This window comes from Dama dama, chromosome 21, assembly GCF_033118175.1.
Source record: "Dama dama isolate Ldn47 chromosome 21, ASM3311817v1, whole genome shotgun sequence".
Lineage (NCBI taxonomy): Eukaryota > Metazoa > Chordata > Mammalia > Artiodactyla > Cervidae > Dama > Dama dama.
This window is the reverse complement of record NC_083701.1, coordinates 2,621,693-2,692,144: the sequence shown is the minus strand read 5'-3', so window position 1 is coordinate 2,692,144 and position 70,452 is coordinate 2,621,693. Positions and strand designations below refer to the sequence as shown.

General features: G+C 48.8%; 3 protein-coding genes across 3 annotated transcripts; 1 reads left to right on the top strand and 2 right to left on the bottom strand.

Moving 5' to 3' along the window:
- Positions 1–10,714: 10,714 nt before the first annotated feature.
- On the bottom strand, positions 10,715–13,365 carry LY6K (lymphocyte antigen 6 family member K). Its single transcript, XM_061123905.1, has 3 exons — positions 13,269–13,365; positions 12,220–12,324; positions 10,715–11,013 (listed from the first exon to the last, which is right to left on the bottom strand). The coding sequence occupies exons 1-3, from the start codon at positions 13,363–13,365 to the stop codon at positions 10,715–10,717; spliced, it is 501 nt and encodes a 166-aa protein (XP_060979888.1).
- Positions 13,366–35,165: 21,800 nt separating this feature from the next.
- Positions 35,166–43,937, bottom strand: LOC133042480 (glycosyl-phosphatidylinositol-anchored molecule-like protein). The gene is made up of 3 exons (XM_061123084.1): positions 43,880–43,937; positions 43,181–43,288; positions 35,166–35,464 (listed from the first exon to the last, which is right to left on the bottom strand). Exons 1-3 carry the CDS (start codon positions 43,935–43,937, stop codon positions 35,166–35,168), a joined length of 465 nt encoding a protein of 154 aa, XP_060979067.1.
- A 20,415-nt stretch (positions 43,938–64,352) lies between these two features.
- On the top strand, positions 64,353–69,395 carry LOC133042473 (cytochrome P450 11B1, mitochondrial). The gene is made up of 9 exons (XM_061123075.1): positions 64,353–64,591; positions 64,967–65,122; positions 65,924–66,123; positions 66,218–66,421; positions 66,690–66,844; positions 68,242–68,408; positions 68,800–68,878; positions 68,954–69,151; positions 69,282–69,395. The coding sequence occupies exons 1-9, from the start codon at positions 64,353–64,355 to the stop codon at positions 69,393–69,395; spliced, it is 1,512 nt and encodes a 503-aa protein (XP_060979058.1).
- Positions 69,396–70,452: the final 1,057 nt, after the last annotated feature.

Below are 70,452 nucleotides of genomic sequence, written 5' to 3'. Positions count from 1 at the left end.
GTCTTCATTTCTCTGGAATAAGCACTCTAGAGTGCAGTTGTAGGTCATCTTGTGGTTGCATGTTGAGTTCTATAACCAGCTGTCAGACTGTTTCCCCCTGTTTTCCGTTGTGGCAATACCGTGTTACCTTCCCACCAGCAGTGTATGGATGGTCCTGTTTCTATGCACCCTTATCAGCATTTGGTGTGGTCACTATTTTTTTACTTTAGCCACTTTGAAATGTGTATGGTGCTATCGCATTGTGACTTTAGCTTGCATTTTCATAAAGGATAGTGATGTTGAACATCTTTTCATTGCTTATTTCCCACCTACATCTGCTTATTGGTGAAATGTCTGTTCATGTGTTCTAGCCCATTTTCAAATTGGATATTTTTTTTAATTGTTGAGTTTTGAGAGTTCCTGAGAATTTTGGATGATATTTTGTTGGATACATGGCTTGCAAATATTTTCTCCATCTGTAGTTTGTCTTTTCATCTTCTTAACAGAGACTTTAGCAGGACATGTTTTTAGTTTTAATGAAGTCCACCTTCTCAATCATTCCTTTTATGGACTGTGCTTTTGGTATCAACTCTAAGAACTCTTTGCCTAGTCCTAGATGGTACCTTTTTCCATATCTTTTTAATGTTTATAGGACCCGTAGACATGTCATCCATTTTATTCCCTACATTGATAATTTGTGTCTTCTCTTAGTCATAATCAGTCTTTCTAGGGGGTTTATCAGTTTTATTATTTTTTCAAAGAAATAACTTTTGATTTTTATTCTTTTGTGCATTTCTATTTTACTAGTCTGTTTCTACTTCTTTTGAGTTTGTTATTCTTTTTCTAATTCTTGAAATATATACTCAGATCTCTGACTTTCAGATTTTCCCCATTAATATATGATTTCAGATCACAAATTTCTCTTTATAAGCATGGCTTTAGCACTATATCACAGATAATAATGTGTCAGCTACATTGCAATTTAATATAAATATTTTCTAATTTCTATTTTTTTTTTTTAGTCTTAGGCTATTCAAGAATGTATTGCTCAATTTCCAAATATTTGGGACTATTTTAATTTTTGTTCTTAGTTTCTTATTTAATGTCACTATGGTAAAACACATACATACTCCAGATTTCAATCCATTGAAATTGTTGAGAATTGCTTTACACCCAAGCATGTGGACAAATGTTTGGTTGTCCCTTGACAACATTGTTTAGTTGTTGTATGTAATAATTCATATATGCTATGTGGAATTAAAGAAATCTCAGCTAAAGTTGTTGCTGGGACGGGACTGGAGTGGGGAGCTCTCCCCCTACATGCATAATCAATTACTTCAAGGGGAACAGACAAGTGGCCTACACCTCCACAGGAACTAACCTCTGCTTACCCTCCAGCAGAAAAGACACCTCTCCATAGCATGCAACTCAGCCCGTCTGCAGCAGCAGAACCAATGGGAAGCCTCCATCAATCATACTCTCAGCACCTCCGATGGACTCATTGGTGATCATCACGTCCTTGCCCATCTCCTCCTTTTTCATATAAAAGCAAGTTCTCCGTCCTTGTCCTGTGGGTTTGCTTAAGGTCGGCACCAGATTGCTTGTCTGAAGTCGAAATTTCTGTTGCTGTTCCTGAGTAAACTCACTTCTGCCAGTAAACTGTCTGGCTGTTATATTCTTGAAGTTGACAGTTACTAGGTCAAGACTGTTAGTCATGATGTGCAAATATTCTATATCTCTATTAATGTCCTGCCTTGTTCTATTGATGCTTTTGAACTGTGGTGTTGGAGAAGACTCTTGAGAGTCCTTTGGACAGCAAGGAGGGCAAACCAGTCAACCCTAAAGGAAATCAACCCTGAATATTCATTGGAAGGACTGATGCTGAAGCTGAAGCTCCAATACTTTGGCCTCCTGATTCGAAGAACTGACTCATTGGAAAAGACCCTGATGCTGGGAAAGATTGACGGCAGAGGAGAAGGGGATGACAGAGGATGAGATGGTTGGATGGCATCACCGACTCAATGGACATGAGTTTGAGCAAGCTCCGGGAGATAGTGAAGGGCAGGGATGCCTGGCGTGCTGCAGTCCATGGGGTCCCAAAGAGTCCGGCAGGACTGAATGACTGAACTGAACTAAAATTGTTCTATCTTACACAGAGAAAAATGTACTGAAATCTACCAATTCGCCTTTTACTTCTGTTAATGTTTGCTTTAAATTTTGTAGCTATGTTAATAGATGCATACCCATTTAGAATCATTTCAGCCTCTCGGATTTACCCTTTGGTAATTAGGAAAAGCTCTCCATTATAGTGATGCATCTCGTGTTGGGATCACCTTTGTCTGACATTAGATGCTCTACCACCCTTCCTTTGTTTACTGTTTGCAGCCTATGCCAGTGGCTAGCTTGTGACCTAGCATCTGCACCAGCCCAGGACACTGCTCACCCTCCACCCCTACCCCCAACCGCCAACTCTGGAGATCCCACTGGAGCTTCTGGAGCCGCCAAGCAGGACTGGGCCGCTAGGGGCGCCAGAGGGAGCGGTGGAACTGGTGTGGAGGGAGCACACACTCCTTCCGCCGTATTTCCTGTTGTGTTTGGCCGCTTCCGGCCCGAGAGCGTGTCTGCCGAGTTTGGGGCTTGAACCCTTTTCGCAGGTTTGAGCGTTTCCGTCCGCAGTTGCTTAACGAGGCCGCCGTGGAGGGCCTCTCATCAGCTCCGTGAGCTGGCCCGTTCCTTGGCGCTTCTGCGTGTTGGTGGTTTCCTGAGGCCAGGCCTGCCGCTTGGTGTTACAGCCCCTGGGAGCTTAGGATGTCTTTCTTACACGTAAACGGTGGGGGCGTGGGGGTGGGGGATGGGGGGCATCTTTTGTGGAAATCTGTGAAATGCAGATTCCATTGACCAAAAGTAAAGGTGTCTTTGGAATGCAGCAAGGCTTGTCTGTTTTCGTGTTTACCGCCTCTCAGAGCACTGGCCCCGTGTATTGGTTTCTCGCTGACCCCTGTGCCGCTCCTGTCGTAGGCAACTCTTTACACTATTGATATCATTCGGTTAACGATGTATGTAGTTCTTTATATGTAGTGACACCCCAAGACCTCATTATTACTGCTTCAATATTCATTTAGATTGACTTACATTTGCTTCTTTTCTTTCCTTTTTTCTCTGCATTTCTGGGCTTATGTTTGAGATCGTTTTTGTGGTCCGCTGGGGTAAGTTCTTTGAGATTTTTGTTTCATTGAATTTGCTGTTAACCTTTGCGGATTACCAAAAAAAAAAAAAAAAAATTGACCGCCTAAAAGTTGAGAGTTACGTTTTATCCTGTGGGAATTTTTAGGACTTTAAGCCCAGGAGACAGCATCTCAAGTAACCCTGAGAAACCGTTCGGAAGGGAGATCGTTCAGAGGGGATGCGGGGAGGAGTCAGGTTATTAGAAGTTTTGCAGCAAAGGGCAGTTAGTCTGAACGTCAAAAGATTATTATTAATTAAAATAATTTTTAAAATATCCCAAATTAAGGAATTTAGTGTTTTATTATGTATGGGAATATGCAAGAGTCTGGGCTCACTGAAATCATTACTTTCATATGTATCTCAGCTACCTGGGGCCAGTATCCTGTTTTCACATCTTGAGCTTCCTCAGAGCTCACCAGCTCACCATGCATGGTGGCTGTAATCACTGGTGACTAGGACGTCATTGGTTACTGATATGGCAAGAAATATTTCATTTCTCACCTTTGAATTTTGAACAGTATTTTTGCTTCTAGATTGGTAGCTATTTTTTGCCAGTGTTTTGACGATGTCATTGCATTGTCCCCTTTCATTGCTTACTTTCTGTTTTGGAACTGTTGTTAGTTTTGTGGCTATTTTGTCTGGCTGCTCTTCAGATTTTCTTTTTATTCTTGGTGTTCATTAATTTCACTATGATGTGCATAGATATGATTTTTCTTGATACTACTTCAATTTCGTAAAGAGTTTCTTAAATCTATGGGGTGATATGTAATCAGTTTTGGAAAAGTTTTAGCTCCTGAATCTTGAAATGTTGTGTCTGACCCGTTCTCTTTCTTTTCCACTTAATGTATCCGCATCGTCTCAGTTGCTGCTTTGTCACCAGAGGCGCCCAAGTTCTCAGAGTTAAAGCGCTGACAGTCTCATCTGTGCATCTGAGAGTAGGCTGGGCCCAGAGGGTAACTCTGCTTCTCACTCAGAACTGGGCTCAGCTGAGATAATTCAGCCATATGTGTTTCTCATACTTCCACTACAAGGGCACTAATGAGCATTTTCTCCTCATGATGGTGCATTTGTGTATATATGCTAAGTTGCTCAGTCGTGTTTGACTTTTTGTGACCCCATGGACTAGCGGGCCAGGCTCCTCTGTCCATGGGATTCTCCAGGCAAGAATACTGGAGTGGGGTTGCCATGTCCTCCTCCAGGAAATCTTCCCAACCCAGGGATTGAACCCGCATCTCTTGTGTCTTCTGCATTGGCAGGCGGGTTCTTTACCACTAGTGCCACCTGGGAAGGCCCACTCATGATGGTGATAGAGGGATAAATAAAGAAAGTAGACCCTAACAAATTAGAAGTTTGAGCCCCAAGTCAAGTTGAAGGAAATAAATCCAGCCTTTGGTTGAAGGGACTGCAAAGTTACATGGCAAAGTGTTGCCTAAGAAATGGGGTCCACATTTACATCTGCATTCAAGTATGTTGGACCCTTCACCATGGCCCAGTTATCAAGCTCTTTCCATTCTTAAAAGTGGTACTGTTTTCAGTCTGATGTTTTCTACCCACTGCTCGTCTCCATTACTAAAATCCCCCTGTCTGCTTTTGTTACAAATGCTGCTAATTGCGCTCTTGGTCCTTTCTATCATACTCTAGATTTTTATTTCATTAATTTTTGCCACTTCATTATTGTCTCATTACTGTTTTTTAACTTTCGAAATGGGATGTCTAATTCCTTGATTTTCTGATGTTCTTTTCTTCTATTATAAAAATTTAGTTTTTAAAATCCTTGTCAGTTTTCCCCTGGAAGATGCTATAGCTTTATTCCAGTGTTTCATTGTGTATTGCTTTGTTTTTTGTGTAGACTTTAACTGTCCAGTTTACAGTAGTTGAAATTTTTCATTCGGGTGTCTTGTTTTTGAGCAGTGCCTGTACTGTCGTTGTTGGGTGCAGAGTACAAGGCATGTTAGTTTTATTGTTCAGTGTTTTTACTAAACTTCTGCCCTCAGGTCTATCGGTTGATGGGAGAAGTGTGTCTAAATATTCCACTTTGTTGCTGGTTTTGTCCATTTCTCCTGTTCCAACACTTTTTACTTTATGTATTTTGGAGCACTTATATTAAATACACATAAATTTTAAGTTTTTAAAAATTTTTTTCTGGTAAGTTGAACATTTTGTAATTTACATCTGTTAGTGATTTTTGCCTTAAAGTCTATTTGTTTAACATTGATAGTTTAAGTCTACTATATCTTCTTCTGTCTTTTATGATGAATTTTTTTGTGGTCTTTTGTTTTGAGTATTTTTCTGGATTAAAACAAAAACTTCAATCTGATAATCTGTCTCTGAGCTGGTGATTTTATTTATTGTGATTGCTAAGGCATACAGATGCATTTCTATCATCAGTTATTTAGTACCTTTAAATTTCTTCTATCCATTTTCTCTCAAGTATTGATTTCTTTTTTTCTATTGCAAGGTAGAAGGTAACAAACTCCATCTCTGTGACACTTTGGCATTGCCCCTTTATGCCTGTGGCTGTCTCTCATCTCTCTGTGAGTCACGTGGAAACCAGAGAACATTGCATTGTTAGTCACGTCCCTCAAGCCTTTTCACACTGTTTGTGTCCACTATTGTCTTATTTTCTTTAACCTTCCAAATGAGAAAATATTATTTTTGGGCTATCTTGTTAGTGTTTATTTGGCTTTATCCACGATTGGGCTTCCCTGGTGGCTCAGCTGGTAAAGAATCTGCCTGCAATGTGTAAGACCTGGGTTCAATCCCTGGGTTAGGAAGATCCTCTGGAGAAGGGAACGGCTACCCACTCCAGTATTCTGGCCTGGAGAATTCCATGGACTGTATAGTCCATGGGGTCGCAAAGAGTCAGACAGGACTGAGCGACTTTCACATGTCTTAGTCTGCTCCAGCTGCTACAAGAAAACATCGTAGACTAGGGGGATTAAAGAGCAGACACTTGTTTCTCATAGTTGTGTAGGCTGCACATTCAAGGTCGAGGTACGGGATGATTCATTTTCTGGCAAGAGCCCGCTTCCTGGCTTGCAGATGGTGGCCTTCTTGCCATGTCGTCACGTGGTAGAGAGAGCTCTCTGGAGTCTCATCTTCTAAGGATATTCATTCTTTTGTATCAGGGGCCAACCATTATGACCTCACTTAACCTTATTTACTTCCTTCCTCTGCATACAGTCACACCGGGAATTAGGACTTCAACACAGGAATTTGTGGGGATACGGTGCAGTTCATAGCACCACATATTAACATGTTTTTTAAAAACTGATTCTTTCTTGCATTTCATCATGCTGTCTGGGATTGTTTTCACTCCTCTTAATGCTTTTGGGGGAGTTCCTTGAGTAATTACTAGTCAGTGGTAAACCATTTTATTTTTCACTTATTGTAAAAAGCCTTTTAGTATTCAAGTCCAAGTTACTTTCTAGTTATTTTCTTTCAGTGCTTTGAAGTTACCACTGCCTTGTCCTCTGCCTCCCAGTTTGAGCTGCGGTCTGCGCAGGATATAACTGCCGTTCCCTTCGAGATGTATATTTTCTCTTGGTTTGCAGTCTGGACGTTTTGCTCTGAGTGTGTCTCAGAGCAGCAGGCCTGTTGTGATCACTTGACCTGAGTATTCATCACTGTTGGAAAATCACCCATTGCTCTTTCTCTGAACACTACCTGCCCTCTGTTCTCTCTGTTCTTTTCTGGAATTCTGCTTGTTTCCTGTATTAGCTTCTCTCTTATTCTTCATATCTTCTAGTTTATTCTCTGTATTTCCCATCTCTTTTAACCTCTTGGTTGCAATGGAATCATTTGTTCAGCTCAAATTCCAGTGTATTGTTGTCTCTTCATCTATATGTGATCTGCTGTTTAATTTCTCCATTGAGTTTTTATAATCAAAGATTACATCACTCACTTCTAGCAGTTTCCTAATTTTTTGCTTAATATTTTTGATGGTCTTTCATTCTTTCCCTCATGTTTTCTATGCTCTTCTATTTCTTTCTTTCTTTTTTTTTTTTGCTCTTCTATTTCTAAAAGCAAATTTATTTTGTATTACAGACCTATGATTTCCAGTGTTTGAAACTTTTGGTGATCCAGTTCTGCTTACTCGTTGTTTCTTGTTTTCTTATGTCTTTTGTCAATTTTGATTTTAAGCAGATGTTTATTGAGATAATACCTTTGGGATTCTATGACTTCTGAGCTGAGTGAATATTCCTTCAGAGAGGATTTTCCTTTGCTTTTGTGGGTTTCACAGGGTGAAACTCATCCATTACCACTTAACATTTTTCTTGTGGCTTAGGTTTATTGGAGTAAAACAGTAGTGGAAATACAAGCCCCAAGTGACAATGAGAGTATCTAATTTCAGGAAAAACTCTTCATACGTTTTTCTCCATGTGGAGCCAATACTGACATAGACAAGTTTCCTTGTGCAGAGAGTATCTTTTCCCCTAGTTTAGTATTTAATTTAGAAGCTCTCTCTGAAGCTCCTCATTTGTTTTTTACTTTCACTTCCTCTCTCATGGAAACCCAGTGCCTTGTCTGCTACCCACCCTGAGGCTCTAGGTGATAGAAAAAAAGCAAATATGCTGAAGGCAGCTGCCAGCTTCACTCCTTGCTGACTGTATATTGTCAAGATTATTTTCTTTCCTTTCCTTTCCTCCCCCCTTCTTTCCTTTCTTCCTCTTCTGAAATGTTCACATTAGCTTGGTGTACAGTTACAAAGTATTCAGAATGTTTTTTTCATGCGACATTTTTAAGTGGTTTGTAATAGGAGGGATTTTAGCCGACAGGGTTGTTGCTGAGAAAAAGCATTTTTGTAGTCCTTCCTTTGTGATGTACCTGAGCGCCCACTGTAGAGGCTGACTATGTCTGACTAGCTTTGACAGTGCATGGGCTTGTCATATCCTTGGATTATGTGAGAGCATTTTGAATGCTTCACCACAAAGTATAGTGTTTGTTTTAGGTTTCTGGTGGGTAACTTATATCAGATTATTGACTTTTTCTGTTCCTAGGGGTCACAGCATTTTTAAAAAATCAATTAGTGAATGTTAATGATCCTGTGATTATCATCCTTTACTCCTTGTTGGCCATCTTTTTCTAAGACTGAATCATTCTTACATTTCTGGAGCAAATTGTACTTGGTCATAACCTGTTATTATTTTAATACAGCCAATTAGTCAGTTTTTGGTTTTTGTTCACAAGTATGTTGGCCTCTAATGTTCCTTTCTTGTACTGTTTTTGTTTTGCTGTAGTATCAGTTATGTGCTTGGCCTATAAAAGGAGTGAGTTGGAAAGAGTGTTCCACGTGCTTGAGACAGACAACAGGTGGTGTGCTTGTTCAGAGACACTGAGGGTTTGGAGTGGAACTTGTGAGTCGCTCCGTGTGTCTCAGGAGACGGGTCCTTGGCTGTGTTTGAGGGGCAAGGTTTGAAGGCTGTACTCCCTAGCTCCTCCACATGTCTTCTTGGGGCCCATCAAGTCCAGCAGTCCAAAGGGCTGGCAGCTCACAAAGCTTCTGAAAGGCTAGAAAGCCGCCTTCTAGAAAGCTGTTTTCTATCGAAGTGGACCCGCAGATTCTTCATTTTCTTTGTTTTTAAAGCCTACATATAGGTGACAGTTTGGGCATGCATGCATATCTTGTCACTTTGAAAAAAAATGCTTTTACAGCCCCCCCAGTTTTGCCTCCCTAAAACACGTGCTCTGAGCTGCAGCAGCACTCACACACCCCTGTCTTCAGCTTCACAGAGAAAATGTGACTGTTTGGGAATGAATTCTTTCATTTTCCTGGCTCCTTCCAACATATAAGCTTTCTGTGCATTCCTGCTCATCCCTCTACTTGCTCACAGAAGTGTTTGCTCTCCTGCCGGGGTTGCAGCCTCTGCTTTGGATCCTGTTCCATTCTGCCTGCACCAGCTGGGCCCCCGTCACCTGTCCTCCACTCAACTGGCTCCCTGCTCTTCACAGATAAAGAGTCCCAAGTCTTTACATTCTTGGTGTGGCATCAGTGTTGACCCGTGATCTGTTTTTTCTAAACAATATCCTCTTAAAACTTCTTCCTTACATAATGACTTCTAGAAAGCGTATCTATCACACTGGTGACAGCATTTTCCCCAATTCACTTGAACTCCTCATCCTGCAATAATGTGATATCTCTCATCATCTAAGCACTGAAAGTGCTCTTCATCAGATCACCAAAGACCCACCAGATCCAAACCTAGGGATTCTCCATGTTCATGGGTCTTGACGTCTCAGTTATCTTACACTGTGTGTAACCATCTTCCTGGTGAAGAGATGTCAGTGTCCGGTTGCCATGGCAACTTTTGAATAGTTGACCTCTTGCATCTCTTGCCTACCCTAACAAAAGGGATCCTACTTAAAATCCTGTCCTAGGCTGAGAGTGGGGAGTCCTGGGAATGCAGTTCCTGGACGGGGCATGAGCAGGAGAGTGTGAGTGCAACGCCTGTGCTTGGGAAGGGACATGCACACAGCAGGAGCCTAACAAACTGGAGGCTGTCAGCTGTGGAGTTGCTGGCCAACACTCAGGGGCCCTTCTGCTTCAGAGGGTCTAGATGTGAGAGACAGCCCTGCTCCCTGCCTGCCCCACAGTACCCCCTTCTGGGGCCATTGAGACTCTTTCTGGAAGGTTCCCAGGATGCCCCAAGCAGCAGTCTCTCTGAGTCAGACCAGGTGGGATGGGCCAGAGTGTGGGAGGGAGGGGGAGGCAGGAGAGCTGCAGATGGGGCTGCACCCACCCTAGCACCCAGTCAAGGCCACAGGAGAGAGAGCATTTGTTTTGTGCAGAACTGCGATTCCGAACTCTTTGGCTGTCTTTACATGGCTGCATCTTAAATGGAAACTGGAAAAAGGCTGCAGTGTCAGCAGCAGTGCTGTTGTCTACCTGCCCGAGTTTCAGATGCTGGACAAATGCACGTGAAAGAATTTGTGAGTCCACACACCTATGCCAGTTGGTGGGTGAAATCCATGCTTACTCAACAGAATTTCTTGTCTTCTGTCTCTTGGAGTCTGGAAGCAAGAACTGAAGGAGAGCAGCCAAGGGGGCCTCCCCTGTCAGAAGAGGGCTGTAATTGGGAGGGGGTCCTACTACCCCACACTGAGCAGTATTTCTTTCACTCCAGAGATACCTTATGCCCAATCCTTCTGTCTCCCCTACTGACCCTGGGCCCCCCCAAAGGTCAGAAGTGTCTAAGGACTACTCTTCATGGGTGAGCCTCAGGCCCTGCCCTCCATCAATACCAAGGCCCCCCAAGGTGAAGAGGAGTCAAGAGTGATTGTCAGCAATAAACAGTTACAAGGTTTGATTTCAAAGAGAAACAACATGTAGACAAAATTGCTATGGGGAAGGTTTGGCTTTGCTCTAATTCAACCTGTGAGGTAGGGCCAAATGGACTCATTCTCCCCACCCCATGTCAAGGTCCCTGGAAAATCAGACCACCATTGAGCTAATCGATGGAAAACAAATTTAATGCAACAAGTTCTAACCACCTGCAGCCAGTTGGCTTTGTCACGGCAGCCTGAGGCCCAGGAGCGCAGAGGCCAGTGTCAGGAAAGGCATCAGCCCGGCGCTTCTGCCCCTGCCCCTGCCCCTGCCCTGCCCCGTGCCGGGATTCAAGTAAGCATCTTCTGTGTTTTCTTTGATGACCGGTTTCTGGACGTTGCACAGGTTGGATGTACAGCACGCCAGGAACAGAAAGGGTGTGGGCTTTATGAGCACAAATGACCTGGCCATCCGTGAAAGTGTCTCATACAACCCACAGTTCACTGCACACTGCTTAGAATTAAGGAAGTACCGTGGAAATATTCCTAGGGGGAAATAGGACAGAGAGATGGGGGTCTCATGAATTGAAAGCAGCAACGCCAACACCATTTCTGTCTGAAGTCTGCCCAACCCTGACCCTTCCATTGCCCCTTTCCAGAACCCCACTCAAAGAGGGCACCTGACAGGGAGTTGGGAGCCATCACTGCAAAGGAAGAGGGTCAGGCCTTTGTGTTCAGAGCTGCTTTTGGGGGTGCTTTTGCATGGCATCAGATGCCACCAGCCCTGACCTGTCTGCACATACTGGGCACTTGAGCCTGGCAGTCTCCATTTGGGAATGCATAGGTTCCCTGGGCCTCAACTTCTCAAACACGGTTGCTCAGGCCTTTGTGACCACAGACGAGACATATGGGAGCAAGGGGCACCTGGCCATCCTGGCCACTGCCCAGGACTTGGAGCTGGCCTCTCAAGGAGCCACTCTTGGGGCCTGGGTGTAACCACTCTGACTATGACCCTGCTGCCGGCACAGCTCAGCACTGGGGGCAGGGCCCGTCTTCTGACTTCACCTCCCATATTTCACTGTGTAATCATCTTTCCACACTAAGTTATCAAGTCCACGTGAGGCTGCAGTGGCCCACATGCTTCCTGGAACATGGAAGCCCCAGAAGTGGCTGATGAATGGAAAGTGAATTCTCCAGGCCAGACAAGGCCACTGTTGGGTCATGCCAGGGCCTTCAAAGTCACCCTCGGGAGAGAGTTCTCATGAGGCCAGAAGTGCTTGGGGAAGTTACAGATGGCAGAGCAGCGGTCTCTAAATGTTTTAAAGCATGCATCCTCTTTTCAGGACATATTTTAAGCCATGATTATGTATGTCTTTTGTAAAAGCTATTCTTGGTCAGACATTGAAGTCATTAAGGCTCAACTGCTCACTTAGAAGTGAATGAAAAGAACTCTCCCTTACTTTCTCCCTACACCTCAGTATTTCAGTCTCACTGGCGGTTGATGCGTGCTGCCCTACGTCGGCTCTGCTGTTACTTATGTAAGCTGGGTCTCCTCAGTGGCCTGCTGGCACTCCTGGCTTCACAGGACTTCACTCTTCAAATTTTAAAAAAGGATCATCTTTATGTTAGTTATTCTTTTTTTTTTTTTTTTATGTTAGTCATTCTTTATTGAGGAAAACTCGACAGGCCCTAAGTCCTGAAAGCATTCTACTGGCCTGTGTGTGGTGCCCCGCTGGGACCCAAGACACTTACTCACGGCAGCAGAAATACAGTAGGTAGAGCCCGTGTCACAGTTCTCTGGAGCTTGGCATTCGAGATTGTTCTCCCGCTCACAAACGTGACACCTCAGGGTAGACCCTGAAAGGAGGAATGAAAAGAAGGCAGAATGTGGCAGCTCTCAGATCCCATCACAGCAACACCTGCCATCCTCTCCTTCTGAGTGAGGACAGAGCCCTGGGTCCCTCCATCTTTCTGGCGCCTCACAGCCTGCCCCATCCTGCAAGTTCCTCCTCTCCTTTCTGGGTTTCCCTTGTGTGCCCACTGGATGTGTCTCACAGACCCACACCACACCCACAGCATGAACACAGACGAGCACAGACCCTCACCCCGGAGACATACATACTCACACTGTCATATGGAAACACCCGAGACCCCCCTCCCCGCAACCCCCACTCAGGGACATGCCCACATCACCACACCTCACTGGCATCTCACATTCGATTGCTCTAGAAAAAGAAATTCCATGGCTTTGGAGTCTGTGCCCATGCACCCTTTCCACCTACCTTCCTGGCCAACCCCACTGCCTCCAGCGCCTGGCTCACGCTCCTTGGCCTGAGACCCTGTGTTCCGCCTGACCCAGGAGCCAAGGCAGCCCACTATTGGGTCTGTGTCAGGGCAGGACTTGTTCTTGGGGAAGAAGCTGGTCACACTCCAGCAGCTTTCCATTTTCAGAGGTAGTCCCCAGAAGGCTTGAAGATGGCTGGTTCAGGCTTGGCCTCCAGACCAACCATCCCAAGGAAGGCAGGGCCATGGCAGGGAGAGCTGGGTGCTGGGCAATAAAACCAATCATCCCTGCCTGCCCTTGGGGACCCCACATCAAGAGGCTCCCCCACTACGTATCCATATCAGCTGACCATCCTCCTAATGCTGTCTTGCCCAACTGAATCCTCTGGGCTACAACTGCCTGGACCCACCTGGTGCCAGGGCAGCATCCAGACATGGATGGCCACCCTGTGTCTGTACAGGCATTCCAGACCTCCTCCTCCTCCTCCCAGCCCAGGGGGCTCAGGGCCAGAACTGACCTTGACTTGCCAGCGTGGTGGCGTTGCTCGGCACGGTGACATTGCTCTCCACCCGTGGCAGGCCCAAGACCAGAAGAAAAGCAAGGAGGGTTATCATTTCCAGTGATGCCTGGACATGAGGAACAAGCAAGACCACTTGGTCAGACCTGTGGCTCCAGAGTTAGATTTGACCCCTGTTGGTCTAGCACCATTCAGAACCCTCCCCTCTGGTCACTGGGGCAGACCCTCTCCTCCTCATCCATGGACCAGGGGCTGGGTATGGTCTCTTGATGCTGGGGGTGGGGCTGTCACCACCACCACCAAGTCCCCTCTGTGCCCAGGGACCCCACCACTCCCTGGAACTCTGCATTCATTCACCCATGCCCCAGCAAACTTGCTCAGCAAGTGTTCCTGCTGCAGCTCCCCCAAGGCAGTTTCCCCCACCCCTGATTTGAACTCCTGTTCTCTTAGGAGACACCATGGGGTACTCTCCCACCCAGTATCACTGCCCTTCCTCCTCCCTCTTCATCTTCCTCCCCATCCATGGCCAGGTCTTCACTGGTGCAGCCTGACTCCAGGGTACAGGAAGGGTTGGCTACCCCTGCACTGCCCAGCCCAGCCTTACTGCCCAGATGGGTGCTGAGGCTAGCCCTCTCCCTCACAAGGCCTGCCAGCCTTATGCCCTTACGCACTCATACGCCGCTGCCTTCTGGGCTCCCCATCCCTGCTCCTGCCCCAGGTTCCACACCCCGCCTTCGCCCTGCTATCTGGCAGGTGGGGGGCAACAAGCCTCTATTAGCGCAGTCAACACCTTTGCGGGAATTCTGGTTTTTTACATGCCATTGCCTGGATGTAGGACAGTGCATTTTCAGAGCCTCTTTTGATGAGCCTTTGTGTTGTTTACAGTGTGTTGTACTAGAAATAAAGCTGCAATTGTCCGTAGTGTTATTTCTTACAAGTGCAGGTCCACTGGAGAGTTTCCCAGAAATAAGACTGACAGTCAAAAGTTTGATGTATTTGCAATGTAGATGCACTTGCCCAACAGTTCATCAGTTTTCTCCATGAGTGCCTGTTCCCATAGTATCATCAAAAAAGGGTACATTCCTATTCATCCTTTGGGTTTTCACCAATCTGGTAGGTAAAAATAGTATCCTGATAATTAACGATCAGAATTAATTATGAGTGACATTCAGTTTTTGCATTCAGATAGATGTCTGCATTCCTTTTTCTGTGCTTTCTATTCAAGTCTGTTATCCAAATACACTGTGACCCTAGTCCATTGTCTGCCATAAAAAGTAAAACTGTTTTCCTATTTGATATAGGTCTTGGTATTAATGCCAAGCAGAAGTGGTTATGCCAAGCTTTTCATGGTTAAATAGAGCCAGACCCTAAAGTGATAAGGATGGATTTTTAAATCAGGAGCATTCTATTTCAGTGGGGAAAAGAGTCTTCATGAAGGGAACTCCACTTGAATTTGCACAGGGGTGACTGGGCATTTTAAAGGAAGAGTGAGGGAGTAGGGAGGTGGTGAGCAGGGCTCAGTGGAGTCAGGGAAGTGAAAGTTACAAAAGCAGGAAGGCAGGGTTGGTCCCTGTGAAACCTATCTGGGTTTGCTAACTGGCATGTACCAAAGTTAAGTGCCCACCCTCCACGGAGGCTGAGAAAGGGGCCCATCTTCACAGAACACAGTTCTTCAGGAAGGGGTTTAAGGCCAGGGTTTGGGGCAGTGGGGAGACTTGGATCATCTAGGGATGTGACCTTCAGTTGTTAGAAGGCACTTAGTGTCTGCTCTAGTCTTTACAGACCAAGTTTGAGGCCTAGTGGATAAAGGGCCCAGAGGAGCCTGGCTGGAGTTAGTCAGGAGAGGAGCTTTACCACCACCTTTTATTTTATGGTTCTGGATTTTGAAACCAGAAGAGTTTCAAAATTCAGAGCCATAGTTCTGCTAGTTAGAGAAACCTTCCCCCACACATCTGATCTCAGAAACTAAGCAGGGTCAGGCCTGGTCAGCACTTGGATGGGAGAAACCTTCCCTCAAACAAGGTTATAAATTAATTCTCTCATATTTTCTTCTGATAGCTTTACCAGACTTTTTTTTTCTTTGTCTTTTAACATTTGAATCTTTGATCCATTTGGGACTTACCCTTCAGTGTTATGTTTTTTCAGATGATGACTTAAATTATCTCAACATCATTAATCATAATGTCCACCCTGTCTACTGTCAATTTGGAAGCCCTTTCATCATGTATTGGATTCCAGATGCACCTGGTTCTCTTTGTGGGTTGTCTTCTTTCAGTTCCTTTGTCTGTCCGTTCACACACCAGAACTACAATTTTGGTGACTGGGTCCACAGCGCACCCTTGAAGGTGGTGGAGGCCCTCACCATACCTTTCAGAATTTATTGTTGCTTGATTCTTTTTTGGTTTGTCTGGTTAGGAAGTAGAAAGCCAAATGAGAACCTGTATTAACTCTAACAACCACAAACACAATGACAGCAAAAAGAGAAAACCAGAAAGCTGAGCTTGCAATGTCACCAGGTAAACACAAATCTGAAGAGTAGCAAGCCCTAAAAAAGTGGAATGATATGCTGTGTTCCCAGATCAGAAGACTTACTATTGCTAAGATGTCAGTTCTGCCTAAATTGATCTGTAGATTTAGCACAATCTCAGGCAAATTTCCCGGAGATATATTTTCAATGTAGAAATAATCAACTGGGATTCTAAAATTTAGGTAGAAGAGTGAAAGACCTAGAGTAGCCAAAATAATTTGGAAATAGAAGAGCCAAGGACTTATACTACTTGATTTTGAGACTTACTAGAAAGCTATGGTAACCAGACAGTGTGATGCTGCAGCAAGCTTAGACATACACTCAATAGAATGGAATAAAGAGTCGAGAAGTAGACCTACCCAAGTGTGACTGACTGATTTTAGACAAAGGTGACAAGCAAAAAAATGCAATGAAGAAATAGCCTCTTCTGTGACAAATAATGCTGAGACCTTTGAACAAACATATGCAAAAATGATGCCCCCAAATGCAAAAAAGAAGAACAAAAACATAAACATGACTTTCCCTTTGAAAAGTGAAAAATGAAAGTGTTAGTCACTCAGTTGTGTCCGACTCTTTCTGATCCCCATGGACTGTAGCCTTCCAGGCTTCTCCATGAAATTCTCCAGGCAAGAATACTATAGTGGGTAGTCATTTCCTTCTCCAGGGGTCTTCCTGACTCAGGGATTGAACCCGGGTCTCCTGCATTCCAGGGAGATTCTTTACCATCTGAGCCACAAGGGAAGCCCTGACTTTCCCTTTACCTCATCATACACAAAAATCCATTTCAACAGATTATAGATATAAGTTATAAAACTTATCTAAATACAAAGCTAGACGACTGTTAGAGAAAAGCAGGAACACTGTTTTCAACCTTAGGTTAGTCGAAGAATTTTTCAGTTCAGTTCAGTTCCTCAGTTGTGTCCAACTCTTTGCGACTCCATGGACTGCAGCACGTCAGGCCTCCCTGTCCATCACCACCTCCCGGAGTTTACTCAAATTCATGTCCATTGAGTCGGTGATGCCATCCAACCATCTCATCCTTTGTTGTCCCCTTCTCCTCCCATCTTCAATATTTCCCAGCATCAGGGTCTTTTCAAATGAGTCAGTTCTTCGCATCAGGTGGCCAAAGTATTGGAGCTTCAGCATCAGTCCTTCCAGTGAACACTCAGGACTGATTTCCTTTAGGATGGACTGGTTGGATCACCTTGCAGTCCAAGGGACTCTCAAGAGTCTTCTCCAACACCACAGTTCAAAAGCATCGATTCTTCAGCATCCAGTTTTCTTTATAGTCCAACTCTCACATCCCTACATGACTACTGGAAAAACCATAGCTTTGACTAGATAGACTTTTGTTGGTAAATTAATGTCTCTGCTTTTTAATATGCTGTCTAGGTTGGTCATAACTTTTCTTCCAAGGAGCAAGTGTCTTTTAATTTCATGGCTGCAGTCACCATCTGCAGTGATTTTGGAGCGCCCCCCCCCCCCATCCCCCGCCAAAAAAAAAAGTCTGTCACTGTTTCTACTGTTTTCCCATCTATTTACCATGAAGTGATGGGACCAGATGCCATGATCATAGTTTTCTGACTGTTGAGTTTTAAGCTAACTTTTTCACTCTCCTCTTTCACTTTCATCAAGAGGCTCTTTAGTTCTTCCTCACTTTCTGCCATAAGGCTGGTGTCATCTGGGTATCTGAGGTTATTGATATTTCTCCCGGAAATCTTGATTCCATCTTATGTTTCATCCAGCCCAGCATTTCATATGATGTACTGTGCATATAAGTTAAATAAGCAGGGTGACAATATACAGCCTTGATGTAATCCTTTCCCAATTTGGAACCAGTATGTTGTTCCATGTCTGGTTCTAACTGTTGCTTCTTGACCTGCATACAGATTTCTCAAGAGGCAGGTCAGGTGGTCCGGTATTCCTACATCTTTAAGAATTTTCCAGAGTTTGTCGTGGTCCACACAAGTCAAAGGTTTTGGCATAGTCAGTTAAGCAGAAGTAGATATTTTTTCTGGAACTCTCTTGCTTTTTTGATGATCCAACAGATGTTGGATGTTGACTTTTTAGATAAGATGTATAAAGCATGAATCACACGACCAAAACTGCTGCAGTTTGTAGGGGAAAGATGTTGGATGTTGACTTTTTAGATAAGATGTATAAAGCATGAATCACACGACCAAAACTGCTGCAGTTTGTAGGGGAAAGAATGCTGATGTCTGTAGTTAACTTTGAAAGGAATCCAAAAGATAAAGTGAATTAAAGCATTGTCAGACAGATGGATAGATATGTGGGAAAACTAGTAAAATGTTAAGGTGGACAAGGTGGTGGGCTTCCCGGCTGACACAGTGGTAAAGAACTGCCTGCCAATGCAGGAGACACAAGAGACGCAGGTTCCACCCTGGCTTGGGAAGATCCCCTGGAGGAGGAAATGACAACATACTCCAGTATTCTTGCCTGAAAAATTCCATGGACAGAGGAGCCTGGCAGGCTGCAGTCCATGGATTCACAAAGAGCAATGACTGAACAATTAACACTTTCACTTGCTTATACTGAACAGAGTTGTACACAACTGCGCGCGCACACACACACACACACACACACACACACACACACACACACACACACCCTTGCACTCACTGTAAACTATTTCAACATTACTGCCTCAGATAATTTATATAAAATGCAAGGAGTTAAAAATGTGCTCTACAGGGAATTCCCTGTTGGTACAGTCCTTAGGACTCCATGCTTTCACTGCCACCGGCCCACATTCAATTCTTCATCAGGTAACTAACATGCAGCCAGCCAAGTGGCATGGCCAAATTTTTTTTAATTTTAAATGTGTTCTACATTTTTTTTAGCCCAGATTTAACCCATTATGAGAACGACGGCTTAGTGCAGCAACTATTTGAACAAGAGTCTTAATTCACCTCCTCAGTTAAAAACTGAAGGTCCAGAATTTGACTGCCTAACCCTGGGTGTAGAAATCTAAGGCTTCTGAAGCATATAGGTTAAATGGGCTGGGAGTGATATTTAGAATATTTTAACATTCACAGTCTTACAAGCTACAGTAACTTCTATGGGGGTAGAAAAAGGAATAAGAACATCATTAAATGAATGGGAATTAAAACAGGTGGCCTTTTGCATTGCTTCACTTGTCCCTGATATGGCAAAGACTGTCCAAGAAGAAAAACAGCTCATGGGAGACTTGGTCTATGAGGCCAACTTGGCTAACACCTACTGCAAATTCAGGCAAAAGTTGTATTATTTGGAAATGGGACTCATCACACATTGAGTTCTCCCACAGAGGTGTTTGAATTTTCCAGCATATGTGAAAAATCGAGTGTGGTGGATCTCAAGAATAATGATATGATTTAGTGAGTAACTACATTGATAATACCATGTGGATGAGTTCCCTCCAAGGAAAGTGTAATAAGGAACCTTATTTGGTGCCAACTGGAAAGAAATCATCTGAAAGAGTCTCTGGAGATTCCTTAAAAAACTGGAAATAGAACTGCCATATGACCCAGCAATCTCACTCCTGGGTATACACACTGAGGAAACCAGAACTGAAAGAGACACGTGTACCCCAATGTTCATCACAGCACTGTTGATAATAGCCAGGACGTGGAAGCAACCTAGATGCCCATCAGCAGACAAATGGATAAGAAAGCTGTGGTACATATACACAATGGAATATTACTCAGCCATTAAAAAGAATACATTTGAATCAGTTGTAACGAGATGGATGAAACTGGAGCCCATTATACAGAGTGAAGTAAGCCAGAAAGATAAATACCAATACAGTATACTAACGCATATATATGGAATTTAGAAAGATGGTAATGATAAGCCTATATGCAAGACAGAGAAAGAGACACAGATGTATAGAACAGACTTTTGGACTCTATGGGAGAAGGCAAGAGTGTAATGATCTGAGAAAACAGCATCAAAACATGTATATTATCAAGTGTGAAACAGATCGCCAGTCCAGGTTGGCTGCATGAGACAAGTGCTCACGGCTGGTGCACTGGGATGACCCAGAGGGATGGGAAGTGGAGGGAGGCAGGAGGGGGGTTCAGGATGGGGAACACATGTAAATCCATGGCTGATTCATGTCAATGTATGGCAACACCACTACAATACTGTAAAGTAACTAGCCTCCAACTAATAAAAATAAAAAATAAAATTAAAAAAACTTAAAAAAAAAAAAAAAGAGTCTCCGGAAAAAAGATCTGGGGATTACTCTGGATCCTGGATTATTGTGACACCACTCCTTCCCCATTTTAGCTCCAGACATTACAAAAGGCTGTAAAAGGCAAAGCTCAGCGGCATTCCATAACGTCATTTTCCTTCTCTTTTGGTACAACTAGCTTGGCGAAGAAAGTGATGACCTGGTTAAATCTCTGTGCTGGTCGTCCACTGATGGTGTTGGCTAACAGAAAGATAACAGAATTGTCAGACCTGTGAATTGCTTTTAGCAGAAATACCTGATCCTCCTAGAGGTGTGATTTAAATCAACGTGGAATCTGCAGGTGACGGGTATATGAGTTGGGGAGCCTCGGGACTCAAGGTTGGAGATGCGGGGTGGGGTCCTGGTGGGATGTGGCTTTCAGTGGTGAAGATGCTGTGTGGGTTCCCGAGTCACCCATCCCCAGAAGATGATGATGGATGGCCCAGGTGGTGGTGGAAAGGACACCCACAGGAAGGGCTGCCAGGTAGGTAGGGGAAGCAATGGGACCCCAGTAGAGGGATGCCTGTGGTCAGAACTGACGGATGGTCGCAGTTGAATCTGCCATCCCGGCTTTACGAGGGAGGGGCCAAACCACAGAATATGCAGACACTGACCTGAGACTTATTCCAAGCCTGAAGCACTGGGTCCACCACCCTACATCCTCCCTAGAACTTTTGGAATCTTCCAGCCACCTCCCATCTGTTCCCCTATCCAGCTGTACCCTGCCCGCCATCTCCTGCCCAGGTTTTCTAAAACGCCCCCATGTTGTGCCCAGGCTTTTGGAACCTTCCCCAGCCCTGTGTTCTGTGAAGACCTTCGGGAAACTTCCACGTCTCTCTCCCCTCCAACCCTTCAGGGTCGTGCCCAGACCTTCTAGAAACGTCTCCATGCGCCATGTCCGCCCCAGGCCTCCCTAACCTTACCCGAGACCCCATGTCCTGTAGGACCTTTTGGAGCCTTCTTCAGCCCCCCTATTCTGCGAAGACCTTCTGGAATCTTCCTGGATACTCGCGTCCTGCCAAGAACTGTGGAAACTTCCCCGCACCCGTGTCCCAGCCAGACTTTGGATTTCCTCTTCCTCTGCCCCGCCACCACATCGACCCCAACCTTGTCTTGTCTAAACCTTCTGGAAACTTCCAGGACACGAACTCCAGAGGGGCTCCCACAACAAGCTGCAGGTGAGTGAGGACAAGCCGCTCAGGCTCGGCGCCCACACTCCACCCGGAAGCACTCAGCGGAGCCTCTCCCATCAGGCTTTGCGCGGCTTCCAGAAGGTTTCGCCGCGCTCACGGGTGGGAGCGCCCCCAGGGGCAGTCTCCTCAGACTGCCCGGCCGAGGGCGACGCCCGAAAGTGTTAGGGGACACGCAGCGGGGAGACGGTTCCAGAAGGTCTGGGCAGGAGCAGGGGTGGCGGGGCAGGTTCATGCCGTGACATACCCCAGCATCACAAGTCTGCCATGACTGACAGTACTAGCGTTCCTTCTCTGTTACAGTGAAACGGAGGGAGAATCACTACTCGAGAGAGAACCAGCAAATCCCCACATTCTTAGTACCTAGTCCTAAACCAGTTTCACAGAAGAGAGGCCCCAGCAGAAACTGGGTAACAGTAAGGTCTAAGGAATGTGAGGTTACCGCAAGTTAGAAGTGCAGGGAAAGGAGCGGAAAAGGTGCTTAGTGAAAATATATCATGTTACAGGCCATCTAGCAGAAGAACAGGGTGAAAAACTTTCTCAGCCTCCATTCAGGAAGTTAGATGAGAATAGCTTACCTACCCAAAGAAATGATGAAGGAAATACAAAGAGGAGAGGAGAAGTGAACAGGAGGTAAACCCAGAAAGCCAAAGTTGGTTATCTGGAGGCATTCAAAGTATCGGCAAAATAGAAGATGAGATCACAAAGAAGAAAAGTAAATTCTCATTCGCAATATCAGAAACGGAAAGAGAAGCATAAATCAGCCGTCACCGACCTTATAAAGAAAATGAGTGGCTGCGATGAGTAGGCTTCCTGTGATAAATGTCACATTCCTGATGAAACGGACTAAAACCTGAAGAACACTGGGAACCAAGGCTGACTCACAATGAGAGTGTAGGCTGAAATAATCAGACTCCTTTTTGAAAGATTAACAATAGAAAGATAACCCAGTCCCAGAAGAGTAAAGATAAATCTACAAATTTAATGAAATTTCGGTCAGAGTGTCAACAGGTGCTGTGTGTGTGTGTGTGTGTGTGTGTGTGTGTGTGTGTGTGTGCATGTGCATGAAATTGATTCCAAATATTCAAATGTTTCAGAAATGGAAAGGGCTAGGAGTAGCCACTCCAGTGTTCTTGCCTGGAGAATCCCAGAGACGGGGGAGCCTGGTGGGCTGATGTCTATGGGGTCACACAGAGTCGGACACGACTGAAGTGACTTAGCAGCAGGAGTAGCCAAGGCAATATACTGGGAGAAGAAAAATGCTGGAGGACTTGAACTCCCAACTGCCAAAATCATTTATATCTTCTCACTTATTGAGAGAGTATGGTGTGGGCTCAGGGTTGAAAAACGGACCAATAGAGGAGAAAGCAAAGGCAGAAAGCACAAGTATCCAGTTACAGGCTTTCTGATGAGGCTACCCCTGCCTTGGCATGGGGAAACGCTCTTGTGTGCTTTGACGAGTGGTGGATAGACGAGATATTATACACAGGTACCACACAAAAGAAGCAGTTCAGGACATTTGTGGATCTCAATGAATCCTCAGAAAGGGAAAAGGAAAATGTACAAAGCTATCCTGGTGTCCGCTGGAAAATTAAGAATATACAAAATTGAAAAAAATATTGCTGGTCACATAAGAAAAAGTGACACATGACATTATGTAAAAACTCACAACATCTGCTGTTCTGATGACAAGACAGTGCAAACCCAGGAGAAAGCGTGTAAACACTTATCTTGTTAACACTGGTATTCAGAATATAGAATGAACTTCTTCCTACCAACTGGTAACCAAAATAGCAGATCGTCCAATAGAAATTTGAGAGAAAGGCATAAAGGCAGTTTACCAGATAAGAAATTTATGAGGGTACTAAATATAAGAGAAGTGGCTGAACACAATTTCTCTAGGTGCAAATGCAACTTGAAACTGCAATATAAACACCCCAACAGGGATGATTAAATATTCAAAGATGACCACACCATGTGTTGGTGAGATTTTGAAGTGTGTGGGCTCCTGAGGAGTACAGATAGGTACAGTCAGTGGAAATGTCTTCCATAGCCTTTGCCAAAGTGGTACTTAAGCATGTCAGAGCCCCAAAATTACCACTCCTAGGCACTCAGCCCCTGAAATGCTCACATGGCCCCACCTCAAGACAAGGAAAAGCATATTCACTGTAGCACTACTTGGGGGTAGATTACAACCAGAACCAGCCTTAATGTCCACCAATAATGTCCAACAATAAACTGTCTTCATCAGAGCATACAACTGTGAGAGTAAAGAACAGACCTGCAACCATACACAAAGATGGGGACTCATTGCACAAACGCCGGTAGAGAAGAGAAGGCAGCAATCAGAGCTCACAAAGCAGGGTTTCGTTGTTAGTGGTTCAAAAGCAGACAGCGCATACACAGGCTCAGGAACCCAGCCCTTTCTTCTTATAGTTGCCCCGGTCTGCTTCTACTGCCTGACTAGAGGCATGTGGGGAGGAATTTGGGGCTCTCCACCCAGTTCTGTTTCCTGAGATGGATTCTGATAGGGGCTTATGTGCATTTGGTGAAAATCCGTTAAGCTGCCCACATAGTGTTCTGCACTTTGCGAAGAAAGGTGAATTTGAACGGCCCCTCTGATGAACAGGGGGAAGGGGGAAGCTCTGGGAGGTGACCAAAGCCCAGGGCATTCATCTGCTCCTTGAAAATGGGAATGGTGACACCAACATGCACCTTCTGGGAAAGCTGGCAGGGGACGGTGAGACGACTCGTGACCCCCAAACTATGGATCCCCCAAGCCCAGGGAGGGCGCTAGCTGGGTGCCTGCAGGGTCCCTGGGAGAGTGGGGAGCCCACGACCATGCCCCTGTCTTAGACTTTCCCACCCTTGGACTCATATTCCTGGAAGAAAGAAGGATGTGGGCCTTGAGAACACACTCCATGAAGGGTGGGGGCTGTGCTTGGGATCTCTCACTTTTCTGACTGAGAAGGTGCTTGCAGGCCACCCTCCCACTCCCTGCCAGTGACCCTGCCTTCTGGGTTCTCTGCTCCTCAGCTGGATCAGCCAGACCAGACAGACAGGGCCTCGGCCACATTACTGCCCTGGCTGCCAGTGTGTCAGTAGAGTCTCTGAAGTGCCCCCCATGGGACTGCAAGCCCCCATTGGAAGAGATCCTTGTTGGCTCCTCAGAGGGCAGGTGGCAAGCAAGTGGAGTAGGTGCAGTGGTCCCCAGGGCGCGGAGTGTAGCCAAAGCTTGCTCTAGATCTAGACTGTAGATCGAGCCTCTGTCTGCCACTGGTCTAGTGGCTCAGCTTCCGTGTGCTCACTGCACAGTCCGTCTTCAGTCTCTGGCCGGTAACTGAAGCCCTGCTTCAAGCTGCTGCAGGTCAAGGCCACCTGAGAGCACCACTAGAAGACACACTGACTCCTCACCCCATTTAGAAATGAAACACATGACAACTACAGCCCGAAGTAGAAGTAATAAAATTGAGATGTGCAAAGGGCTCCATTCGTATCAGCTAGTGTGAACTTCAAGGTGAAAACATGCGTGAGAGAGAAAGGAGGACGTAGATTTTGCGTCCAGAAGGGATTTTGAAACTCAGAGTACCTTTCCTAACTGTATTAAGCAAGAAAAGAGTCATTTCTGCTGTTTGCAAATTAAGAACACAATTCCAGATATCAATGCCCTCCCTACTTCGCACCCTCATCATTCCCAGCAGAAAATAGAAACTATTTGGGAAACGTGATAAGAAAAGTATTATAGAACAAAACCAGACCTATCAGGATAAGAACAAGAAGGTAGACAAGCATGCAGAAACACTACAGACCAGGGATCTCATTTTTCAACTCAAAAAACCCGGAAAGTGACAGCAAATTCAACCCAAAACAAAGGGTCTAAAACAGAAACAGCAGAGAATGGAATGGGGATGGATTGCTATGTGTCGGGTGGAGGTTCCTGTAGCCAGGGGTGGGGCTGCTAGATGGACTGGGGAAGCCCAGGGACCCAATGGGTGGGAGTGCTTTGAGGATCGGCTGGCAGAGTTGTGTCAGCGGGATTCTGCAGCCTTGTTCTAGGGAGCAAAGTCAAATGCCAGGATCTATCAACACGGATCTGAGGCCAAGTCTGGGGCTCTAGCCCCCCACCACCCTTGACCTGCCCAACTTTCTAGAACATTCGACACTCCCCGTGTTCTTCCCAGAAATTTGGGGACCTACCCCCTCTGCAAGCCCCTGACCCACTCCCCCCTACCCCTTCCATCCTCTTGTCCAGAGCATCTATAATATTTCGTCTCCTTTTTCTGCCCAGATCTTCTGGAAGTTTCCCCATGGCAGCCAGATCTTGCCCCATATTCTGGAACCTTCCCAGTTGTGTTTGCTCAGGTTACTGACCTTCCCTGTGGCCTTGGCTTCGGCTTAGACCGTCTCGGACATTTTCCACCACACTGTTCCACCCCTGCTCCCCCGTGTCCTGCCTGGCCTTCTGGAAGGTTCCAGGGTCTGTGTTCTTTGAAGACCTTCTGGGGCCTTCCTTGAGACCTGCCCTGCCAAGAACTCTGGATCGTTCCTGTAGTCCCATAGCCTTCCCAGACTTTGGAACTTCCTACCCCCACCTCCAACCCGTGTCTTGCCCAGACCTCTTGGAAATTTGCCTGCCCCTGTGTCCTGCCCAGACCTTCTGGACATGCAAGCCTTCACTGAGCCCTAGAACCTAGGCATTAATCTCCATGTCCTCAGCAGACCTGCTTTCCAGTTTCCCTTCACAGTAATCATCAGGGGATCTTTCCACTCTTCAGCTTCTCATCCTATTTGAAACAGTTTTCTTTGGTGCATATGATTGTCTAGTTCAGTCCGGATACAAAGTGTATTACGATGTTGCAAACTTCTGATATGTGTTCTCATTCATTCAGTATTGTCTTGCTAGCTAGTCCTTCTATTTTTGGTCATCCTTCTTACTGTGTGTCCTGCAGTAATTCTGTCCACCATCGTTAGAAATTCAGTTGTGTGATTGTAAGCAAAGGGAGCATGTTCTCTCTGTTCATACTTATTAAGCTAAGTATGTGAATGAAAGATAAACCTTTGTTTATGTCACTCATAAAATTCAATAGGGTGAATGTCCCACTTTCTGAAAATTGGAGTTGATGTATGATACCACTTCAGTTACAGGTGTACGTTACAGTGACTGAAAATTTTTAAATGCATAGTCCGTTCGTGGTTACTGTAAAATATTGGCTCCATCTCCCGTCCTGTACAATATATGTCCCTGTAGCTTATTGTATACAGAAGAGTCCCCACCTCTATACTGCCCCTCTCCTTCCCTCTCCCCACTGGAAACCGCTAGTTTGTTCTCTATATCTGTGAGTTGGTTTCTTTTTTGTTGTAATCGCAAGTTTGTTTTATTTTTCAGATTCTGCATATGAGTGACAACAGTATTTGTCTTATTCTGTATGACTTCCTTCTCTAGCACAATGGCCTCCAAGTGCATTCATATTATTGCACATGGCAAAATTTCATTCTTCTCTATGGCTGAGTAGTATTTCCCACATAGTTCTGGTGGCTCAGATGGTAAATGCACTCTCCTGCAATGCAAGAGACCTAGATTTGATCCCTAGGTTCGGAAGATGTCCTGGAGAAGGGCATGGTAACTCCAGTATTCTTGCCTGGAGAATTCGCCTGGTGGGCCTCAATCCATGGGGTGGATAAGAGTCGGACGTGACTGAGTGACTAACACTTTCACTTTCTATATATTCATATATAGATTATATATAGCGTATATATTATATATGTATATATATGTACATATGTATTTCTTTATGTTCATACATATCCACGTGTGTGTGTATATTTGTGTGTATATATATATATGTGTGTATATACACACATATATATATATGGAATTAACGACATCTACCTCATCCAATCCTCTGTTGATGGACACTCATGCTGCTTCTATATCTTGGCAGCTGTAAATAATTGTTCTAGCATCTTCCCAAATTAGTGTGTTTACTTTTCTCAGATATGTACCCAGGAGTGGCAATCCTGGCACATTCCTCGTCTTTTTCTGTTGCACACAGACTGTTTCGAACAGCATGGACCTTGCAGATGCTGAGGTCTGTGAGGTCGAGTGCATCAAGAAGGGGGCCCCCGCCTCCTCGAGGAGGTGTTCCGGTCGATCCTGGCACCGGAACATTGGAGTTGGCAGTCCACCCCCCTCAGGGGACACCAAAGAGTTCTGATATCTGGGCCAGAGGATCCCGGGGCTCTACCTGCGTGGGCAGGTTGAGGCAGGGGCTGGGCCACTGCTGGGGTTCCGCTTGAGTCCCCCAGCCCAGGGAAAGAGGGGAAGGAGCCTGAGAACTTACTGGGGCACAGGCTCTGAGACTGGAGTCGGGATAGTAAGGACCAGGGATGAAGTATGGAGAATTCAGAACCCAGCATGCGGGGGAGGAGAAGGGTTCTGCTTGGAAACAGCAGAACCAGGGCTGTTCAACAACAGCCCAGAACAGTATCAGGGCTCCTGGGCACTGGTCTGGCCCTGGGACGCCCACTGAGCGGTGCTCTTCTCTGCAAGACCCTGGCCTGGCTCCACCGGGGGAGACCATCAGGGCAGGGGCTCCCCTGTCAGGGGCTCTCAGCCCCTTCTGGGGCTGGGCTGGGTCCTCACCCACAGCTGTGCCTCGGGGCAGACAGCCCGGCTGGCTGGCCCTCAGCACAAGAGGAGGCCTGCGGGGAGGGGCTGCCAGGCCCATGCGGGAGGCAGAGCCCCACCTTTGGCGACGTGGGGATCAGGGGCCCTGAGAGCGCTCTCGGGTCTTCCTCTGTGAGGAGTCATTGCATGAAGATTCCCCTGGGACCTGCACCCTGCTCTCAAGCTTGGGAGGTCTAGGAGGTACCGAGAGCTCGGCACAAGTTCAGGAGCCTTTGGTGCTAGTGCAGGCGGAGGGCACACAGGCAGGAACAGGCTCAGGAGGCTGGCCAGGGTGGCCTGGGCCGAGGCAGCGGCACCCCAAGGGCAGGCTGGGGCTCCAGGCTGCGTCTCAGCCCGAGGACAGCTCTTACGCCACCTGGGGCTGAGGCCCACCGTGCATGTCGGCTTGATGAGGGACCTTGGCAGTTCTGACTCATGGCCACAGCTGACTATCCCCCAGGAAGTGTCAAGAGAGGGAATGAGTGAAAGTAGAAGGACAAGTAACACTCAGATCTTCAGCCACCCTGAACTAGAAGCCCCACGCGCTCCCTGTCCTACCTCCAGAGGCTGCACGGCGGTGTCTTCAGGGCACCATCCCCAAATCAGGCCTGGGGTTCCTGGGCACCTCTGCAGAGGCCCAAGCATGAGGGCCCTGGGGCCCCGCTGACACAAGGGGGGCCTGGGGAGGGGAACCGAAGACCTGCTGTCCATCTCCTGCTTGAAAGCAGGGCCAGAGACAGCAACACTGACCTCCTGGGAGAGCTGCCAGGGCTGGGTGGACGACACGGGGTCTGAAACTATGGACCCCCAAGCAGAGGGAGGGCTCCAGCTGTGTGCCTCCTGGGTCCCTGGGAGGGTGGGGGGCCCCCGACTAGGCCCCTGTCATAGACTTTCTCCCCCCTGGGGGCAGCTCATGTTCCAGGAAGAAAGAAGGATGTGGTCCCTGAGCACATACCCCGTGGGGGCAGGGTCCTCTCACCTTTCTGACTGAGGAGGGGCTTGCAGGCCACCCTTGCCCTCCCTGCCGGTGACCCCGTCTTCTGGGTTCTCTGCTCCTCATGTGGATCAGCCTGGCCAGACAGACAGGGCCTCGGCCACAAACTGCCCTGCCCACTGGCCGCCAGTGAGCCAATGGGGTCTTTGCATCCCCCTAAGGGCCCCCCGTGGGACTGCAAGCCCCCATTGGGAGGGACCCTGGCTGGCTCCTGCCTCCACCCCTGGACCCAGCATCCGGCCCGGGCAAGAGTAGGCAAAACCCAGGGTTGCGGGAAATGAGAGCCCAGCCCTTTCCACTGCTCCCCGTTCTGGTCCTTGTAGAAGAGAGACAAACATGCCCAAGGTCCCCTTTCATCCCTTGCGAAGATAAGGCACCCATCCATCTTGTGCCTGTCCTGCACTGGAGGGGGAGGGGGCCTCTTGCCCCCACCGCTGCCCCTTTGGGTCCCTGTTCCAACCCTGCCCTGCTCCCAAGAGCCACCCGCCAGCAGGCCTGCGTCACTGCCGCACCCGGCACCATCCATCTCTGTCCTCCCGCTGGAGGCCTTCAGCCTGAGTGCCGCCCTGGGCTTCCAGGTTTGACCCAGAGCCAGTCTGGCCTGTGACGTGATCACATCATCCAGGGCCAGCAGGCCCAGTGAGATAAAAGGAAGGGGCTGAGGGGGTGGGGGGCAGCAGGATGGCGCTGTGGGCAAAGGCCAGAGCGTGGATGGTAGGGCCCTGGCTGTCCCTGCGTGGGGCACGCCTACTGGGCACCAGAGCCGCTGCAGCCCCCAAGGCGGTGCTGCCCTTCAAAGCCATGCCCCGGTGTCCTGGCAACAAGTGGATGCAGATGCTGCAGATCTGGAAGGAGCAGGGCTCTGAGAACAGGCACCTGGACATGCATGAGACCTTCTAGGAGCTGGGGCCCATTTTCAGGTAAAGCTGTGCCCACTCACCTCAGTGAGAACACCCTCACGTTCTGTCCCCCTGGTGGCTGAGTCCCACTGGGCGAGGGCTGTGCCACATCCCACTGCCCACATCCCGGCGGGGGCACCCGGGGCGTGGGGAAGGGGCATGGGAGGGCTCCTTGGGGCAGGTGTGCACCTTGGTCTCCGTGGACAGGGGCCCCTGGTGAGCAGGAGCCCTGGGCAGGTCGCTGCTGGGAGCACAGAACGCAGACCCCAGAGGAGGGGAGGCTTCAGTGAGACCGCGGGAGGGCCCGCCGGCTCTGAGCCAGCACCTGGCTCTGTGCAGCGGGGCCCAGGGCAGGACACGGTCCCCCAGCAGGTCGCGGAGCTCTGCCCCACAGGTACGACGTGGGAGGGAGACACATGGTGTTCGTGATGCTGCCCGAGGACGTGGAGAGGCTGCAGCAGGCGGACAGCCGTCACCCCCAGCGGATGCTCCTGGAGCCCTGGCTGGCCTACCGACAGGCTCGTGGGCACAAGTGTGGCGTGTTCTTGCTGTGAGGGACAGTGGGGGTGTGGAGGGAGGGGCTGGGCGGCCTGCGTGCAGAGAGCACGTGGGACGGGGAAGACCTCAAAGCAAGCCTGCCCGGGGCCCACCTGGGTGGGTGGGGAGAGGGTGCCCACCGGCTCCGGATCAGGCCCGTGCCTGGGCAACCTGTGTGCCCTGGAGCTGGGTAAGGGGACCCTTACCTGGGGGGGACCCTTACCTGGGACCCTCCCTGCACGGCCAGAGGAGGGAGGTTGGCACCTGCAGAGGCTCGGAAGGGCCTGCCGGCGGGGTGCACGTCTCCCCTCCTCCAGCCCCCAGGTCCTGCCAGCAGACCCCGACGGGCACTGGGCCCTGTGTGGGGAATATCAGGAGAGGCATGATTGGATTCTGCCACGAGGGGCAGGGGCTGTGAGGGGAGGGGAGCGGGCGGGCAGCATAGTAGAGGCCTTGCCCACTCTGGAGCGGTGAGAGCAAGCTGGGCCCGCTCCCAGGGGCTCGGCCTCCTTCCTCACAGAAGAAGCCTCCAGGCCCGGAGGGGGCCCGGAGGGGGCCCAGAGGGGAGGTGTGTGTGGCAGCCAGGGTGCCCGCCAGTCTGCAGACACTCCGGCAGCAGGCTCAGCCACAGGCCCCCGTCTCAGGAGGCAGGGAAGCCAGTCCAGGGAGCGCGCCGGGTCCAGGGTGTGCAGTGCAGCCGAAGCGTCGTGCCTCTAGACTGAGCCTCCCTCTGCCAGCGTCTCTGTGGGCGTTTTTGAGGGCCAGGCACCCAGGCCCTGAGCAGTGGCACAGGTTCGTGGTAGAGACACTCCCTGAGCTGGGGATGTGACACAGCCATAAGGTGAGAGAGGGCGAGCCAGGCATGTGCCTGCTCTAGGAAGGCTTCCTGTAGAAGGAGGGCTTTCGCTGAGATGGCAGGGACCACACAGAAGAGGAGGCCTGGAGGGCAGCAGGCCAGGCCCTGCAAGTGCGGAGCATGACAAAAGGCTGCTTTCCTGATCCTCTCCTGGATTTCCCTGTTTCTCCAGATTTCTTCTTTCAAGTCTATGGAGGGGTCCCTTTTCTTTTATCCAGCTTGGAATTTCCCATGTCTTCCAGTGTGAGGCTCCGTCCGGCTCTTTCTGACAACCTGCCTGGTTATTCCTGCCTCAACAGCCTACTGTGTGATCCTCATGATTCCCATGCCTCTGCGTGTCTTTCACTGTAGCAGTGGTAGTGCCTTTAAGAAGCCCGATGCCAAGAACCGGAATGCCCTCTATGTTCCCTGTGCTGCCGAGGTCTGGTTTGAGGCCGTGTCATCTCTTGCCCAGGGGCTGTCGCTTTCCTAGAGCCACTCTGTGTTCATTGCTCAGCCCCGGGTCTCCTCTGGGGCGTGAGTAGTGTAAATCCCAGACCATGCTGAGGGCCTTGTCTCAGTTCTCGGGAGGGAACGGGGATTCGGGGGTTCGTCCTCATTATACCTTGGGAAAGCTCAGCTCGCTGCTCACCGCCTGACAGTGCTGAGGGCAGTTTGCAGTGTTAGTGTAGTGTTTTCAAGGTCTCGCCTCCACATGGGGCTCTGTGACAGCCTAGAGAGGAGGGAAAGGGGGGTGGGGTGGGAGGAGGGTCAAGAGGGAGGGAACCAGGTATACCTGCGGCTGATTCATGCTGAGGTCTGGCAGAAGCCAGCACAACAATGGAAAGCAATTATCCTCCAATTAAAAATAAATACATTAAAAACTGGGCTTCCCTGGTGACTCAGAGGTTAAAGCGTCTGCCTCCAATGCAGGAGACCCAGGTTCGATCCCTGGGTTAGGAAGATCCCCTGGAGAAGGAAATGGTAACCCACTCCAGTATTCTTGCCTGGAGAATCCCATGGACAGAGGACCTGGTAGGCTACATTCCACGGGGTTGCAAAGAGTCTGACATGACTGAGCGACTTCTCTTTTTCTTTTCACATTAAAAACTACATGCAGCTGACAGGCATTTCAATTTCAACCTTCTTTTAAAAGCCTGCCTCTCCGCGGGGTTCCAGTTGCAATGTCTAATCTTACTTTTGTCCTGTGCTTCAAGCCTTTCCCTGGGAACTGGGGCCAGCAGACCATCAGGCTCAGTGGCTTAGATACAAGCCTCCCCTGGAGGCACTGTACTGGCTTCTGTGCCCTCCTCCCTGCTCCTGGTCCCGGGTTGTGTTGCTTCTGGGTCCTGAAGACATCCTGCCCTTTTACAAGCACAGAAATGCACTTTCTACGTGTTCTGGATTGTGTAGAGTTGCTGGAGTTAGGGGATTTTCAGAGTATTAGCTCAGGAACCTTGCTCGAACCCGAGGACCCTCAGTGACTCATTTAAGCAGACAGTTGATCTCTGGAAGCTTTCTGTCTGTGGCTGTCCTGGGGGATGACCGAACATCCCACAACTGTCAAGTCTCCACAAAATGTTCCTCAGCTTTCTTGCGGGAGGAGTTGCCTACCTTGCAAGAGGGGTCTTATGTGCTTGTAGAACCCCGGACACCAGTTGGATTGCAGGCCAGTTTCAAATGACTAAGTATCCCCTTTCATTGATCACTTAACACGTGCTTATCAATATCCAAAGGTCCGCTCATAAGAGGACAATGACCCCATTCGTAGCGTAGAAAAGAAAATCCACATCCTCCCCACCTCTGTAGACACAGAGGAGCATTTAACCAAATTCAATACCATTGTTGTGCTAAGAGATAAGGCACAAACCAGGAGTGGAACAAGGGCATCTATGGAGAACTCAGGGCTAGCCCCATACTTCATTGTGAAAAACAGGCTATTTTCCTCCTCAGACCAGGAACAGGATGTCTGCTCTCACCACTGCCAGTCAGCCCAGTCCTGGAGGTTCTACCAGAGCACTTTGGCAACTAGAAGTCATCCAGGCTGAAGAGGAAGGACAACTGTCTCTAGGGATGGATCAGATGATCTTGTTTACAGACTGTCCTAAGGAAATCACTTCAAAGGATTATTTCTAATAAAGCTGTGCAGCAATATTTCAAGATCCAAGTGCAGGGTATAAAAATCTACTGCATTTCTCTTCACTTGTGATGATGAAGGAAACCCATTCTATTTACAAGAGTGTCAAAAAGAGGGACACACCTAGGAATGAGTTCAGCAACAGATGTTCAAATTTTTTCTGAGAAAACCACAAAGCACCACTGAAGAAATGAAAGATGGCTACCGTTGTAAAGCCTCCTGCATCCATGGATCAGAAGATAGCATATTGCTACCAGGACAATTCTCCTCACATCACTCTCCAGATTTGATGTAATCCCAGTGAAATTTCCGGGCTTCCCTAGCAGCTCAGGGGTAAAGAATCCACCTGCAATGCAGGAGATGCAAGTTAATTCCCTGGTCTGGGAAGATCCCCTAGAGGAGGGCATGGCAACCCACCCTAGCATTCTTGCCTGGAGAATCCCATGGACAGAGGAGCCTGATGGGCTACAGTTCATACGGTCGCAAAGAGTCGGACACGACTGAAACAACTGGGCACGCACGCATGCTCTGAAAATTCCATGTTCTCCTGTGTAGAAAGTGCCAAGTTGATTCTGAGATTCACATGGAATGCAAAGAACCTAGATAGCCAGTGTAATCCTAAAAAAGTACGACAAGGCAGGAGGATTCCCGTGTGCAGATTTCTAAGCTTACTGCAGAGCAAACCTGTTCAAGTCAGGATGGTACTGGCACAAGCACAGACAGACCAATGGACCAGAACTGAGAGTCCAGAAATGAAATGATACGTCTGTGGTCACTTGAGTTTCTACAGAGGGGCTAAGGCCATTCAACAGGGAGCATCTGTTTTCGAGGAATGTTGCTGGGACAACTTTCTAGCCACGTGGGGAAAAAAGAAGTTGGACCTTTATCTCACTCAGACAAGAACCAACTCAAATGCCCAGAGACTTAATCATAACAGCTAACAGTGTAAAAGCTTCAGAAGAATACATGAAGCGAGTTCTTCATGATCCTGGATTTGGCGAAAGATTCTTAAACGTGGCAGCGAGTGCTGTTAAAATGTGAATTTGATGCACTGTTTTATCTCAGTCATTTCAATTCAGGTTGACTTAAAGGAGTAGAAGGAGGAAGAGAGCAAAGATGGTCTGAGTTTCTGTTGCATCAACACCTTTTTCTGATACTGAACTTGGGAGCACGGAGCGTGACAGTAGTCGCCTGGACTTCTGTACCTGCCACTTGAAGGCAGTCAGAAGCTGGCCTTAGGGCCCTCACCCTCCTAAGTAGGCAGCATCTGGAGAAACATTCTGTCACTCTTAGGAAGCCAGGCGCCACCGTGGGAGACGGCTCGAGTCCTGCAGAAGGTGTCTGACGGCACCACGCAGGGCGATGCACAGTCTCCATGGCAGCTCTGCCTGTCCTCATTCCACTGCATCGCCAAGCACACTCTGGACTTGCGCCGTCCCCACCTGAACACTGGGAGCGTGCAGGCTCGGGTGCCTCAGGGGCATGTGGTCTGAGCGAACCTGGGGCCACTCTTTAGGTGGGCATGTAGACTAAGCCCTGTGACGCTTTTGCTGTTAAAATACTCCGCCTCTGCTTCCTAAAGTGGCAAGAGGTTGTTGACTATGTGTGAAGTGACACCTACTGAGGGGAAGAAAGATCAAACATTAAAACCACAAAGAAATCTCTGAGTCCACAGTACCTGAACGAGTCTGGTGTTTATTTCTCTCTTGCAACAGGTGCTAAATGGGGAACTCATCAACCAGGGGCTCTAGAGGTCAGGGAGAGTAATAGTAAAGGACACAAGAGAGTGTGTTCTTGTGAGTGTGGCTGACAGGAGAGTAAAGGACAGCTAACTTGTGAGAGATGGGGAGATGATCAGCCCCTCCCAAGGGGGCTTCTCAGGTCAGCGTGTTCCTGACTAGAATGGAGACGATGCTCAGGAACAAAGCTGATTGCACCAATTGCGCATTATCTTCTATATCCTCTTCAAGTGTGTATTCTCCTATGATGTCCCTCTCCAGATTACTAGGTCCTTGGAAATTGCACATGTTCGCACCACAACAATTAACCCAATAAAAACTGTTAAATCTATGAGTCGTCTGTCTTCTGGGGGCTTCTGGAGGCTCTTCGGATCTATACATAAATGTGCAGTTAAATGTGCAGTTCTTGACGACAAGTATGTCCCGAGAATTCAAACCTAAAAAGAAATAGAAATGAAAATCACAGATTTCATGCATTAAACATCCAAAATCAGAGCACAGCTATGTTAACTAGCTCCATCCCTAAATATTGTTGTTGTTGTGTCATGCAGTCATATCTGACTCTTTTCGACCCCATGAAGGCAGCATGCCAGGCTTCCCTGTCCTTCATTATCTCCTGAAGTTCACTCAAACACAAGTCCACTGACTGATGATGCCATTCAACCATCTCATCCTCTGTATCCCCTTTCTCCTCCTGCCTTCAATCTTTCCAAGCTTCAGGATCTTTTCCAATGAAATCGGTTCTTTGCATCAGGGGGCCAAAGTACTGGAGCTTCAGCTTCAGGGTCAGTCTACCAGTGACTATTCAGGGTTGATTTCCTTCAGGACTGACTGGTTTGATCTCTTTGCCATCCAAGGGACTCTCAAGATCGTCTGCAATACCACAGTTCAAAAGCATCAATTTAAAAAAAATAAATTTAAAAAAAAATTTAAAAACCTAGTTATTGAGCTAATACAACTGACATAAAATAAAGAGAACATATATAGTGGGGAAAAAAAGCAAAAACACGCAAACGCATCAATTCTTTGGTGCTCAGTGTTCTTTATGGTCCAGCTCTCACATCCATACATAACTACTGGAAAAACCATAGCCTTGACTATAAGGACTTTTGTCAGCAAAGTGATGTCTCTGCTTTTTTAACATGCTGTTTTACGTGTGTTTTTTCCCAAGGAGCAAGCATCTTTTAATTTCATGGCTGCAGTCACCATTCTCAGCGATTTTGGATCCCAAGAAAATAAAATCTGTCACTGTTTCCATATCCCCCACATCTATTTGCAATGAAGTGATGGGACTGCAGGCTATAATGACTTCATTTTTGAACGCTGAGTTCTAAGCCAGCCTTTTCTCTCTTCTCTTTCACCTTCATCAAGACTCCTTAGTTCCTCTTCACTTCCTGCCATTAGCTGGTCCCATCTGCATATCTGAGGCTGCTGCTATTTCTCCTGGCAACGTTGATTCCAGTTTGTGATTCATGCAGCCTGGCAGTTTACAGGATGTAATCTTTCAAGAAATTAAATAAGCAGGGTGACAATATACAGCCATGATGTACTCCTTTCCCAGTTTTGAACCAGTTCACTATTACGTCTGGTTCTACTGCTGCTTCTTGACCAGCATACAGGTTTCTCAGGAGGCAGGTAAAGTGGTCTGGTATTCCCATCTCTTTAAGAATTTTCCACAGTTTGCTGTGATCCACACAGTCAACGGCTTTGGTGTAGTCAGTAAAGCAGATATAGATGGTTTTCTGAAACTCTCTTGCTTTTTCAATGATCCAACAGATGTTGGCAATTTGATCTCTGGTTCCTCTGCCTTTTCTAAATACACCATGTATATCTGGAAGTTCTGGGCTCCTGTAATGTTGAAGCCTAGCTTGAAGGATTTTCAGCATCAACCTGCTAGCATGTGAAATGATTGAAATTGTGCAGCAATTTGAACATTCTTTGGTGTTGCCCTTCTTTGGGACTGGAGTGAAAACTGACCTTTTCTAGTCCTGTGGCCACTGCTGAGTTTTCTAAATTTGCTGGCATATTGAGTGTAGCATGTCAACAGCATCATCTTTCAGGATCTGAAATAGCTCAGCTGGAATTCCATCACTTCCACTAGCTTTGCTCGTAGTAATGGTTGCAAAGGCCCACGTGATCACACTCTTGGACGTCTGTCTCTAAGTAAGTGACCATGCCATTGTGGTTATCCAGCTAATTAAGACCTTTTTTTTTTTTTTATCTCTTTGTATATTTTTAATCATTTTAGGATAATTTTTAACACAAGCACAAAGTTCAGCATTTCAATTTACTATTCAGGATAATTTTCTTCTCCTATTGTTTAATTTTTTTTTTTTAATTTTTTTTATTAGTTGGAGGCTAATTACTTCACAACATTTCAGTGGGTTTTGTCATACATTGATATGAATCAGCCATAGATTTACACGTATTCCCCATCCCGCTCCCCGCTCCCACCTCCCTCTCTACCCGATTCCTCTGGGTCTTCCCAGTGCACCAGGCCCGAGCACTTGTCTCATGCATCCCACCTGGGCTGGTGATCTGTTTCACCATAGATAATATACATGCTGTTCTTTTGAAATATCCCACCCTCACATTCTCCCACAGGGTTCAAAAGTCTGTTCTGTATTTCTGTGTCTCTTTTTCTGTTTTGCATATAGGGTTATCATTACCATCTTTCTAAATTCCATATACATGTGTTAGAATGCTGTAATGTTCTTTATCTTTCTGGCTTACTTCACTCTGTATAAGGGGCTCCAGCTTCATCCATCTCATTAGGACTGATTCAAATGAATTCTTTTTAATGGCTGAGTAATATTCCATGGTGTATATGTACCACAGCTTCTTTATCCATTCATCTGCTGATGGGCATCTAGGTTGCTTCCATGACCTGGCTATTATAAACAGTGCTGCAATGAACATTGGGGTGCACGTGTCTCTTTCAGGTTAATTAAGACCTTTTTTGTATCATTCTTCTGTGTATTCTTGATGCCTCTTCTTTGTCTCTTCTGCTTCTGTTAGATCCTTGCCATTTCTGTCCTTTATTGAGCCCATCTTTGCCTGCAATGTTCCCTTGGCATCTCTAGTTTTCTTGAGGAGATCCCTAGTCTCTCCCATTTTATTGTTTTCCTCTATTTCTTTGCATTGTTCACTTAAGAAGGCTTTCTTATCTCTCTTTGCTATTCTCTGGAACTCTGCATTCAGATGGATCCATCTTTCCCTTTCTCCTGTGTCTTTTACTTCTCTTCTCTGTTATTTGTAAGGCCTCCTCAGACAAACATTTTGCCGTCTTGCATTTGTTTTTCTTGGGGATCGTTCTGGTCACCACCACCTGTACAATGCTATGAACCTCCGTCCACAGTTCTTCAGGGACTCGGTCTTTCAGATCTAATCCCTTGAATCTATTTGTCACTTCCACTGTACGAAGCATTTTATTTAGCTCACACCAGAATGACCTGGTGGTTTCTCCTAGTTTCTACAATTTCAGTCTGAATTCTCCAATAAGGAGTTCATGATCTGAGCCACAGTCAGCTCTGGGTCTTGTTTTTACTGATGGTATAGAGATTCTCCAAGTTTCCTTCCTGGTGGCTCAGATAGTAAAGCGTCCGCCTGCAATGTGGGAGACCCGGGTTCAATCCCTGAGTCAGGAAGATCCCATGGAGAAGGAAATGGCAACCCACTCCAGTACTCTTGCCTACAAAATTCCACAGATGGAGGAGCCTGGTGAGCTACAGTCCATGGGGACGCAAAGAGTTGGACACGACTGAGCGACTTCACATTCTCCAAGTGTGCCTGCAAAGAATATACTCAATCTGATTTTGGGATTGATCATCTGGTGATGTCCATGTGTGGACTCACCTCTTGTGTTGTTGAAAGAGGGTGTCTGCTATGACCAGTGCATTCTCTTGACAAAACACTGTTAGCCTTTGCCCTGCTTCGTTTTGTACTCCAAGGCCAAAGTTGTCTGTTACTCCACATATCTCCTGACTTCTTACTTTTGCATTCCATTCCCCATGATGAAAAGGACATCGTTTTTTGTGTGTTAGTTCTAGAAGGTCCTGTGGGGCTTCCCAGATGGCACTAGTGGTCAAGAACCTGCCTGCCAATGCAGGCGATGTAAGAGATGTGAGTTTGATCCCTGGGTCGGAAAGATCCCCTAGAGGAGGCTCCGGCAACCCATTCCAGTATTCTTGCCTCAAGAATCCCATGAACAGAGGAGCCTGGCAGACTACAGTCCGCAGAATTGCAGAGAGTCAGACACAACTGGAGTAACTAGCACGCACACATGTCAGGTCTTGTAGGTTTTCATAAAACCGTTCCACTTCAGCTTCTTTGGCATTGGTGGCTGGGACATAGACTTGGATTACTGTGATGTTGAATGGTTTGTCTTGGAAACAAACCAAGTTCATTCTGTCACTTTTCAGACTGCCCCCAAGTACTGCATTTCGGACTCTTTTGTTGACTATTAGGGCTACTCCATTTCTTCTAAGGGATTCTTGCCCACAGGAGTAGATATAATGGTCATCTGAATTAAATTCTCCCTTTCCCGTCCATTTTAGTTCACTGATTCCTAATATGTCAGTGTTCACTCTTGCCATCTCCTGTTGGACAACATCCAACTTACCTTGATCCATGGACCTAACCTTCCAGGTTCCTATGCAATAGTGTTCTTTACAGCATCAGACTTTCTCCACCAAACATCTACAACTGAGGGTTGTTTCTGCTTTGGCTCAGCCTCTTCATTCTTTCTGGAGATATTTCTCTGCTCTTCCCAGTAGGATATTGGACAATAACCTAGGCAGTTCATCTTTCAGTATCATATCTTTGCCTTTCCATACTCTTCATGGGGTTCTCAAGGCAAGAATGGTCAAGTGGTCTGCCATTCCATTCTCCAGTGGACCACGTTTTGTCAGAACTCTCCACCATGACCCATTGCCTTGGGTGGCCCTGCACTGCATGGCTCATAGTTTCATTGAGATACACAAGGCTGTGATCCATGTGATCTTTTTGATTAGTTTTCTGTGATTATGGTTTTCATTCTGTCTGGCCTCTGATGGATGGGGATGAGAGGCTTGTGCAAGCTTCCTGATGAGAAGGACTGGCTGTGGGGAAAACCTGGTCTTGCTCTGGTGGGCAGAGCCTTGCTCAGTAAATCTTTAATCCGATTTTCTGCTGATGGGTGGGGTGGTGCACCCTCACTGTAGTTTGGCCTAAGGCAGCCCAGTCCTGGAGTCTGTAGTGTCTATGATAGGCTGCAGGCTCTATGGCCAGGCTAATGGTGATCTCCTCCAAGAGGATTTATGCCAACAGGCTACACCTCTTAGGACTGCTGCGGCCTGTGCCCCCGACCCCACAGCAGGCCACTGTCAACCCACGCCTCTGCCAGAGACTCTCAAACATTCACAGGCAAGTCTGCCTTGGTCTCTTGTGGGGTCACAGCTCCTTTCACATGAGTCCTGGTGCGCACAAAATTTTATTTGTTCAGTGCAGTTGCTCAGTCATGTTCGACTCTTTGCAACCCCATGGACTGCAGCATGCCACGCTTCCCTGTCCATCACCACCTCCCGGAGTTTACTCAAACTCATGTCCATTGAGTCGGTGATGCTATCCAACCATCTCATTCTTTGTCGTACCCTTCTCCTGCCATCTTCAATATTTCACAGTATCAGGGTCTTTTCCAATGAGTTGGTTCTTCACATCAGGTGGCCAAAGTACTGGAGTTTCAGCTTCAGCATCAGTCCGTCCAATGAATATTCAGGACTGGTTTCTTTTAGGATGGACTGGTTGGATCTCCTTGCAGTCCAAGGGACTTTCAAGAGTCTTCTCCAACACCCAAACTCAAAAGTATCCATTCCTCTGCGCTCAACTTTCTTTATAGTCCATACATGACTCATCTCCATACATGACTACTGGAAAAACCATAGCTTTGACTAGATGGACCTTTGTTGGTAAAGTAATGTCTCTCCTTGTTAATATGATGTCTAGGTTGGTCACAGCTTTTCTTCCAAGGAGCAAGTGTCTTTTATTTCATGGCTGCAGTCACCATCTGCAGTGATGTTGGAGCCCCCCAAAATAAAGTCTCTCACTGATTCCATTGTTTCCCTGTCTATTTGCCATGAAGTGATGGGACCGGATGCCACGGTCTTAGTCTTCTGAATGTTGAGTTTTAAGCCAGCTTTTTCACTCTCCTCTTTCACTTTCATCAAGAGGCTCTTTAGTTCTTCTTCACCTTCTGCCGTAAGGCTGTGTCTTCTGGGTATCTGAGGTTATTGATATTTCTCCCGGCAGTGTTGTTTCCAGCTTGTGCTTCATCCAGCCCAGCGTTTCTCATGATGTACTCTGCATATAAGTTAAATAAGCAGAGTGATAATACACAGCCTTGACATACTCCTTTCCTGATTTGGAACCAGTCTGTCGTTCCATGTCCAGTTCTAACTGTTGCTTCCTGACCTGCATACAGATTTCTCAAGAGGCAGGTCAGGTAGTCTGGTATTCCCATCTCTTTAAGAATTTTACACAGTTTGCTGTGATCCACACAGTCAAAGGCTTTGGCATAGTCAAGAAAGCAGAAGTAGATGTTTTTCTGAACTCTTTATTTGTTAATGATCCAACAGATGTTGGCAATTTGATCCCTTGTTCCTCTTTATTTATCACAAGGCCTTAAATCTTTTTGAAAAATGTTTACGTATAACATAGTTTTGGCCACATCAGGTCTTAGATGCAGCATGTGGGAGCTTTCCTTGCAGCACCCAGGCTTCTCTCTCAGTGTGGCCCATGGGCTCCAGAGCATGAGGGCTCAGTAGTTGTAGAAGATGCCCTTAATTGCCCTGCCACCTGTGGGATCTCAGTTCCCCATGAGAGAGTCATTTCCTAGGCAGTTTGATAAGAAGTCTAGGGGTCCCCAAGGACAGAGGGGTCTGGAATTCTCAAGGAGGAAGAAAGGACAAACTTTTTTTTGTTGTTCCTCTACATTCCTTAGGATTATATAACAATAAAGTATCATGCTTCAGGACAGTCTCTGGATTAAACCTTCTGGCTAATCCTGTTATCTTAAAATGTGAATTATGGGAGTAGGTCTGGTGAGGTCTTTACTACCTCCAGACATTCTTTTGATTCATTGGAGAGTATATAACTCCACTGCTAACACTAGCAAGGGGGTACTCTTTCTGTCCCCTTCTGATGCCTATGTCAGAAGCTTTCTCTGTCTCCTTTATACTTTAATAAGCCTTTATTACACAAAAGCTCTGAGCGATCAAGCCTCGTCTCTGGCCCCGGATTGAATTCTTCTCATCCGGAGGCCAAGAATCTCGGCTTCTTTTCATGGTTCAGCTACAACCTTTCACCAAACCAGGAACTGAACCCATGTCCCCTGCACTGAAGGAGAGATTCTCAACACCAGAACACCAGGGAAGTCCCCAGTGCCTAAACTTCTTGAGTAAGCAAGAATATTCAAGTCCACTAGAATTCTCATTACTCCATGAACGCCTTCACCTAGGGATGATTTTCCATCTACACTGCCAACTTATCTAGGCATCTGGCAGCCCTAAGTAATTTTACAGTCCCTTGTCAGGAAGCTATACAAAGGAGTCGCTCTGTTCATTATCTGTCGTAAGGAATCTAGGGACCCAGAAATGAATGGAGACCAGGAAATACGCTTTTGCTGATGTCCCAAAGATCACACAGACCCTCAACCAGAAAGCCCCTATAGTATGGCCTTCAGCTGATGGACCTCTACATCAGCCCCTTCTGTGGTAAGCAGTTTCCTGAGGGACCTAAGGTGCATCCATGTTTTAGGCCTGCTTTGTTGGAAAACCTTGTCAGAGGACCATGCTCCTGTGGGAAACAAGGAACTGCCTAAGCTGCACTGGGGAATCTACCTACTTGACCAGGGATGGCCAGGGAGCGGAGGCCTTGAGTGGCAGCAGTTCTTCCAGCCCTGGAGACACAGCAGGACACCTGAGGACAAAAGGGCCCACGTGGCAGGCTATGTGTCTCTGCAAGAGGCTATTACTGCCTGCCCTTTCCTGGGGCTGAGCCTCGTCCTGGAAACATCTTCTCAGGATCGGAACAGAGAGAGCAAAGTGTGGCCCTGTCCCCTGAAACTGCCTAGGTGGGGTGACTTGTTTATTGGAGTAAGAAGGTAATCTGGTACTTACGCATGGAGACAGTAAAACAGCGCCTAATATGATAAGGACACGTTCTAAGTTCTGGACAATTAAAGGTGTTTTTCACTGAACACTCATAGCACTGTACGTTATAGGTCCCTGGAATAAACAAAGAAGAGTCAGACTCCTCCTTCGTTGCCACTCACCGCATCTGCCCACAGCCGGCCCCTTCCCTCAGCCTCAAGGATTCCCTGAGGGTGCACAGCTCAGGCCACAGTGGGCTCTGAGCCGGGGCAGCATGAGCTTCCTGGACTCCAGGATGCCAGGAACACCCAGGAGCTTTCTCCTTCTCAGAGACAGGCTCTCAGGAAAGGTCCCGGTGTCTCAGGGGTGTGAGCCTCTGCTTTGTGGAGGGACCCACCTTTTCATGCAGAGCCTGTAGTCATGAGGGGCCACAGGCTCCCTGAGTTCCCTGCACCCACCATGCCTGCCTGTTCCAATGAGGAAGGGCCACAGCCAGAGACTCCCCCGGGCCCACTCTGCGGCCCCTGAGTCCACTGGTCCTTAGAGGAGCCTTCCTCCACCCTGACCCTCCCCCTGCTCCCGGACACCCTGTGCTCACCAACTGCACAATTGCTAAGATGGAGATCTCAGCTGGCTAAGATGGCAAAAATTCCATTCAGACCCTTAAAATGACCCCAATTAAGTCAGGTCTCGTCCTCGTCAAGAAACAGAAGCACTGATACTCACAGGGCTCAACGAAGCCCAGTGGCCATCCCATGAAGAGGAGGAAGGCAAAGAGGAGCATCATCCCTGTGGGGGCTTGAACCTGTAGGTGAGGGAAGCCAGGGCACAAGTCAGCAAGTGTGTGGCTCTTATAGCCACGTCTGGTGTCTCATCTGAATAGCACGTGTCCTGGCCACCCTTCCCACCTTCCGGCACCTCTGGCTCTCGGCTGAGCATGGCTCTGGGCAATGACGGGCTTGCAGCCCTTTCCCACACACAGTGGCTTCGCCCCGCTCAAGCCTTCATGCTAGATGAAAACATGCTCCTGTTCTCCGTCAGGCAGAGCACGAGGCTCAGATGGTCTGTGGCTGTCTCCACGTGACCCTCACACTCCGCATGGACCCCCTGATCTCCCTGAGGTGTCCCGACCTCAAGGCTGACCTGTGTGAAGAGCTGGAACATGCTCCATTCGGTAATTCTGACTTGTATGAGCTCCGAGAAAAATGCAGAGGGCAGTGACAAGAGTGCAGGAACTAGTGGAGAAGCAGCCAGGAGCCCAGTGCCTGTGCTAGGAAGCGTGGACCACATGCCATCATGTCTCGCGGGGACTGGGCATCACATGGCCCCACATTCCTAAGGGGGAGGCCCTGCGGCTCGTCACCCGACCCACACACCAGCACTTGCTGGAGGGAAAGCCCCCCAGCACCAGGCAGTGCCCACATCTGGAACATTTCCTTGTGGGGACTCATCAGCACCCTTGAAGCTGCCAATGTCTAGGGTCCTTCCAGAAATTCCCTCCCCGCCCCCAGAGGCCCCGTCTCCCTTCTCAACCGGGGCATTTGCCCTTTGTGCTCAGGGGCTCCTGTCTGAGGGACATGCCTCGCCTGCTGCTGCCTGTCACCCTGAGGAGACCCAGGGTGGGGGGCAGCCCCTGACAGGTACCTGCCTCGGGACCAGCTGAGGCCCAGGATGGGGGCTGACTGTGCATCAGCCAGCCACACCCCTCGGGTGGGGACCATCAGTGTCCTGACCCTCGGCCCCTGGCTCTCGTCACGTGTCCTCTCTCAGGGATGGCTGGGCCTCAACCTGCTTATGGCCAAAGGTCCTCCCACTCGAGGTGAACTCGGGCCGAAGCACCGGGTGCAGGGGACCAAGACCGAGGAGGGGGTCAGAGCCAGCGTCCTGCAGGGGCTGCTGCTCTGCCCAGCCAGTCAGCCTCCCACGTGGTACCACCCTCTCCATGTCCAGACCCCTTCCCACCCGGTGCTGTCTGCTCTTCTTACATCTGTCCCTTCCCTCAGGCCACCTGTGCTCCCACTGCCAGTCTCGAGAGCAGCTCAGACCCAGAACCACCCCAAGTGCTCCCGAAGAGCAGCCTCAGATAGAGAAACCGAGGAGACTGTCCTATCCACCATCTCATCAGGACAGCGAGGGAGAGAACAAGATGGTGGAGGAGTAGGTGGCCGTGGAGTATGTCTCTCTCCACGGATACATCAGGAATACACCTTTAGACACAGAAATGCCCTTTAGACACAGAAATGCGTCCAGAACACCAGCTGAGAGCAGACAGGAGCGCCCGACCAGTGGAACAGAATATACAAAGCCATGGAAAACTCAGTAGGACAAAGGAACTAGAGGGATAAACAGGACTAAGAGCAGGACTGGACCGGCCCTCAGCCAGTGGGGAAACTGAAGCAGGGGTCTGATCCCAACACTGGGGAAATGTCTGAGTCAGAGCAGAAACATTTAAGGTTGAGAGTGAAACAGCTGATATGTGGCCGCCGAAATGGAATGAGAACCAGACAGTCCTTTCCACAGCCATACATACTCCTGACACAGACACAGGTCCCCTGGAAGGCACGTCGGCTGGGAGCTGGAGCTTAGGGATTGTGGAGCAACCCCAGGGCAAGGCCTACTGTTGACTGTGCAAGACACAGCGAGGGGATGTGAGGGGGGAGATTGTGGTGGGAAATGCCTGTGGAAGAAAGCCAGGCAGCCATGGAAGCAAGGCAATACTGCTGAGTCACATGTAGCGGATGAAGCCATCACCATAGCCTCTCTCTCTCCACGCACCAGCACGGGCAGCTGAACAATAGAGAGACTGGCCCATCAAATGCCTGACGCACTGAACCACAGAGTAGGACCCCACCCAGGGTGTCTCTCTACGTGCCTAATCTGCCGATCTACAGAGTAGGACCCCTGCCACGCGGGCCCTTCTATGTGCCTGATGCACCAAACAACAGAGATGGACCCCAGACAAGGGAGCCCTCTAAGTGCCTGAATGGGCAGAGCTACGGACAAAGACTGGCCAAAGAGGCCTTCTGATCACTAGCTACAAAAAGACTCTGATAAGGCCATAACTGCTGCAGCAGAGGCAGTCCATGTCCCTGCACACTTGGCGCTTCCAGGGTCATTGCACGCCACGCAGGTGTGCCATCTTCACGGTTAACTGTCATTGGGGCAGAGCTGCCGCAGGCACAAAAAGTCTTGCGTCTACGCACACAGGGGCACTGCGGTAGTGTTCAACTCTTTGCCATCCTGTAGACTGTGGCCTGCCAGGCTTCTCCGTCAGGGAAGAGGGTTCTCTGGGCAAGAATACTGGAGCGTATGGACTAATACTGCTTGCCATACCCTTCCAGGGCACTACATTTTCTGCTGCCCTAGCCGCCAACTCCCCTGAGTACCTGGTGCTGCCAGAAGCCCTGTGACCCAAGCAGTTGCACCACCTCCACACCTGGACCTCACAGGGGCAAACCCAAGTCCTCCAGGGCAGCCTCAGGAGCAAACCCCAATGGACAACCAACATGCAGAGGTGGAAATAAAACCACAATTGAAACCCAGGGGCAGTGTGGCAAAGGAAGAAGACCCAAAACCTTCCCACCAGCCTTACAAGCTTGCAGATTAAACCCACAGGACCAACGAGGCAGATTCTGTGTCTATGGTATGTATAAAAGGACACTGAGAGCTCCCACAAGTTAAAATGCACTAGTTCTGCTAGCTATGGACATTGAAGAGAACAACACACAGGAGTAGGACCAGGTTAGAATATGAGATGCCCCCACAGCAGGTCCAGAGACCAGCGAAGTGTTGGAGGGCATCCTAGGGAGGTGAGGTGGACTGTGACTCCCAGTGAGGGACAGGACTCTGACAGCAGTGACTCAAGAAAAACATTTATGATTCTTATATTTGACTTCTTCTGTAGATTCTTTTGGGTTTTTCCTCATTTTTTCTTTTCTTCCCCGCCAACCCCTCCCCCCCCCCCCCCCAATTATAGTTGTTGATTGTATTGGCACCATATCTAATTTACCTGTTGAGATTTTTTCAAATAAACCTCTGCTTCAACATTGGGCTTTTGCAATTCTGTGAAGTTTTCCACCTTTCTACTTTTTACCTCTTTTTTTAATTTTAATGTTTAAACCTATTATTATTTTTCTTCATTTAGTCCTTCACTTTTCCTACTGTTCTTTTTCCCCTTGCACTTCATCTCTCATGTATCTGAATCTTCTTCATCTACCTCTGCTTACCTTTACACATCTATTTTTTCTTTCTTTCCTTTCGTCTCAACATATTTGCTAGCTTTATTTTCATAGCTTTATTCCCAAATTGGCACCTTGCTTTAGTTTTGCTTTCCAGATTGTGCTTTAGTTAATTTTGTTCTGGTAGATATAATTTTTGGTTTCCTTTGTTCGCAAGGTCAATCTATTGCACTTTATATTTGTTGGACTGTTTTGATTTTATTTATGGGTATATGTGTATATGTGTATACTCAGTCACATCTTTATTCTTGTTATAAATCTCTGCCTCTATGTTGGGCTTTTGCAGTTCTGTGGAGATTTCCTTTTTCCTTTCTTCTGTGATTTTTTTCTTTTCTCCTTTTTATAATTTTAAATTTTAATTTTTTTAAATCTACCATAAATTTTCTATATGTATTCCTTTCATTGACTTTCCTACTATTCTGTTCCCCTTGAAGTTAATATTTAATGTATATAAATCTTCTTCATCCACCTCTATTTAACTTTGCACAGCTATTCTTTCTTTCTTTCCTTTCCTCTCAACATATTTGTTAGTTTTATTTCCATTGCTTTATTCCCCACTTGGCACCTTGCTTTGGTGTTGTTTTTCAGTTCGTGCTTTCATTAGTTTTGTTCTTAACTGGTAAATATAAATTTTTATTTCCTTTGTTTGCCGGTTCAATCTACTGTACTTTATTCTTGTTGGACTATTTTGACTTTTCTCAAGGGTGTATATGTATATGTGTACATTCCATTATTTTAATCCTTATTTGCCTGACTTTGTAACCCAAAACCCCTTTTGTCTGGGCTTCAGCTTTGGTTTCTTGTTTTGGGATATTTGTTTTAATCTCACTGAGTGCCATAACAAACCGCTTGGGAATCGTTCTTCCTGATCAGAGATCAAGCCCTGAGCCTTTGGAGTGGGAGCATTGACTCCAAGACCCTAGACTACCAGAGAACTAACCATAGGGAGTATCAAATAGTGAGAAGTCACACAAAGGAAACCACTTGAATACAAGACCCAGCATCACCCAACCACCAGTAGCACCCTGAACAGGACGTCTCATCTAAACAACAAACAAAAGAAAAATACAAACTCAATCATCAGCACACAGGATTACCAACTCACTCAGCCTTGCACATCAGAGGTAAAACAAACAAACAAAAACTCAGCACAAATCTCACGCTAATAAAAGCTTACACAAACCACTGGACCAACCTTAGGAGGGCAGAAGACAAAAGGAAGAAAGAATTCAACCTTGAAGCCTGGGAAAAGGAGACCTCAGATACAATAAGTCTAAAAAAACTGATGAAAAGGCAAAGAAATACTACACAAATGAAAGAACAAACTAGAAACACAGAAGTCCAAATAAATGAAGAAGAAACAGGCAAGCTACCTGAAAAAGAACACCAAATAATGATAGTAAAGATGATCAAAAACCTTGAAGACACAATGGAGAAAATGCAAGATTCAATCAATAAAGACCTAGAAGAATTAAAGAATAAACATAGAGAGACAAATAGAAGGAGTCAAGAGCAGAATATCTGAAGCAGGAGAATGAATCCGTGAGCTGGAAGATAAAATGGTGGAAATAACTTCTGAAGAGCAGAAGAAAGTAAAAAGAAGGAAAACAACTGAGGACAGTCTCAGAGACCTCTGAAACAGTATCCAACTCACCAGCATTCGAATTATAGGGGTCCCATAAGAAGAAGAGAAAAAGAAAGTATGACAAAAGTTTGGAAGAGATTATAGTTGAAAATTTTCCCAACAAGGAAAACGAAATAGTCAATCAAGTCCAAGAGGCACAGAGTCCCATACAGGATAAACCCAAGGAGAAACAGGCCACGACACATCCTAATCAAACTAACAAAGACTAAACACAAACAAAGAATAGAAAATGCAGCAAGGGAGAAGCAACAAGTAACATACAAGGGAAACCCCATATGCTTAACAGCTGATCTTTCAGCAGAAACTCTGCAGGCCAGAAGGGAAGGGCAGGATCTACTTAAAGTACTGAAAGGAAAAAAATCTACAACCAAGATTACTGAACCCAGCAAGGATCTCATTTCTTAAGAGAATTCAGTACCACCAAACCAGCTTTACAACACACATTAAAGGGACTTATATAGCCAAGAAATGCAAGAGAAGAAAGAAGACCTACAAAGCCCCAAACAATTAAGGAAATGGCAATAGGAACACATATATCAATAATTACTTTAGATGTAAATAGACTAAAAGATACAGACTGGCTGAATGGGTACAAAAACAAAACCCACATATATGCGGTCTTCAACAAACCCACTTCAGACCTAAAGACACATATAGACTGAAAGTGACAGGATGGAAAACTATATTCCATGCAAATGGGAAGCAAAAAAAGCTGGAGTAGCAATCCTCATATCAGACAAAATAGACATTAAAATAAAGAAGATTACAAGAGATAAGGAAGGACACTACATAATGATTAAGGGCTCATCAGAGAAGGGAAAAAAAATAAAAGGAATCCAGATAGGGAAAAAAGAAGTAAAGCTCTCACTGTCTGCATATGACATAATACTGTACAAAGAAAACCCTAAAGATAGTATCAGAAAATTACTAGAACTAATCAGTGAATTTAGTAAAGTTGCAGGATACAAAATCAGTACACAGAAATCACTTGCATTTCTATATACTACCAATGAAAAACTCAGAAAGAGAAATTAAGGAATCAATCCCATTCACCACTGCAACAAAAAGAATTAAGTATCTTGGAATAAACTTACCTAAAGAGACCAAAAACTCTATACTGAAAGTTATGACACTGATGACAGAAATCAAAGATGACATAAACAGATAGAGAGATAGTCCATGTTCCCGGGGGGGAAGAATCAATGCTGTGAAAATGACTGTACTGTGAAACACAAACTACACATTCAATGTAATCCCTACCAAATTACCAATGGCACTTTTTCACAGAACTAGAACAAAAAATGTCACCATTCATATGGGAACACAAAAGACCCCGAGTTGCAAAAGCAGTCTTGAGAAAGAAGAATGAAGCTGGAGGAATCCATCTTCCCGACTTCAGATTATACTACAAAGCCACAGTCATCAAGACAGTACAGTACTGGCACAAAAACAGAAATATAGACCAATGGAACAAGCTAGAAAGCCCAGAAAATAAACCCAGGCACCTATGGGTACCTTATTTTTTGACAAAGAAGCAAGAAAATAGAATGAGGCCCCAACAGCCTCTTCAATAAATGGTGCTGGGAAAACTGGACAGCTACATGTAAAAGAATGAAATTAGCACACTTCCTAACACCATACACAAAAATAAACTCAAAATGGATTAAAGACCTAAATGGAAGACAAGAAGCTATAAAACTCTTAGAGGAAAACATAGGCACAACACTCGATGACATAAGCCAAAGCAAGATCCTCTATGACCCACCTTCTAGAGTAACAGATATAAAAACAAAAGTAAACAAGTGGAACCTGAGTAAACTTAAAACCTTTTGCACAGCAAAGGAAACTATAAGCAAGGTGAAAAGACAACCCTCAGAATGGAAAGAAAATAACAGCAAATGAAACAACTGGAAAAGGATTCATTTCCAAAATATACAAGCAGCCCATACAACTCAATACCAGAAAAACAACAACCCAAGCAAAGAGTAGGAAAAAGACCTAAACAGACATTTCTCCAAAGAGGACGTACAGGTGGCGAACAAACACATGAAAAAATGCTCAACATCTCACATTATTAGAGAAATGCAAATCAAAACTACATTGAGAGATCACCCCACACCACTCAGAATGGCCATCATCAAAAAGTCGACAAACAATAAATGCTGGAGAGGGTGTGGAGAAAAGGGAATGCTCTTGCACTGTTGGGGGAATGTAAACTGATACAGCCACTATGAAAGACGGCATGGAGATTCTTTACAAAACTACGAATGAAGCCACTAAATGACCCAGCAATCCCACCCCTAGGCGTGAACCCTGAGGAAACCAAAATTGAAAGAGACACATGGACCCATTGTTCACTGCAGCACTATTTACAATAGCTAGACACGGAAGCAACCTAGATGTCCCTCGACAGATGAATGGATAAAGCAGTTGTGGTACACATACACAATGGAATATTATCCAGACATTAAAAGGAACACACTGGAGTCAGTTCTCATGAGGTGGATGAACCTAGAACCTATTATACAGAGTGAAGGGAGTCAGAAAGAGAAAGATAAATATCGTGTCCTAACACACATACACAGAATCTAGAGAAATGGTACTGAAGACTTTTTTACAGGGCAGCAATGGAGAAACAGACATAGAGAATAATAGGCTTATGGACATCGGGAGAGAAGAGGGTGAGATGTACGGAAAGGGTAACATGGAAACTTACATCACCATATATAAAAAAAAGAAAAAAAACTTACATCACCTTACAACCACCAGGAACTTGGTCTATGGCTCAGGAAACTCAAACAGGGGCTCTGTATCAACCTAGAGGGGTAGGATGGGGAGGGAGATGGGAGGGAGGTTCAAAAGGGAGGGAATCTATGTATACCGATGGCTGATTCATGTTGAGGTTTGACAGAAAACAACAAAATTCTGTAAAGCAATTATCCTTTAATAAAACAAAATTAAAAAAAAAAAAAAAAGACAAGACACACCAGGGCATCCCTGGTGGCTTACGGAGTAAACGGTCCACCTGCCTATGCAGCAGACACCGGATGAATCCCACGAACAGGAGGATCCCACATGCCGCAGAACAGCTAAGTCTGTGTGTGCCACAATTACTGAACCTGTGCTCTAGAGACCAGGAGCGGCAACTACTGAACTCCGCCAGACCAAGAGCCCGTGCTCTGTAAGAAGAGATGCCACTGTAATGGGAAGCTCATGCACCACAACTAGACAGTAGCCCCGCTTGATCCAACTAGAGAAACGTCCACACAGGAACTAAGACGCTGTACAGTCAAAAATAAATAATAACATAACAGTGAGAAAAATGAGAATGAAAATCCTAGGAATAAACGTACCTAAGGAGACAAAAGACCTCTACTTCGAAAACTGTTAGACCCTGATGGAAGAAATCAAAGATGACACAAACAGAGGGAAAGATATGACCATGTTCTTGCTTTGGAGGAATCAATATTGTCAAATTGACTCTCATACCCAGGACCATCTACGTACCCAATACACTCCCTAGAAAATTACTAATGGTATTTCTCAGAGAACTAGAACAAAAAATGTTTGAAATCTGCATGGAACTACAAAAGTTCTGGAACAGCCAAATCAATCTTCAGAAAGAATAGTGGAGCTGGAGGAATCATACTCCCAGACTTCCCACACTCCCTGACTGTGGCCATACTTCAAAGCTACAGTCCTCAGAAAGAGTAACGCACTGACAGAGAAAGAGAAATACAGATAAGTGGAAAAGGATAAAAATCCCGAAATAAAGCCATGCACCTACGGTAAATTAATGTACAGTGAAAGAGGCAAGAATATAAAATGGAGAAAAGACAGTCTCTTCCTAAGCGCTGCTGGGCAAACGGGACAGTTACACGTAAAAGAATGGAGTTAGAACATTCTCTCATACTGTCTACACAAATAAGTATATTCATGACCTAAAGGTATTCATGACCTAGATATGAGACCAGACTTGATAAGACTTCCAGAAGAAAACATAGGCAGGACACTTTTGACATCAATCACAGCGATACCTTGTGGATCTGTCTACTACACTAATGGAAATAAAAACAAAATTAAACAAACCAAGCCATATTAAACTTAAAAGCTTTCGTGCGGCAAATAAAGCCATAAGCAAAATGAAAAGACAATCTAGAGAATGGGAGAAAACATTTGCAAACAATGAGACAGACAAGGGGTTAATTTCCAAAATGTACAAACAGAATCAACATCATAATATGGATATTAAAAAATGAAAAATGGGCTGAAGACCCACATAGGTATTTACCAAAAAAAAATAAAATAAAATAAAGGTGGCCAAAAGGCACATGAAAGATGTTCAACATCACTAATTATTAGAGAAATGGAAACCAAAACTCTACTGAAGAAATATCACGAGACACTCGTCAGAAGGGCCATCATACAAAAATCTCCAAAGAATACATGCTGGGGAGGGTGTGGAGAAAATGGAAGCCTCCTACACTGTTGATGGGAATGTAAACTGATGCAGCCACTCGGGAGAACAGAATGGAGGTTCCTTAAAAAATGAAAATCACACCTGCATGTCATCCTGCAATCCCCTTTCTGGGCATAGATCTGGGACATCCCATAAGTCAAAGAGACACATGTACCCTAATGTTCACTGCTGCACTATTTACAACAGCTAAGACATGGAAGCAGCCTGAATGTCCACTGACAAAGGAAGAGGCGAAAAAGATGATGCAATATTACTCAGCCAATAAAAGAACTAAATAATGCCATCTTCAGCAATAGAGATGGATGGAACTAGAGATGATCATGAGGCATCCTCGGTGGCTCAGCGGAAAAGAATCCACCTGCCAATGCAGGAGATGTGTGTTTGGGCCCTGAGTCAGGAAGATCCCCCGGAGAAGGAAATGACAACCCACTGCAGTATTCTTGCCTGGGAAATTCCATGAACAGAGGAGCCTGGTGGGCCACAGTCCACGGGATTGCAAAGAGTCACACGTGCCAGAGCGACTGAGCACGCACCCAGCTTGCTTACAGGCTTCCTGGCAGTCTTCCCAGGTCACTACAGAAGGTCACTTCCTGACAAGCACAGGAACCTCAGGATGGTCTGGGACCCACGAGAAAGGACAAATCCACCCAAACCTTAGGTACGGCACACGACGTCTGATGGCAATTATCTGATCTGGCTCCTCAGCCTCGAGCAAGCTTTAGAAGTCCAATCAGTCACTCATCATGAAAAGTTCCAGCACACAGTGTTTTGAATTCTACATGGTCAACCTCTATTCTTGTTGCACTCATCAGAATGATCAAGCCAAGCTGACTGCAACTAGACGAACTGGCAAACACGGTCTCACTATGGTTGTCTCCAATAGAAATGGGGGTGACCAAGGAGAGAGAATATTATGTTTTGGTAATACAGCTGAATGAATATCAGGTTCTGCTTCTGCTGTCTACCTTTTATGTTATGTTTCTGAACTGTAAACTGGACTAAACCCTGAATTCTTCTAGTCCCATTCCTCAAAATTTGGCTACATCCTTCCAAACTAACATTTCCTGTTTCCCTCCCACCCTCTTGACTTGCAGTCATTAAGAACTAAAACTGCCCTGTTTTGAATGCCATGCAATACAGGTGGACAACTCTGTCTACACTTCTCAGAAATTACCACAGCTCATGTATAGACAGTCATGGTGCCTGTTGCCTTGTGGGCCACTCAGGACCAGCACTCAAGACCATCAAACTGCAAACCAGGAAAATCTGTCAATTTGCCACCACCTGCCCTCAAGGTAAATGCTTCAAATCTGATATGACAGCTCTGCTATACTGGCCGCCCTCAACACTCAGAAACTGGTTTATCATTGGCTCCCATCATTCACCATTACTTCCTTTTGTTTCCATGGCAATGCCTCATCAAGTACCCACCCGGCTTCTCCCACAATGAAGGGCTAACTTGGGATGTCAGCTGCATCACTGCATCCTAAAATGAGACACAATTACTTACAACTACTTAACTGACCTCTGTTCAAGACTAAGAGTGTAATTCAATGAAAAATAGGGAGACCTACCACCTCAGCTTTACTGTGTGAACATTCCAGGCAAGGTGAAGAGGACACTAAGAAGGCTCAAGGCAGGCCTTCACAAAATACACAAACTCTGCATAATGATTACTTTGGTTTAATATGACTTAAGAAATACCCAGTACAAGAGGACATGCTCTGACCCTACTTTGTTCCCCTCAAAGCAAGAGGCAAAACTCCCAGGGAAGGGATGCCACCTACCTTAGGAGGATGGAGAGCATCCTTATCATCAAAGAAAGGAAGATATTGAGACTGAGCAGGGGCATAAACAAACTTTGTTACTTCTTCATTAATGTGGTACACCAAGGAGAAATCCTACTCTTATAAATTCTTCTCAAATAATTAATTCTTTATCTAAAAGGCTACATAAACAGCCTCCCGTGGTCACTTCTTAAGTCCTATCGCTGTGGGGCCTCCACACCTACAAAATGAAATTGGTTTTCCTTCTGTTAATATCATGGCTGACATCGACTTGATTACACCAGGCAAATGAACCTGGAAGGCATTACAACCTCCACTAAGAGAAAGAAATGAACAGAAACACAGAATATCTGAAAATGAAAACTCACGGAATGGGACGACAGCTAACCAGATGCTAGAAAACAGAGCAATAGGAAATGTGAAGAAAGGTTTACACAAAATATCCAAACTGATACTCAGAGAAACAAAAACAAAGGAATGAACAGAAGTGCCAAAGGGGGACTCATGGGTCAGAGTCCCACACCTAGCCTCCATGTAACCAGATTCCTTGAAGGAGAGGACAAAGAGACAGCGCCAATCTCTGAAGAAATAATGCCAGACACGACAATTTCCCAAGACGACTTGGGCCATCAGCCCACAACCCAAAAAGTTCAGTGTGGCAGGTCAACAGGAAATCTCACACAAGGAAGATCAATCTGAGACGGACCACAGCTGAACTGTGGAGCACGATTCTTAGTCAGGGACAATCTGAACGTGAGTCAGAGGAAACCCAGGCAGTACCTTCGGGCAGCAACCACCTCAGCCATGTCTGGTCTTTCCACAAAAAGCCACGAGAAACTTCTGTCCCTCAGGGACAATCGCTTCCAAATGCTGTAGGGTGAAGACACTGTGCACCAGGACCTCTACTCTAATGAAGGGAAATGATACGTCAAAAATGAAGGTAAAATGAATATGCTTCAACACAAGAAGAGTTTCCCTGTCTACTTACCAGCAGGTCCCACTACAAGACACCTTAACTGCACATCCCAGTTAGAAACAAAACACATGAAACTAGAGCCCGAAGCAGAGGGTGTAATAGAACTGAGATGTGGAAACGCCTCCATTAAAATCAGGCAGAGTGAACTTGCAGGCAAAAAAGGTAACAGGAAAAAAAGACCCTAAGAGATGAAGGAGGACGGCGATTTCATGTCCATAAGGAACCCTGAACCTCAATCAAGAATACCATTGTAACTACAGGAATATTAAGCAACATAGGAGTCACCTCCCCCGTCTGCAAATTAAAAACACAGTTCCAAAGTAATAATGCCCTCCCTAGTTCCCACCCGCTTCACTCCCCGTAGAAAACAGAACCTATTTTGGGCACCACGATAATAAAAATATTACAAAACAAAACCAGACCCAAGCAGCCTCAAGACCCGGCAGGAAAAGTAGGGAGACAAGCATACATTAGCGATGCGGAAATGCTGCAGACCCGGGGTCCCATATTCCATCTCAAAAGCCAAGCAAGTGACAGCCAATTCAACCCGAAACGAAGGACCTGACAGCAAAACGGCCGAGAATGGAAAGGGGAAGGGAGTGCTACGTGTCAGGAGGAGGCTCCTCTACCCAGGGCCGAGGCTGCTAGATGGATTGGGGCACCCCATGGGCGCCGGGTGCTTTGGGGTTCTGCGGTGTGAGTGGCACCAGCAGGATCCCGCAACCTTGTTCTAGGGGCCAGGGGCCAGGGCCAAATCCCAGAATCTGCCGACATTGATCTCACGCCGACTCCGGGCCTGTAGCACAGCCCCACCTCCCGTTCGCTGCCCACCCTTCCAGAACCTTCAACACTCCCCGTGTCCGGCCCAGAGCTTCGGAGACCTAGCTCCTCCACAAGCCCCTGACTTCACGCTCCACCCGTCGTCTTGTTCTGTGCTACAGCTGTCGTGTGCTGCTAGAGACGTCTCCGCGCTCCATGTCCTTCCCAGGCGGCCCCAACGTTCCCAGGGGGGATCCCATGTGCCGGCAGACCTCTGGAGCCTTCAGTCCCCGTGTTCTGCGAAGACCTTCTGGAATCTTCCCTGATCCTCGCGTCCTGCCAAGAACCGTGGAACTTCCCCGCCCCCGTGTCCCAGCCAGACCGTGGAATTTCCCTTCCACTTCCTCCCGACCCCACCCTTGTCTTGTCCAAACCTTCTGGCACCTTTCCGGACACGACCTCCAGCGGTTCCACAGGCTATAGGTAGTGCAGCTGCCGCCGGCGTGTGAGGACAGGCCGCTCAGACTCCACCCGGAAGCACTGAGCGGCCTCCCCATCAGGCTTTGCGCGGCTTCCAGAAGGTTTCGCCGCGCTCGCGGGTGGGAGCGCCCCCAGGGGCAGTCTCCTCAGACTGCCCGGCGGAGGGCGACGCCCGAAAGTGTTAGGGGACACGCAGCGGGGAGACGGTTCCGGAAGGTCTGGGCAGGAGCAGGGGTGGCGGGGCGTGGCGGGGCAGGTTCATGCCGTGACATACCCCAGCATCACAAGTCTGCCATGACTGACAGTACTAGCGTTCCCTCTCTGTTACAGTGAAACGGAGGGAGAATCACTACTCGAGAGAGAACCAGCAAATCCCCACATTCTTAGTAACTAGTCCTAAACCAGTTACACAGAAGAGAGGCCCCAGCAGAAACTGGGTAACAGTAAGGTCTAAGGAATGTGAGGTTACCGCAAGTTAGAAGTGCAGGGAAAGGAGCGGAAAAGGTGCTTAGTGAAAGTATATCACGTTACAGGCATCTAGCAGAACAGGGTGAAAATTTTCTCAGCCTGCATTCAGGAAGTTAGGTCAGACTAGCTTACCTACCCAAAGACATGACGAAGGAAATACAAAGAGGAGAGGAGAAGTGAACCGGAGGTAAATCCAGAAAGCCAAAGTTGGTTATCTGGAGGCATTCAAAGTATTGGCGAAACAGAAGAGGCAACAAAGAAAAATACTCATTCCCAATATCAGAAACAGAAAGGGAAGTGTAAATCAGCCATCATCAACCTTATAAAGAAAATGAGTGGCTGCGATGAGTAGGCTTCCTGTGATAAATATCACATTCCTGATGAAATGGACTAAAACCTGAAGAACACTGGGAACCAAAGCTGACTCACAATGAGAGTGTAGGCTGCAATAATCAGACTCCTTTTTGAAAGATTAGGTACCATGTCTTCTGTTGAAGACTTGAAAACTAGAAAGATAACCAAGCAGATGAATGCTAATTCCCAATAGAGTATGGATTAACCTACAAATTCATTGAAATTTCATTCTGAGTCTCAGCAGGGTGTGTGCGTGTTTCTGTGTGACTGTGTGTATGTGTGTTTATCCATGATGTACAGGTGGGAAGGGGAAGCTCTGGGAGGTGACCAAAGCCCAGGGCATTCATCTGCTCCTTGAAAATGGGAATGGTGACACCAACATGCACCTTCTGGGAAAGCTGGCAGGGGACGGTGAGACGACTCGTGACCCCCAAACTATGGATCCCCCAAGCCCAGGGAGGGCGCTAGCTGGGTGCCTGCAGGGTCCCTGGGAGAGTGGGGAGCCCACGACCACGCCCCTGTCTTAGACTTTCCCACCCTTGGACTCATGTTCCTGGAGGAAAGAAGGATGTGGGCCTTGAGAACACACTCCATGAAGGGTGGGGGCTGTGCTTGGGATCTCTCACTTTTCTGACTGAGAAGGGGCTTGCAGGCCACCCTCCCACTCCCTGCCAGTGACCCTGTCTTCTGGGTTCTCTGCTCCTCAGCTGGATCAGCCAGACCAGACAGACAGGGCCTCGGCCACATTACTGCCCTGGCTGCCAGTGTGTCAGTAGAGTCTCTGAAGTGCCCCCCATGGGACTGCAAGCCCCCATTGGAAGAGATCCTTGTTGGCTCCTCAGAGGGCAGGTGGCAAGCAAGTGGAGTAGGTGCAGTGGTCCCCAGGGCGCGGAGTGTAGCCAAAGCTTGCTCTAGATCTAGACTGTAGATCGAGCCTCTGTCTGCCACTGGTCTAGTGGCTCAGCTTCCGTGTGCTCACTGCACAGTCCGTCTTCAGTCTCTGGCCGGTAACTGAAGCCCTGCTTCAAGCTGCTGCAGGTCAAGGCCACCTGAGAGCACCACTAGAAGACACACTGACTCCTCACCCCATTTAGAAATGAAACACATGACAACTACAGCCCGAAGTAGAAGTAATAAAATTGAGATGTGCAAAGGGCTCCATTCGTATCAGCTAGTGTGAACTTCAAGGTGAAAACATGCGTGAGAGAGAAAGGAAGATGGAGATTTTGCGTCCAGAAGGGATTTTGAAACTCAGAGTACCTTTCCTAACTGTATTAAGCAAGAAAAGAGTCATTTCTGCTGTTTGCAAATTAAGAACACAATTCCAGATATCAATGCCCTCCCTACTTCGCACCCTCATCATTCCCAGCAGAAAATAGAAACTATTTGGGAAACGTGATAAGAAAAGTATTATAGAACAAAACCAGACCTATCAGGATAAGAACAAGAAGGTAGACAAGCATGTAGAAATGCTACAGACCAGGGATCTCATTTTTCAACTCAAAAAACCCGGAAAGTGACAGCAAATTCAACCCAAAACAAAGGGTCTAAAACAGAAACAGCAGAGAATGGAATGGGGATGGATTGCTATGTGTCGGGTGGAGGTTCCTGTAGCCAGGGGTGGGGCTGCTAGATGGACTGGGGAAGCCCAGGGACCCCATGGTGGGGGTGCTTTGGCGTTCAGCTGGCAGAGTTGTGTCAGCAGGATTCTACAACCTTGTTCTGGGGAGCACGGTCAAATGCCAGGATCTGTCAACACTGATCTGAGGCCAAGTCTGGGGCTCTAGCCCCCTACCACCCTTGACCTGCCCAACTTTCTAGAACATTCGACACTCCCCGTGTTCTGCCCAGAACTTCGGGGACCGACCCCCCTCCTCAAGCCCCTGACCCACTCCCCCCTACCCCTTCCATCCTCTTGTCCAGAGCATCTATAATATTTCGTCTCCTTTTTCTGCCCAGATCTTCTGGAAGTTTCCCCATGGCAGCCAGAACTTGCCCCATATTCTGGAACCTTCCCAGTTGTGTTTGCTCAGGTTACTGACCTTCCCTGTGGCCTTGGCTTCGGCTTAGACTGCCTGGGTCATTTTTCCACCACATCCTTCCACCCCTGCTCCCCCATGTCCTGCCTGGCTTTCTGGAACCTTCTCCAGGGTCTGTGTTCTTTGAAGACCTTCTGGAGCCTTCCTTGAGATGCCTCCTGCCAATAACTCTGGATCGTTCCTGTAGTCCCATAGCCTTCCCAGACTTTGGAACCTCTTACCCACACCTCCAACCCCATGTCTTGCCCAGACCTCTTGGAAATTTGCCTGCCCCTGTGTCCTGCCCAGACCTTCTGGACATGCAGGCCTTCACCGAGCCCTAAAACCTAGGCATTAATCTCCACGTCCTCAGCAGACCTGCTTTCCAGTTTTCCTTCACAGTAATCATCAGGGGATCCTTCCACTCTTCAGCTTCTCATCCTATTTGAAACAGTTTTCTTTGGTACATATGATTGTCTAGTTCAGTCCGGATACAAAGTGTATTACGATGTTGCAAACTTCTGATATGTGTTCTCATTCATTCAGTATTGTCTTGCTAGCTAGTCCTTCTATTTTTGGTCATCCTTCTTACTGTGTGTCCTGCAGTAATTCTGTCCACCATCGTTAGAAATTCAGTTGTGTGATTGTAAGCAAAGGGAGCATGTTCTCTCTGTTCATACTTATTAAGCTAAGTATGTGAATGAAAGATAAACCTTTGTTTATGTCACTCATAAAATTCAATAGGGTGAATGTCCCACTTTCTGAAAATTGGAGTTGATGTATGATACCACTTCAGTTACAGGTGTACGTTACAGTGACTGAAAATTTTTAAATGCATAGTCCGTTCGTGGTTACTGTAAAATATTGGCTCCATCTCCCGTCCTGTACAATATATGTCCCTGTAGCTTATTGTATACAGAAGAGTCCCCACCTCTATACTGCCCCTCTCCTTCCCTCTCCCCACTGGAAACCGCTAGTTTGTTCTCTATATCTGTGAGTTGGTTTCTTTTTTGTTGTAATCGCAAGTTTGTTTTATTTTTCAGATTCTGCATATGAGTGACAACAGTATTTGTCTTATTCTGTATGACTTCCTTCTCTAGCACAATGGCCTCCAAGTGCATTCATATTATTGCACATGGCAAAATTTCATTCTTCTCTATGGCTGAGTAGTATTTCCCACATAGTTCTGGTGGCTCAGATGGTAAATGCACTCTCCTGCAATGCAAGAGACCTAGATTTGATCCCTAGGTTCGGAAGATGTCCTGGAGAAGGGCATGGTAACTCTAGTATTCTTGCCTGGAGAATTCGCCTGGTGGGCCTCAATCCATGGGGTGGATAAGAGTCGGACGTGACTGAGTGACTAACACTTTCACTTTCTATATATTCATATATAGATTATATATAGCGTATATATTATATATGTATATATATGTACATATGTATTTCTTTATGTTCATACATATCCACGTGTGTGTGTATATTTGTGTATATATATATGTGTGTGTGTATATACACACACACATATATATATGGAATTAACGACATCTACCTCATCCAATCCTCTGTTGATGGACACTCATGCTGCTTCTATATCTTGGCAGCTGTAAATAATTGTTCTAGCATCTTCCCAAATTAGTGTGTTTACTTTTCTCAGATATGTACCCAGGAGTGGCAATCCTGGCACATTCCTCGTCTTTTTCTGTTGCACACAGACTGTTTCGAACAGCATGGACCTTGCAGATGCTGAGGTCTGTGAGGTCGAGTGCATCAAGAAGGGGGCCCCCGCCTCCTCGAGGAGGTGTTCCGGTCGATCCTGGCACCGGAACATTGGAGTTGGCAGTCCACCCCCCTCAGGGGACACCAAAGAGTTCTGATATCTGGGCCAGAGGATCCCGGGGCTCTACCTGCGTGGGTAGGTTGAGGCAGGGGCTGGGCCACTGCTGGGGTTCCGCTTGAGTCCCCCAGCCCAGGGAAAGAGGGGAAGGAGCCTGAGAACTTACTGGGGCACAGGCTCTGAGACTGGAGTCGGGATAGTAAGGACCAGGGATGAAGTATGGAGAATTCAGAACCCAGCATGCGGGGGAGGAGAAGGGTTCTGCTTGGAAACAGCAGAACCAGGGCTGTTCAACAACAGCCCAGAACAGTATCAGGGCTCCTGGGCACTGGTCTGGCCCTGGGACGCCCACTGAGCGGTGCTCTTCTCTGCAAGACCCTGGCCTGGCTCCACCGGGGGAGACCATCAGGGCAGGGGCTCCCCTGTCAGGGGCTCTCAGCCCCTTCTGGGGCTGGGCTGGGTCCTCACCCACAGCTGTGCCTCGGGGCAGACAGCCCGGCTGGCTGGCCCTCAGCACAAGAGGAGGCCTGCGGGGAGGGGCTGCCAGGCCCATGCGGGAGGCAGAGCCCCACCTTCGGCGACGTGGGGATCAGGGGCCCTGAGAGCGCTCTCGGGTCTTCCTCTGTGAGGAGTCATTGCATGAAGATTCCCCTGGGACCTGCACCCTGCTCTCAAGCTTGGGAGGTCTAGGAGGTACCGAGAGCTCGGCACAAGTTCAGGAGCCTTTGGTGCTAGTGCAGGCGGAGGGCACACAGGCAGGAACAGGCTCAGGAGGCTGGCCAGGGTGGCCTGGGCCGAGGCAGCGGCACCCCAAGGGCAGGCTGGGGCTCCAGGCTGCGTCTCAGCCCGAGGACAGCTCTTACGCCACCTGGGGCTGAGGCCCACCGTGCATGTCGGCTTGATGAGGGACCTTGGCAGTTCTGACTCATGGCCACAGCTGACTATCCCCCAGGAAGTGTCAAGAGAGGGAATGAGTGAAAGTAGAAGGACAAGTAACACTCAGATCTTCAGCCACCCTGAACTAGAAGCCCCACGCGCTCCCTGTCCTACCTCCAGAGGCTGCACGGCGGTGTCTTCAGGGCACCATCCCCAAATCAGGCCTGGGGTTCCTGGGCACCTCTGCAGAGGCCCAAGCATGAGGGCCCTGGGGCCCCGCTGACACAATGGGGGCCTGGGGAGGGGAACCGAAGACCTGCTGTCCATCTCCTGCTTGAAAGCAGGGCCAGAAACAGCAGCACTGACCTCCTGGGAGAGCTGCCAGGGCTGGGTGGACGACACGGGGTCTGAAACTATGGACCCCCAAGCAGAGGGAGGGCTCCAGCTGTGTGCCTCCTGGGTCCCTGGGAGGATGGGGGGCCCACGACTAGGCCCCTGTCATAGACTTTCTCCCCCCTGGGGGCAGCTCATGTTCCAGGAAGAAAGAAGGATGTGGTCCCTGAGCACATACCCCATGGGGGCAGGGTCCTCTCACCTTTCTGACTGAGGAGGGGCTTGCAGGCCACCCTCGCCCTCCCTGCCGGTGACCCCGTCTTCTGGGTTCTCTGCTCCTCAGCTGGATCAGCCTGGCCAGACAGACAGGGCCTCGGCCACAAACTGCCCTGGCCGCCAGTGAGCCAATGGGGTCTTTGCATCCCCCTAAGGGCCCCCCGTGGGACTGCAAGCCCCCATTGGGAGGGACCCTGGCTGGCTCCTGCCTCCACCCCTGGACCCAGCATCCGGCCCAGGCAAGAGTAGGCAAAACCCAGGGTTGCGGGAAATGAGAGCCCAGCCCTTTCCACTGCTCCCCGTTCTGGTCCTTGTAGAAGAGAGACGAACATGCCCAAGGTCCCCTTTCATCCCTTGCGAAGATAAGGCACCCATCCATCTTGCGCCTGTCCTGCACTGGAGGGGGAGGGGGCCTCTTGCCCCCACCGCTGCCCCTTTGGGTCCCTGTTCCAACCCTGCCTTGCTCCCAAGAGCCACCCGCCAGCAGGCCTGCGTCACTGCCGCACCCGGCACCATCCATCTCTGTCCTCCCGCTGGAGGCCTTTAGCCTGAGTGCTGCCCTGGGCTTCCTAGTCTGGCCCAGAGCCAGTCTGGCCTGTGACGTGATCACATCACCCGGGGCCAGCAGGCCCAGTGAGATAAAAGGAAGGGGCTGAGGGGGTGGGGGGCAGCAGGATGGCGCTGTGGGCAAAGGCCAGAGCGTGGATGGTAGGGCCCTGGCTGTCCCTGCGTGGGGCACGCCTACTGGGCACCAGAGCCGATGCAGCCCCCAAGGCGGTGCTGCCCTTTGAAGCCATGCCCCGGTGTCCTGGCAACAAGTGGATGCGGATGCTGCAGATCTGGAAGGAGCAGGGCTCTGAGAACATGCACCTGGACATGCATCAGACCTTCCAGGAGCTGGGGCCCATTTTCAGGTAAAGCTGTGCCCACTCACCTCAGTGAGAACACCCTCACGTTCTATCCCGCCTGGTGGCTGAGTCCCCCTGTGCCAGGGCTGTGCCACATCCCACTGCCCACATCCCGGCGGGGGCACCCGGGGCATGGGGAAGGGGCACGGGAGGGCTCCTTGGGGCAGGTGTGTGCCTCGGCCGCTGCAGACGGGGGGCCTCTGGTGAGCAGGAGCCCTGGGCAGTTCGCTGCTGGGAGCACAGAACGCAAACCCCAGAGGAGGGGAGGCTTCAGTGAGACTGCGGGAGGGCCCGCCGGCTCTGAGCCAGCACCTGGCTCTGTGCAGTGGGGCCCAGGGCAGGACACGGTCCCCCAGCAGGTCGCGGAGCTCTGCCCCACAGGTACGACGTGGGAGGGAGACACATGGTGTTCGTGATGCTGCCTGAGGACGTGGAGAGGCTGCAGCAGGCGGACAGCCGTCACCCCCAGCGGATGCTCCTGGAGCCCTGGCTGGCCTACCGACAGGCTCGCGGGCACAAGTGTGGCGTGTTCTTGCTGTGAGGGCCGGTGGGGGTGTGGAGGGAGGGGCTGGGCGGCCTGCGTGCAGAGAGCACGTGGGACGGGGAAGACCTCAAAGCAAGCCTGCCCGGGGCCCACCTGGGTGGGTGGGGAGAGGGTGCCCACCGGCTCCGGATCAGGCCCGTGCCTGGGCAACCTGTGTGCCCTGGAGCTGGGTAAGGGGACCCTTACCTGGGGGGGACCCTTACCTGGGACCCTCCCTGCACGGCCAGAGGAGGGAGGTTGGCACCTGCAGAGGCTCGGAAGGGCCTGCCGGCGGGGTGCACGTCTCCCCTCCTCCAGCCCCCAGGTCCTGCCAGCAGACCCCGACGGGCACTGGGCCCTGTGTGGGTAATATCAGGAGAGGCACGATTGGATTCTGCCACGAGGGGCAGGGGCTGTGAGGGGAGGGGAGCCGGCAGGCTGCATGGCAGAGGCCTTGCCCACTCTGGAGCGATGAGAGCATGCTGGGCCAGCTCCCAGGGGCTCGGCCTCCTTCCTCACAGAAGAAGCCTCCAGGCCTGGAGGGGGCCCGGAGGGGAGGTGCGTGTGGCAGGCCTGCCATTCTGCAGACACCCCGGCAGCAGGCTCAGCCACAGGCCCCCGTCTCAACCTGGATGAAGTACACAACGCTGCCCCAAGGAAAGAGGTGCCGCCATGGTCCCAACGGGGTCCGCCTGCCCCCGAGGACCAGCAGGCGGCACCTTTTCTGGCCCGTTTCATCCTGGAGAGAGGAAGGTGGGGTGCAGGACGGGGCCACTGCTGACTGACACCCTGACGCTCCACTCCCTGCTCTACAGCAATGGGCCCCAGTGGCGTTTGGACCGACTGCGGCTGAACCCAGATGTGCTCTCGCTGCCAGCCCTGCAGAAGTACACGCCCTTGGTGGATGGTGTGGCCAGGGACTTCTCCCAGACCCTGAAGGCGCGGGTGCTGCAGAATGCTCGGGGGAGTCTGACCCTGGACATCGCGCCCAGCGTCTTCCGCTACACCATCGAAGGTGTGGGCTGGCGAGGCGGGGACACCTCAGGGTGGGGGGACAGCTGGCCCTGAGGCCTGGGCTACCGGGGGCTCAGGAACCCCTCCTCCCGCAGCCAGCACCTTAGTCCTTTATGGAGAGCGGCTTGGCCTTTTGACCCAGCAACCAAACCCTGACAGCCTGAACTTTATCCACGCGCTGGAGGCCATGTTCAGGTCCACCGTGCAGCTCATGTTTGTGCCCAGGCGCCTGTCACGGTGGACGAGCACCAACATGTGGAGGGAGCACTTCGAGGCCTGGGACTACATCTTTCAGTATGGTGAGGGCTGGAGACCGGGCAGTGTGGTGACTGGGGGCCCCGGGTGTCCCCACTCACCACAGTTGGGGAAGGACTGAGGTCCCGGGAGGGGCTTGTGGCTTCGTCATGGTCCCAGACACCATCGGCAATGATGCTGGCCTGGGCGGGCCTGAGAACTGGGGGCAGGATGTGGAGACTTGGGGGCATGGAGGGTAAAGGGCAGGAGGATGACAAAGAACAGTGCTTCCCAGCGCCAGACCCAGGGCTTCTGTCGCTGTGCATCCTGCAGCCAACAGAGCCATCCAGAGAATCTATCAGGAGCTGGCCCTCGGCCACCCGTGGCACTACAGCGGCATTGTAGCGGAGCTGCTGATGCGAGCAGACATGACCCTGGATACCATCAAGGCCAACACGATTGACCTCACTGCTGGAAGTGTGGACACGGTCAGGCCAGCACCCAGCCCTTCCCATAGAGCAGGGAGCTCTCCTGCCTCCAGGTAGCCTCCTCCCACGGCAAATGTCTCCTCCATGCCCCTTCCCAATCTATGCCTCCTGCTTCCCAAAGGAAAGGCATCTGTGGTGACCCAGGGAAACCAGGCTCCAGACAGAGTGTAGAGCGGCGGGAGGCCTGGGTACCTGCAGCATCAGAGGTCCCTGGGGTCCGGCTGCAGGGTCACATTAGAGACCTTTTCCAGGGACAGAGACGATCGTTTGGAGGTGACAGGCTAATGGGAAGGGCAGCAAGGGGCTCCAGCGTGTGGGAGAGAGAGCAGGTGGCAGGGAAGCCAGCCCAGGGAGCGGGCCGGGCCCAGGGTGTGCAGTGCAGCCAAAGCATCGTGCGTCTAGACCGAGCCTCCCTCTGCCAGTGTCTCTGAGGGCCAGGCACCCAGGCCCTGAGCAGAGACGCGGGCTCATGGTGGAGACACTCCCTGAGCCGGGGCTGTGATGCAGTCATAAGGTGAGAGAGGGTGAGCCAGGCATGTGCCTGCTCTAGGAAGACTTCCTGGAGAAGGAGGGCTTTCATTGGGATTGCAGGGACCACACAGAAGAGGAGGCCTGGAGGGCAGCAGGCCAAGTCCTGCAAGAGCGGACAGTGAGGAAAGGCCATGAGGCTGAGTGGAGGGAAACAGGGCAAGTGGGCAGAGGAGGGCAGACAGGGTCAGGGCCTCTGTCAAGGAGGGCCTTGCACACCCAGCCTGTATCCCACGCTAGAGGAAGCCAGTGTGGGGAGTGTCTCGCTCAGCCAACCAGTCCCTCATGGGCCACAGGGCAGAGTGCAGCACGGACTACAGTTCAGGAAGCCGTGGGGAGGCCGGATCTGCACGGCAGGGGATGCCAGGGATAGGTTACTTTGGGGATGATGTTTAGGAGATACCGAACTGCTCAGGTCTCCAGCTGGATAGCGGGCACTGCTCTTTGCACATGGAAATGATCCAGGAGGAGGAAACGGTTGGGAGTCTGGGCTGCCGGTTCCTGCTGGGACGCTGTGAACGGACCTACCTGTGGATGCCCAGATGGACCTCAGCTCCTCAACTCTCCCCACTGAGTAGATGTCAAGAGTGAGCCCCTCCTGGACCCAGAGGAGGAAGAAAACCTCAGGTTCTGAGGTGGCTAGAGAAGGCCTGGGTCTCAGTGACGTTGGGGACGCCTCCCCTAAGGGATTCAGGGAAAGCTGATGAGGTGGTTTTAGAATCTCCAGGACTTGAGGCTCTGGGCTTTGTGGTCTCTGAGTGTGCAGGTCGCCTGCCCCAGGGGACCACCATCTTTCTGGGAGGGGCTTAGGAGTGGAGGGGCACAGCCTATGCCGAGGTCTGAGCCCCGGCCCTCTGTGCCCCCTGCAGACAGCCTTCCCCTTGCTGATGACTCTCTTTGAACTGGCTCGGAACCCGGAGGTGCAGCAGGCCCTGCGCCAGGAGAGCCTGGTGGCTGAGGCCCGGATCTCAGAAAATCCCCAGAGGGTCACCACGGAGCTGCCTTTGCTGCGGGCAGCCCTCAAGGAGACCTTGAGGTAGGCGAGGTGGACCTGGACTACCCAGTGGCCCTGGCCCCGTGACTGCAGAGCTCTCTTGCTGGGCCTGACAGCTCCTTTGCCCAGGGGTGCATCCCCCTGTACCTCCTCTTCTTCTCCCTGGAGGGAGGTTGGTGCTGCTTCCTCTGGGATCCCACCTCAGTGTCCCGGGGCACTCGTCAGTCGTGTCCTCACTGGCCTGGGGAGCTTTGGCTAACTTGAGAGATGCAAGGAAGGAGCGCCTCAGGATCTGGGCTTCCCTGTGCCAGGAGCGACCTGTGAGGGCCCCCGGGGGCTGCCCTCAGGCTGTGTGCACTGGGCTAGGAAGGCTGCAGAGAGTGTCCAGAGCCTGGTCACAGCTGAGGACCCTGCTGGATGCCTCTGTGCGCAGGCTCTACCCCGTGGGTATCACCTTGGAGCGGCAAGTGAGCTCGGACCTGGTGCTGCAGAACTACCACATCCCGGCCGGGGTGAGTGAGGCCCTGGAGCCCCGCCGACCTTCACCCAGGGGCCAGCTGACATCGGCCCTTTCCCACTGCCTACAGACGCTGGTGAAGGTCCTACTCTATTCCCTGGGTCGAAACCCTGCCGTGTTCGCCAGGCCCGAGAGCTATCACCCCCAGCGTTGGTTGGACTGCCGGGGCTCTGGAAGCAGGTTCCCACACCTGGCCTTTGGCTTTGGCATGCGCCAGTGCCTGGGGCGGCGAGTAGCCGAGGTGGAGATGCTGCTTCTGCTGCACCATGTGAGTGGGCCGCGAGGGGCATGGGTGGGCAGCCTGGCCGGGGACCCCTGGCTTTGTCCTGGGGCGCCCAGCCTCAGGGCCCTGGAAGGCAGGGCAGGCTGGGCCAGGTGGAACCCTGCCTCTGTCCTAGGTGCTGAAGAACTTCCTGGTGGAGACACTGGTGCAAGAGGACATAAAGATGGTCTACCGCTTCATACTGATGCCCTCTACCCTCCCCCTCTTCACCTTCCGGGCCATCCAGTAGTCCTGTCACCACACTGTCGGGCCACTCACGCTACAAGCCCCTTTGCTGGACCCCAGCCACCCCTCTTTTCTCCTGTGGGCCCTGCCTTTTGAGTCACAGCACCGTGCAGCCAGCACTGTGCACACATGTAGCAGCACAGGCCCCGCGGGTCAGGCGTGCTGGCCTGCACAGCAAGGCCAGGGCGGAGCTGGGGGTGAGCCTTGGTGGCAGATCCTGGGCCCACGCCCAGTCCCGCCAGTGCCTTCTCCAGCAAGGGGCGCCATCTGAGGGCCTTTGACCCCAGTCACCCCTGGGGCATAAGCCCCAGGCCCCTTGTGTGGCCATGCCAGCGACGGGCCTCAGACCACACCCTCTGCCTGCCTGTCCAGCCTTTGTACTGCCTGTGCTAAACTCTGCTCCCATGCAAGAGCTGACAACTTGGGCATGCCCTGTCCTGATGGTTGCCATTTCAAGTGCCATCCCCTGGGCTTCCAGTGCTCTGGCATGGACTTGCCTTCAAGCTGGGTTGTTGTCTGTCTACCTAGCCTCTTGGGCTCACCCTGGCAGTGCCGATCCTCTGCGATTGTGGCTGAAGTGCCCAGCCCAGGCCTGGACAGGCAGGTCAGGAGTCAGGTTTCCTAGAAGAGACGCTGCCAAAAGCCAGCCTGGACAACAGGGCCAATGATACTCATTTGAGAGCAGGAGGGATGGTGAACCCCTCTGGCACGAGGCAGGCCGACCATAGAGAAGCCTCTAGAAGAAGGGTGTGGGGCCACCTCGAACTCCCTTCAGTAGAGACAGTCTGAAGTGCCCACTACCCTCTCACAGTGAACCACAGCAGAGGGACCACCCTGATTTCAAGGCTGGAAGAGGCTTTGAACCACTGAGAGCCAACTGGGATCCCCTCGTTGGCAGGAACAAGCAGTCTGTCCCATCCCACCTAGAGCCAGGTGACACCCCAGGTAGAAAGTGGGCCCAGAGGCAAGATGAGGGGCTGTGGGGTCTCTCCACTCTCCCGCCCTCCCCACCCCAACTTCGTCTGCTGAGGAGCAGGCAGGCCGAGCAAGGCAGCAAGGTG

Excerpts from the sequence above, each read along its gene's own strand:
- LY6K (XM_061123905.1), bottom strand. The coding sequence starts at position 13,365 with ATGATAACCCTCCTTGCTTTTCTTCTGGTCTTGGGCCTGCCACGGGTG. Across the intron at positions 12,325-13,268 it reads CACCACGCTGGCAAGTCAAG|GGTCTACCCTGAGGTGTCAC; the intron begins GTCAGTTCTGGC and ends TCCTCCTTTCAG. Across the intron at positions 11,014-12,219 it reads CTGTATTTCTGCTGCCGTGA|GAATATTTCCACGGTACTTC; the intron begins GTAAGTGTCTTG and ends ATTTCCCCCTAG.
- LOC133042480 (XM_061123084.1), bottom strand. The coding sequence starts at position 43,937 with ATGCTCCTCTTTGCCTTCCTCCTCTTCATGGGATGGCCACTGGGCTTC. Across the intron at positions 43,289-43,879 it reads ACTGGGCTTCGTTGAGCCCT|GGACCTATAACGTACAGTGC; the intron begins GTGAGTATCAGT and ends TGTTTATTCCAG. Across the intron at positions 35,465-43,180 it reads CTGTTTTACTGTCTCCATGC|GTTTGAATTCTCGGGACATA; the intron begins GTAAGTACCAGA and ends ATTTCTTTTTAG.
- LOC133042473 (XM_061123075.1), top strand. The coding sequence starts at position 64,353 with ATGGCGCTGTGGGCAAAGGCCAGAGCGTGGATGGTAGGGCCCTGGCTG. Across the intron at positions 65,123-65,923 it reads AAGTGTGGCGTGTTCTTGCT|CAATGGGCCCCAGTGGCGTT; the intron begins GTGAGGGCCGGT and ends CCTGCTCTACAG. Across the intron at positions 66,422-66,689 it reads GGACTACATCTTTCAGTATG|CCAACAGAGCCATCCAGAGA; the intron begins GTGAGGGCTGGA and ends TGCATCCTGCAG.